The sequence below is a fragment of the Solanum lycopersicum genome, chromosome 4 (assembly GCF_036512215.1).
Source record: "Solanum lycopersicum chromosome 4, SLM_r2.1".
NCBI classification, from domain to species: domain Eukaryota; kingdom Viridiplantae; phylum Streptophyta; class Magnoliopsida; order Solanales; family Solanaceae; genus Solanum; species Solanum lycopersicum.
In genome coordinates, this window is record NC_090803.1 from 19,582,490 (window position 1) to 19,654,578 (window position 72,089).

General features: G+C 32.8%; 1 protein-coding gene and 2 pseudogenes across 1 annotated transcript; 2 read left to right on the forward strand and 1 right to left on the reverse strand.

Moving 5' to 3' along the window:
- Positions 1 to 26,167: 26,167 nt before the first annotated feature.
- Positions 26,168 to 36,660, reverse strand: LOC138347979 (uncharacterized). Its single transcript, XM_069296586.1, has 4 exons — positions 36,491 to 36,660; positions 29,224 to 29,353; positions 27,474 to 27,627; positions 26,168 to 26,334 (listed from the first exon to the last, which is right to left on the reverse strand). The coding sequence occupies exons 1-4, from the start codon at positions 36,658 to 36,660 to the stop codon at positions 26,168 to 26,170; spliced, it is 621 nt and encodes a 206-aa protein (XP_069152687.1).
- A 3,797-nt stretch (positions 36,661 to 40,457) lies between these two features.
- On the forward strand, positions 40,458 to 41,187 carry LOC138347980 (zeatin O-glucosyltransferase-like; annotated as a pseudogene).
- Positions 41,188 to 46,250: 5,063 nt separating this feature from the next.
- Positions 46,251 to 46,777, forward strand: LOC138347894 (zeatin O-glucosyltransferase-like; annotated as a pseudogene).
- Positions 46,778 to 72,089: the final 25,312 nt, after the last annotated feature.

Sequence of the window (72,089 nt, forward strand, 5' to 3'; positions counted from 1 at the left end):
ATCTTTGAACTTTAGGTGTTCATAGGTTACCATTCAACAAAAGTTTTATTTTTTTAAATTTTGCAAATAGTGTCCAGTACCTACATTGGAATTGATTAAATTTTTATTAGCACCAGGATGTCCCACATTTGGTTGTAAAGTGCTTCCTAACAAAGTGACTAAACACCCAGGGGTCTCAAACTCAAGATGTCTTATTAAGAAGAAAGGAGTACTTACCATGTAACACCCTGAAAATTTCTAAGTTAAAACTCAAATCATTCTTTATTTATGAAAAAGATCGTATTGAGTGATTCTTAATTGTTCTTAGGTTTTTGGTCACTTCTTTACTTTGTGAATGATTTTTATATGAATTAAGGTTACTAGAATCTCATAGAACACACTTCTGTGAATGTTTTCTTACCAAGTTTTCAACTTCAAATAATCATATCTCTTAGAATATAAAGAGTTACATAATCTACTCTCCAATGATTCAAATTTTGCGTTCCAAGTAGAAAGTTATGACTATTTTTGTGATAATTATAAAGGGGTCATTTTTGTATTTTTACATGTAAGAAAATCCTAAAAGAATTTCTTGATTAATTACAGTCCCAAACAGTCAGATTTTCATCTGTTAATCTCTCGTTCTCTTCTCTCGCAAACACGAAGGCAAAACCGTAAGGAAAAATCAAAGTAGAAGTCCTATATTCATGATTCTTTCAATCTTTTCAACTTTCTTATTCAAAGTAAGTCCTTATCGAATACTTTCATTCTTTCAAACATAATTTTCAACATACAGTTGTGAATCAGCAATGAGAATCCTAATTCTTTGCCATAGATTTTCAACAAACTAATTCAAGAATGTCACAAAAGGTTTTTGTGATTGTTATCCTTCAAGCTAGGGTTTACAGGCTTCTAATCAAATTCTTCTTCAAGATTCTTCAATACCCTCTCTTACAGGTATGTAAGTTTATCATAGCATTGAACTTGTTCTTCCTCACGCCATACATTCACTTCCAAATCAGAAAAAGAGAAATCTAGGGCTCTATCCGTATATTTGATTATTCTTAAGATAACTTAATTTTGAGTTCTTGAGTTCCTAATTCTCTTTGAAATTATATTACTAATTATTGAATTTCAATATATTTTGTATTAATATTCTTGAGTTGATTTGTTTGTGTCTATAGCAAACATGAGCCCTATGAATGAGTATTCTTGAGATGAGTACTATTGAGTTCTGAAATTCATGAGTTATGAGTATTGAGTTTTATATATTTTTATCGGATAATGCCCAAGTACCCCCTCAACCTATGCCCGAAATCTCAGAGACACACTTATACTATATTAAGGTCCTATTACCCCCCTGAAATTATTTTATTAATAATTTTTTACCCCGTTTCGACCTACGTGGCACAATCTTGTGGGCCAAACGATGGTTGACTTTTTTTTCATACTAGTGTCACGTAGGCTAAAAAGGGGTAGAAAATTACTTATAAAATAAGTTCAGGGGGGTAATAGGATCTTAGTTTAGTATAAGTGTGTCTCTGGGATTTCGGGCATAGGTTGAGGGGATACTTGTGCATTTTCCCTACTGTTATTGATATCCTTGAGTTAATTTATTAATCTCTATGTTTAAGCATGAACCTTTTTTGAATCATAAATTTTGAGATTCTTTTAAAGCTTATATTTGTGTTGTAAACTTAGTTTTTGAGGAAGTAAAAGGGGGTCTGAAAAAGAGTTTAAGTGAGATAAGTATTTCCTAAATTCTTCATTCTTACATGAAGAAAGAGATTATTATTTAATGAAAACAAAAACTTTGACTTTAAAGGAGTTTATGAGTTCAGAGATATATAAGACTAGTTTCCTCTTTTAAGAGGCTAGTATGTGTAATCATCTCAAACTTGAGAAACAGTATGTTTCATATATTTGAGCACGAGTATATATATTATTGCGAGTAATATTGAGTACAAATATAGAGATGAGTTCCGAAAACTGAAAATTCTCATAAACCATGTCTTGCCAACATAGGTACAAGATCATACTTTTGGAATTAATACTTATTGCTCAGTCGATCCACTTAGTTGAGAGGTTGTATACCCAACACGGTATATGAGAATTCTTGCCGGGTGCTCGAGATAGTGTATCATTACTTAGCTCATAGCAATGGTTTTTAATTAGAGAATCTCCTAAGTAGAGCTAATAGTGTATTTTTATTATATCACTTAATATGTTAAGTTCATAGATGAGTAAGTATTTTATAATTTTTGATGATTTCACTTCTTTATCTAAAACTATTGTGGTCCTTTCATTCAGTTATTTTTTATTCAACAATGTTACACACTCGTACAATGTAAAAATGTCATTTCTGAGGATCCTCTACAAGAGTCCATATAATTTTATACGTCGTCACCTTTCGAGTGAGGTCTCCCTTTTTCCAAAAGACTCCAGGTTTATGAGTTGTTAGCATTAGTAGCATTTTGAGTAGTCAGGGATCTTGTGTCCACACTTATTTTATATAGTAGAGGCTTAATTGATTTACCATTTCAGAAATTCCTTCAGTTTCAGAGGTTCTCTTTTAAACTAATGTCTAATACTTAACTATATTTAGAGAGTTTGAGATTTAATACATTATTTATTTAGAATTTATTTCAGTTTGATAATTATATATGTTCGATCTAGTCTTCCACTTGGAGTCAGCCATAATAAGGGTTTGTTTGGGGACCAACGATGGTTCTAGAAAGCCGACTAATCCAAGGGTGTAGGATTGGGTGTGACAAACTTGGTATTATATCCCCAAAGTTTAAGTGTCCTAGGTAATCTATTAAGTCGTGTCAGTAGGATCTTATTTATGGTTGTGAGGGTCCAACTTTTATAATCATGAAATTACAGAAATTTAAGAAAATTTCTCTTATTTCATACTTGAAACTGTGCAATATAATTTCTTCATAAGAAACTTAATCAAACTAGTGCATTTCTCAAATCTATTAAACTACCCCTCATACCCAAGGTGTTTGAAATATCAAAGTCAGATCCTTATTTATGAGTAACTCTCAACAAAGGTTTTCAGAAAGTCATGATACTTTAGAAGGGCTTATCAGAAGCCCATGAATGAGCATTAGTGTTGACGTTCAATAAAATGCAGTCTTATTCATATGACTCTTGCATTCAAGTTAAAAACAAGATGTATTCCCAATGTTCTTCTCTAAGCCTTGTTTCAGTTGAGACCCTTTTCAGGATGTGTATTTTAGATCTTTGTATCATTTTCACCCCAAAAATAGTATGATTTATGATGTTATGTAGTAGTAAAAGTGATAGGAAGTAGAATAATACATGTAGTTATATAGTAATCTAAGAAAGGAAGAGAGTGATGAGGAAATTTATGTTGTTGTAGCAATGCACCCACTAAGTTATTAATGAGAATTTTTCATTGATGGGTAGACTAAGAAGCTATGAATTTTGATAGTTCATGATAGAAGGTAGAGTAAGAGTTACTAGTATGGATGAGTTAGAGTATACTCTAACAAGAAATAAGTGTATGTCGATGTGCTATTGTTTTAGTGAAGACCAAGTTTATGTGTTGAATATAAGAGTATAGTATTCATGTGGTCATATATCTAATATAGGCTTATGATTTTGAAGGGAAAACCCGTAGTATTCAAATAATTATAAAAGTAATTGCGGAATTATGTATAGTGAGTTTAAAATAGAACTTATGTTGTGAAACTTAATATTTGGATATACTGTAATTAGATAGACTATGAGGCAAACATCTTCTATTTTCCATGAAGTTTTATGGATCTACTATTTTATTGATTATATCTTCAAGTTGTAAGATAGTGTAATATATTAGAAGTGGTTGCTACCCATGTTTAGTACTAGACACTAAGCTTGAATTTGAGATGAGTGTCATGATTAAAAAAATAGGGGGGGGGGTGGCAACATGAGGGTCATGGTTTGATGTAGTAGGTTTGACATAAATTAGGTGAGGAATTAAGTTATTACTTTTCTATTATTGTTTGTGGTACATTATGGTATTGTGATTCTTAGTTTAGAGGCATGAAGTTATGCTAAGTCATTAGATTGACAAGAGCATTGAGCAGTATAACCAAGATCATATTTAGTAGGATGAGGTTCTAGTTAAGATTATGATTTTTCATGTGTGACTAGATAGTATATTTGAACTAGGAATATATGTAGTAGGCTAATGCAAACATTATTTTGTCCTTAGAGTTAGATCAAGCGTATTTATAAGTCAATGTGGGTAATAGATATAAATAGTCTTTTGTAAAATCCCAAAGCAGTTACGAGAAGCATTTGAGAAAGATGACGTAAAAGAAATCTTAGTGCATGTGCATAGATAGTTAAATAGGTATAAGATTAGTATTTTGTGAGTAAAACAAAACTATAAACTAGTTTAGAGATGATGGAATAGATCCAAAGTTAAAAAGTATCAACTTTAGACCCAAAGGGATGATAAGATTAGGAATCATTACTAGTATTATGAATCAGATAATATACTGATGTATTTAGAAAGAGTGATAGTGTTATATTGGTCTAATCATTCTCTAGCGTATTCCTCAAAGTTTAGTCATTACAACATCCTATTTCTAACATCAGAATTGTATGTATGACCTATGCTCATACACTTCAGACATATTCACATCTATGCTCAATTCCAAGAATGAGGGGCAAAGGCTTTAGGCCATTGATCTCAATCTTATTCCATAAAGTTATGGGTATTAGTTTCATGATATGAACCTATGCATAAAAGCGCTCACATCTCTTAGTATGATCAGTATCACAAATTCATGATTTACTATCAATTGCTATCAATATAATGCTACATCATTCATATTCTTACATCAGATTTCTTGAATGAATCATTCTTATGATCTTTCGCTCTAAGCTTTTTAAGTGATTCCTTTGAAGTTGTGTTAGTGATGGTGATTATCAGTAGTATTCCCAGAGATTAGGGTTGAAAGTATTGCTAAACTTGAAAGCTATCAGTCTATCGCTTAAGGCATAATAGTCCTATTCATTCTTTGTACCCATATATCCTTGTCTCATGCCAAATATTTTGGTTGAGATCCTTAATAAGAGTATGTTGAGATCATTTCATATGCTTGTCAACTTTTGAGTGTGGTCTTCTTTCTTTCAGATTACTCCTATTTTATGAGTTCTTAGTATTATTAGCATTTGGAGTAGTCGTTGGTCTTGTTTTGACACTCGTCTTATATGATAAAGAATTCATTGATAGACAGATTTGGAGGGTATTTCCGTTTCAGATATTTTCTTTTAAAATTGCTTTTAATACTTAGTATACTCGGAGAGTTTTAAGATTTAATACACTGTTGATTTAGAATTTTGTTTATTTTGATGTTATGTATTATTGACTTAGTCTTCCTCTCATAGTCATCCAGGATGAGGGTTCTCTTGGGGACCATAAATGATTTTAGAGTTTCAATCACATCTAGGATGTAGGCTCGGATCGTGACATACCACTCTGCCACGACCATTGTTTGTATCAAAAGGATGTAGTCCCAAGTCACAAAGAAATATATAAATCTTAAGAGTAAAACATATTCCGATGGAGCACCTTCGTATAAAAAAAATCTAGATGAAAAAAAGAGAAAAGTTAAGTAGACTTGTGGAAATATAACTTTATTTAGAATTTTATAAATTGGTTTTGTGATTGATAATAAATTTTGAAAATATATTTAGAGTTTGAGATGTTAGTAAAAAAATATATGATTTATACCCCCCCTCCCACGCAATTTTTAAGAACTGTCCAAAAATATTTATTTATAAAAGCAAAACGCTCCAAAATAAATTATTCAAAAAAAATATTTCGATATGTTTTTTTGTTCTCCTTCATCACTTTTTCTTTTGGTTAAATATTTCTATATGTTTAATAATTTAAGTACACAGAAAAAAATTGATAAGCACCAAAAAAAAGATGCACATTATATTTTATTTGGTTTGTTTTAAATAATTTAAAAATAGACAAATTTTATTTTAGTTTTTGATAAATAACCGATCAAATTTTTATTTTCTGGACAATAATGTTCTAGTTGTTTATACTCATTAAGAAAACTCACACAGATGAATGGCATGACATTCCAAAGGAAGATATTGATGATCCAAAGCAAGAAGTAAATGAAGGTAGAGTTGAAGGGAGCTTCCAATGGAGATATGAAGGAATTTGGGAAGCTCAATTTGGAAACCCTAAGAATTATGATCTGGATATAAGGGCACACTAGTTCACTCTTTTGATTGGGTCATGGTTTTCTCTTTAATTTTGCTTTTACTTTTGGGACGTTTAGTCTGTTTCTTTCAGACATATTTTTTGGAATAAAAGAAGCTTTTGCTCCACTGTTGAACCAAAAGACCAAAAATGAAATAATTGGAATCGCTAGTCATATTTCTAATAACTATTATACTTAAAAACAACCAATAAGTAAACTAATTTGTGCCTATTAAGGATTAACTTATGGTGAGACCAGAGATATCAATACCGTTTTAATTGTAAATATTAGTGTAAGGAAAATATGAAAAAAGCAATAGTTGGATTAAGATGATAAAATATAATATTTGATGAGATAATCAAAATTTCTATCTACTGCAGCAATTTCTTGTAGAAGGATTAGAGTCTTTAGCAGGTTTAGGCATATCATGAAAGTCGACTATTACAAAAAATTTCTTTTTTTTCCTTTGTTATGACAACCTCTCCTCAAATTCTCTCTTGCTTGATTAAAACTTCATCTTCATATATTTGATGTTTTGTGTTTCTTTTTTGCATTGGTCTTACAATTCAAGAGTTTTATGTTATTTCCTCAATTGGTCTCCTAATTATACTGCAGTTACTTTGTTTTCATGTTGAGCAATATGAACGAAGTTTCTTTTGATGTGGAGGAACATGTACAATTTTCTTGAAACACAATTTCATTATTGTCTTTTGCCATCTTAATCTAACTCACGATTTATTCATATTTTCCTTACACTAATATTGATAACAAAAATGGTATTTATATCTCGAGTCTCACCGTATGTTAATAGTATAGAGGCACATATGATTGTACTTACTAGTTAAGTTAGGTATACTAGAAACATATAAGATATCGCTATTGATTTGATGTGTTTTGTTCAATAGTGAAGGACAGATCTCCTTAGATTAAAAAAATTATATGTCTATACAAAATAGACAAATGGCCCGAATAAAAAATAAAATTCAAGAGAAATCACGGACCAGTCAAAATAGTAAATTAATGTGCCCTTCTATCTAGATGCTAATTCAGAAGGTTTTCAAATTGATCCCTTCTATAATAATGAAGAATGAATAGAACATTATTTACAAGAAAATAAATATTTCGGTCAGTTACTAACCCAAAACTAAAGTCAAATTAGTTGATTTTCAAATTATTTTAAAAAAACCAAAAAAAAATATAATGTACATTTATATATTTTTTTGGAGAGACTCTGTGTTGTGAATCGAATTCTGCAACCATTTAGCATGATTCCAACATAATGGATATATAATTGTGTAACTAGGAGTTGTCTATTAGGAGTACTTTGTTTAAGAACATTGTTCTTATTGATTTTTTTCAGTTTAATATAATTATTCAACATATACAAAAATAAAATTGAAAGACAAAGTGGAAAACAGAAAATCAAACATGATAGGAATATTTTTTCTCGTTTTTTTGTTTTTATAAATAAATATTTTGGGTTAGTTCTTAAAAATGAGGGAATACAAATCATATGCTTTTAAATAATATTTCAAATTCTAAATATATTTTCAGAAAGATTGTCAAACACAAAAGCAATTTTAAAAATTCCCATACATCCACGTAGCTTCTTCTCTTTTTGCTCTGTGGCGTTTTTTTGTAAAAATTTGCTCGATAAGATTAAGTTTTCCCCTTTAGCTTTATATTTTATTACTGACTAACAACTATGTTCTTTTTGATATAAACAACGATCGTGGTAAGTACTCTTTTCTTAATTAGAGGTCTCAAGTTTGAGTCCCCTGAGTATGAAGTAACCTTTTTAGAAAGCCCTTTACCACCAAATGCGAGACATCATGGTGCTAATCAGGATTTAATCGGCTCCAATGCAAGTAATGAAGAAAATTTGGAAATACATAAATAATAAAAATTTCTTTGTTCAATTTTTACTTGTACAGACCTAATGTTTAAGCAAATAGATATTACTTAAGGTCAAACTATTAAAACATTTATGTTTCAGAGTTATTGTTTAAAAATTTCTAGTCTAGTTTGTCCCGGTCCTCCTAAACCATAATGGAGTCTAGCTTCGGAAACTAAGAAGATGATAAATAAGGGGTATCAAAATATATAATGTTCCTAGCTTTACTTTAGTTCATGCCTCTTCAAAAGAATTACCAAGATGATGGATTTGTTCTCATTCTCATTACAAAAACCAAATGAGCATAGATGCTTGATACGCTCGGGTAAATTTCATTAATCACGCGACGGTTCCCCGTCAACGGTTTGTCGCACATACGACGCCCCGTCGTAGGTTCTATCGTGTGTGCCCTAATTTCAAAAATGACAGCAACACGTACCTGGTGTGACGGATGCATACGACGGTCCATTTCATTCGCAATGGTCCGTCGCTCTATCCGCCAGTGGCTACTGCGGAGTATTTTTCTGCAGAATTTCCTGGTGATGTGCCTGCAAATTTAAAACCCATTTATAGAAAAAAATGCTACCATTATTAAAAAGACGATAAGTATTGGGTTGCCTCCAAACAAGCGCCAGATTTAATGTCGCGGCATGACTGGGGCCACTTGATTACTCTGACTTCATCAAGATGGTATGCCTCGATCACTTCATTCGCCGATTCAGCATGCCCTAGATAGATTTTTATGCGCTGTCCATTTACCTTATACCGCACACCCTCCTTAGTTTCCAACTCAACTGCTCCATGAGGGAATAGTTGGGTAACCGTATAAGGACCAGTCCATTTGGACTTGAGTTTTCCTGGAAACAAGCGCAATCTGGAATTGAATAGAAGCACTAAATCCCCGACCATAAACTCTCGTTTTTCAATTTTTTTGTCATGATACTTATTCATCTTTTTTTCTATAGGGATGAGTTTTCATAGGCTTTCAAGCGAAATTCATCAAGTTCATTCAACCCATTTAACCGTTGCTCTGCATCTTCGCTCCAATCCAATTTTAACTTCTTCATAGCCCACATGGCTTTATGCTCAAACTCAACTGGAAGATGACAAGCTTTCCCATATAAAAGTTGGTATAGTGACATACCTATGGGAGTCTTATAAGTTGTCCGGTAGGCCCAAAGAGCATCATGAAGCCTCCTTGACCAATCTATTCTACTAGCATTCACTGTTTTGGACAATATCTGTTTGATCTCCCGATTCGATACCTCAACTTGCCCACTAGTTTGAGGGTGATAAGGAGTGGCCACATTATGGCGAACACCGTATTTCTCCAATAACCCCTTGAACAATTTGTTGCAGAAGTGGGAACCCCCATCACTAATAATGGCCCTTGGAGTGCCAAAACGGGAGAATATATTCTTTTTCAAGAATGCAGTGACACTCTTCCCTTCATTGTTTGCGAGAGCTATGGCTTCGACCCCTTTAGATACACAATCAACTGCTACAAGAATGTACTTCATCCCATGAGAACTCACGAAAGGGCCCATAAAGTCAATACCCCATACATCAAATAACTCAATCACAAGAATGGGGTTTAGAGAGAGCTCTTGGTTTCTTGAAATACCACCATCTCGTTGACATTTTTCACATGATTTAGCAAACCCATGAGCATCTTGATGAAGAGTTGGCCAATAGTAACCACATTGCAATATCTTGTGAGCGGTTCGGATACCACTGTGATGTCCGCCAACAGGTGAAGAATGGAATGCCTCCAATACACTCAATATTTCATATTCTGGCACACAACGCCGAATAAGCCCGTCGGCACAACTCCTATACAAGTATGGTTCATCCCAAAAGAACTTCTTCACATCATACATGAACTTTGTTCTTTGATGAAAGGACAAGTCTGATGGAACAATATCACTAGCCAGATAGTTCGCAAAATCTACGAACCATGGAATCAAGTCTTGTGAAGCAGCCAATACATGTTCATCGGGGAAAGTATCATCAAGGTCAGTCTTATCCCCTAACTCTCTCATAGCTTCATCCTCTAGATGGGACAAATGATCAGCAACTTGATTTTCAGTCCCTTTTTTATCCAGCACTTCAAAGTAAAATTCTTGCAGCAGTAATACCCAACGAATCAGCCTTGGTTTCGCATCCTTTTTCGCCATCAAATATCTCAGTGCTGAATGGTCAGTATGCACTATGACTCTAGTACCTAGCAAATAGGAGCAAAATTTCTCAAAAGCAAAGACTACTGTGAGGAGTTCTTGCTCACTCACTGTGTAGTTCTTCTGGGCTTCATTTAGGGCTTTACTAGCATAGTAAATTGGGTGAAGGATTTTGTTTCTTCTCTGTCCCAATACTACACCAAGAGCCACCCCACTAGCATCGCACATTACCTCAAATGGACTGTTCCAATCCGGAGAAATAATGATAGGTGCAGACACTAACTTCTCTTTTAGCTCATTGAATGCTTTAAGACAGGATTCATCAAAACAAAATATACATTCTTTCTCCAGTAATTTGCACAATGGGTGTGCAATCTTTGAAAAGACTTTGATGAATCTCCGATAAAAACCTGCATGTCCAAGAAAGCTTCTCACACCTTTCACAGAGATCGGCGGGGGAAGTCTCTCTATTACATCAACTTTAGCTCAATCAACCTCTATGCCCTTTTCTGAAATGCGATGACCCAACACAATACCCTCTTTCACCATGAAATGACACTTTTCCCAGTTTAGTACCAGATTGCAGTCTTCACATCTCTTAAGAACCTCAGATAAATTGGTCAAGCATCGCTCAAATGAATCACCAACCACAGAAAAATCATCCTTAAAAACCTCTATTGTATCCTCCACCATGTCAGAAAATATTGACATCATACATCTCTGAAAGGTTGCGGGTGCATTGCACAACCCAAACGGCATTCTTCTGAATGCAAAAGTCCCATATGGACAAGTGAAAGTGGTTTTCTCTTGATCTTCTTGTGCAGTAGAAATCTGATTATACCCCGAATACCCATCAAGAAAACAATACCACCCTTTTCCGGCAAGTCTATCCAACATCTGATCCATGAAGGGCATAGGAAAATGGTCTTTTTCAGTCCATGAGTTCAGTTTACGGTAATCTATACACACCCTCCATCCAGTAACCGGTCTCATTGGAACAAGTTCATTCTTTTCGTTGGGGACCACAGACATTCCCCCTTTCTTAGGTACACACTGAACCGGGCATACCCAACTACTATCGGCGATTGGATAGATTACTCCAGCATCCAACCACTTGATAATTTCCTTCTTCACAACCTCTTGCATAGGAGGATTCAAGCGTCTCTGGTGCTCAATACTCGGCTTATGATCAGGCATGAGTTTGATTTTATGAGAGCAAATACCAGGAGGGATCCCAATAATGTCCGCAATGGTCCACCCAATAGCTCTTTTGAACCTTTTTAGTACCTTCACCAAACTCTGAACCTGTTGTTCATCTAGTTCTGATGCAATGATTACCGGCAAAGTGTCACCATTTCCTAAGAATTCATACCTAAGATGAGGTGGGAGAGCTTTTAATTCAACTTTTGGAGCTTCCTCTATAGATGGTTTAGCGGGTGGGGACTCGCGATTCTTCATATCAAGCTCAAATTTCTTCGGTTTAAATCGAACATCACCTCAGTCAAGATCCGCGACTAATGACTCATACTCTTCAATGCAATCGCTATCAAAGTTCATTATCACTGCTGCTAATGCTTCGAAACCTAGACGTTCTTCTATTTGTGTCTCAAAGGTCTCACACATTTTGTAGGATATAGCAGATGCCGATTGGAGCTCACCACTCTGCCTCATGGACCTACAAATATTAAAGGTCACTTCCTCACTATTCAACCGAAATTTCATCTGGCCCTTTTCCATGTCTACTAAGGCTCTTCCCGTAGCTAGGAATGGCCTCCCAAGGATAATAGGCACTTCAAAATCAACCTCACAATCAAGAATAACAAAATCGGCTGGAAAGATGAATGACTCCACTTTTACTAGCACATCGTGGAGTATCCCTATAGGTCGTTTTACTGTTCGATCAGCCATCAGTAGCCACATCACAGTGGGCTTTGGGTTACCCAAACCCAACTTCGTGTAAATCGAGAGGGGCATAAGATTTATGCTTGCCCCCAGATCACATAATGCTTTCGCAAAATGTAATAGCCCGATTGTACAAGGAATAGTAAACGCGCCCGGATCTTCTTTCTTTTGGACCAGAGATCTTGTAGCAATAGCACTACAATGCTGCATTCTATCATCATCCTCAAAAGTGACCAATCTTTTCTTTGTAACCAGATCTTTCATAAATTTGGCGTAACCGGGCATTTGTTCTAAAGCTTCTACCAAAGGGACATTGATAAAAAGTTGCTTCAACATTATTATAAAACGTCGGTATTTACCATCCTCGGTCTTTTTCACTAATCTCTGGGAAAATGGGGGTGGTGGCCTAGGCATAGGAGTTACCTTTTTAGGCACTTCAACATCTTTTGCAGTGTTATACTCTAATTCATCATCAACTTCTACCACTTTATCAGATTCTGTTGTCACCTTATTCTCAACAGATGGCATAGGTGGATCAATGGTTTGCTTACCACCGCGAGTAGTAATTGCCATACAATGTCCATCATTTTTCGAATTTTGAAGAGTGTTGCTAGGAAGAGTGCCCGGTTGCCGTGTGTTCACAGTTGCAGATAATTGGGCCAATTGTATCTCAAGTTGCTTAATTGATATTGCATGGGTATCAACTTTTTTCCCAATACCCGCTACATCATTCCTCAACTCTTTATTTTGCTCATCACTAGCATCGAACCTCCTCATCATTTTATGCAACATATCCTCAACTCGCGACATACTACCTCCACCATCTTTAGGAGTAACTTCATGATTTTGAGGAGGAACATAAGGTCCATTTTTGTCGTTTCTGTTACAATAGCTACCCCTGTTGAAGTTGTTGTCGCGATTGTATTTTCCATCTCGGACATAATGACCCTCACGATTGTAGTTACCATAGTTCCGACCTTGGTTCCCTTGACCTTGGCGCCAATTTTCCTGATTAGAGCCTTGGGCACTTGATCGATAACCCCCCATCTGTTCATTTACTGCATAGGAATCCTCCTCATAATAACACTCATCGATTGGAGGTGGTGGTTTAGCCAAGTAGTTGACTGCATTTACCTTTTCTGCACCTCCAGTGACATGTTTTAGTACCAACCCAAGCTCAGTTCTCATCTGAGCCATTTCTTCCCGAATAACATCTGTGGCTGGGTTGTGAGTGGACTGCACTGAAAAGGTGTTTCTCCCTGTATCGGACTTCCTAGTACTCCAAGCTTTGTTGTTACGGGAGATTTTCTCTAATTTCTCAGCAATCTCAGCATAAGGGCAATCTCCATAAGATCCACCTGATATAGTGTCCAACACCGCTTTATTGTTATCATCTTGTCCCCTATAGAAGTATTCCTTTAGTAACTCATCATCAATACGGTGATTTGGGACACTTCTCAAGAATGAGGTGAATCTATCCCAAGAACTACTAACTGACTCTCCTGGTAGTGACACAAAGTTATTCACCCTGTCTTTGTGGTTTAATTTCTTGGAGACCGGATAGTAGCGTGCTAAGAAGACATCCCATAGTTGGTTCCAAGTGAAAATGGAGTTGTATGGGAGCTCAGTAAACCACATAGCAGCCTGTCCCGTCAGTGAGAGAGGAAACACTCTGAGACCTATTACATCTAGATCCAAATCAGGTCTCCCCACACAACTTTTACACACTGCCCTTACCTTAGCTATATGGGCATGTGGATCCTTAGAAGGTAGCCCTGAAAACAAACCTCTGGCAGTGAGCATTTGCATCCGACTACTAGTTACCACAAAAGTGTGGCCTGTGGGTAGAGGAGGCAAAACTAGTGGCCCATCCGAATCTGGTATGTTATCATAGCCTCTGTAGTCTACTTGGGGCCGTGGAGCGGGATTTTGTCCCCTCTGTTGATGTTCACCCGGAGCATCGGGTAACATCTGACCATGAACATCAGCCGGAGCTGGGATGTTCTTGTTTGGATCCTCATCATTGATTCCCAAATTATGATTCATGTTTCGCAGTGTACGTTCTAGCTCGTGATCATAGGGGAACAACAGTTATCTTCCTCTTCGTGTATTTGGCATACAAGGAGGATAGTTCTGAAAATAAATCAAAAACAATAAAACAAAGTAAAATCAAGAAAATATCAACTAAACTATAGTAAGAAGTTTAAGTTAATCTAAAAGCTATCTTCCCCGGCAGCGGCGCCAAAATTTGATACGCTCAAACTTACTTCTCCAATAAGAAGTAAAGTGGTCGCGTCAAGTAAATAACCCAGCTAGTGAGGTTGGGATCGTTCCCACGAGGAAAATAGTCTAGACTTAACTTCAACTTGTTATTACTATTGTTCGGTTGATGACTTCCTTAGAAAGTAAAAGCATAAAAGGGGGGTTTGTATTTTGTAATGAGCAAAAATAACTAACGACTTTGAAAGAGACACTTAACAGCTTTTAATGTTGAGTTTTAATTATGTAATCAAAATAACTAGGGTTTACATGTTCCCCACAGGTTCATAACTTGATAATTCTAACTATAACAATTCTTTCCTAGTATCTTGCATGCAAAGTGATAAGTTATGTATTTCTAAATCCTTGGTCCGGCATCTAGAAAATCTCACTCCGAACCTTGGTCCGGCTACGTGTGTTGCTTTCCTAACCCTTATCCTTACCTCATATTAAGCATCGTATTCGATATTTGACTAAGTTATGACCTCGTACCAATCAATACTAGCCTATTAGATAGTATACACTAAATCTATGTTAATAATTCTTTTCCTATTATCTACCTCCTTGGTCCGGCAAGTAGCATTAAGGCGAGTTCTAACGTTGATCATCCGTTAAAAAGACTTCTAAGCGAAAGAATTATTAATACATGCAAGAAACTATTCTAGAATTGTTATTTTAGCTAGGTTTATCTCATTATTTGCCTATGGTTCCCACAACCCTAGTTATGGAGTTTAGTTCCTCATAGCCATAAACACAATATTCAAATATGGTAAACAAGAATTCATGTACTTACTTCAATGAGAAAGAATAAAGTCCGAAAATTTGCTTGATTAATCACCAAAAATCACTTGTAAGAATCTCTAACAATCAAAAAAACTCCAAACACAAAGTCTCACAATATAATGTTTAATATCACAGAGTCTAACCTCAAAAACGAGGTTTTTCGAACTATTTATAAAAAAAATAAAAACCTAATTAAACAAGGATTCTAATTACTGGAAATCTGCCAAAACGCGGCTGGGTCGACGGACCACGCCACGGACCGTCGTGGACTTCGTCGTCCTATACTTGGTGCAATTCTTTCTGCTGCTTTCTTCATTCCCCTCGACGGCAAGTGTGACGGACCGTCATAAGCACAACGGTCCGTCGAGGTTCTCGTTTCAAAATACTGCAACTCTTGAAATCTGGGTACTGGGATCACTTCTCTGATCTTCACGACGAACCTGCAGGACGGACCGTCATAGCTATGACGGACCGTCACAAGCTTCCTAATCCCACACTTGGTCAGACTTCCCCATCTTCCTTCAGCAGCTTCTCTACGCTGCCACCTACGGACTGTCACAGGCACGACGGACCGTCATAAGCTCCGTAGGTGGTCTCTTCTGCATTTTTTCGCTCAAAATCTCCGCATTCAGCTTTGGACAGATTTCCTGCAAAACAAAGAGAAACTTATATCAAAATTAGCACAAAAAGGGCTTTCGGACACACTAAACTTAAGGAAAAAGTATTAATTATACCGTGAAACCACGGTATATCAATGCCCGTTATAATAGACACTCTTGAAGAATATTGTTAGTTTTACACAAATCTAAAGAGTGCAATTGTTTGACTATATTGATTGCTATTGATATTATGCCAAAAGAAAAAGTGGTGAATCAAGTCAACTCTGTACTGACTTATATGTTAGAAATGGTGAATGGTGTTGATTTATATGTGATTATTGGGATGATTAAAATATTAGTGACTTTTATTAGAGATTAGGACCAAGTATAAATCAATTAAATAGGAATAGGGGTTAGACAAAAGAGTAAGGCGTATAAGGAAGAAATTGCCTTTCACTCTCATCTTCTTTCTTGAGTCCTAACTTCTCATCCTCATTCTAATTTTGATGTTTAGTTACCTGTTATTTCAATACTTCTCTTTGTAATTCTAATGTCATTATAAAAATTTGGTTATCAATGATCATATAATATTTGAGCATTTGTGCTGAGAATTTAGGTCTATTTCAGAAAAATAGTGATTTAACTAGTCAACTTAATCTATTAGTGTTACATTCATATACTTGCTAGAAATCTTCAAGATTAACGTAACCTAAACATCAATAGGTATGTATTTGCAAGCAGGTTTATACCTTTTATGGCAGTCCACTATTAAAAACTGTCTCTTGGTTCCCATTATTCTACTAACCTTTCTATAAATTTCCGCTTACTTGATTAAAACCTTTTCTTCATATCATTCACTCTCTGTTTGTTTTTGCATTAGTCTTGCAACTATTGAGTTGTGTGATGTTTTCTGCATTAGTCTTGTACTATAACTGCAATTGCTTTGTTTTGTATGAGCAGGAAGAGGAGCAACTTCTACATTCATCTTCAATAATGGTAACAACATGCTCTTTGTTGAACCAGTGGTGCACTCCTTTCTCTTACATTGGCTAGGGGTCTGTTTTACTCCTCCTTCATTATAATTTTTTTTGTGACGATACCTCTTTATATTATTGAAATCTTTGTGGCTCTACTTGTCTGGGTCAAGGTGGTTGTCATGACCAAGGGTACCCCCATAGATGTAACGTGGCACATAACACCCCTAAAGGCACTATGTATAACACCTAGCATCTCATCACACAATCAAAGAACAATAAAGAGTAAACGCACATTTTTATCAAGTCTTAAGATATTTTTATGATAGCAAAGCGGAATTCTAGACATATTTTTACTTAGACATCTATTGCAATTGAAAAGTCTAAAAATAGGGTCATAGCCTTTCCAATTGAAAACCTGAAAACCTTGTAAAATGAAAGAAATGAAAAACTAAGACATCATTCATCCTCGATCCATGAGGACTCACCACAAGCTTTGGAGAATAGACCATCCATGCTTTGGAGAATAAGGAAGATCACCTCAAACCCCGGAACCTACACTCTGTAGAAAAATGTAGAAGAAATATGGGTTAGTACAGAAATGCACCAAGTATGATAGGCATGCATAAAATCCTTGAAATAATGCTACAAGGACATTCTAGTTGAAATGTATGCACTTTACCAGTTTTATAATTTATCATGAAAATTAGTGTAAAATCATAAGATAGTAGCCTATTCAATATATTGATCAACATATTATAATGGAAACAAACCATAATTACCCTCAAAACATCCATGTGAAATGTTTGAATAAGATCTCATACTCCTACCCATACTAAATGCCACATACTTAATACAAAACACACACTTAGAGAAGTTGGCATACAACTCTCTATGTTTTAGAGTGTGGAGAACTATTATGAGATTACTAGCATGATCTTTTTCATTCCTCGAATGGATTAGTATGTCATCAATGATGACGATTACAAACATATCTAAATAAGATTTGAATGCTCTATTCATAAGGACCATGAATGTTTCAGGCATATAGGTCAAATCAAAGGACATGACTAAAATTTTATAATGACCATAACGGGTCCTGAAAGATGTCTTTGGAATATCACATTCCCTTACTCTTAACTAATGGTAGCCTGCTCTGAGGTCTATCTTAGAGAAACAAGTAACCCCCTAAAGTTAATGAAAAGATCATCAATACTTGGAAAAGGATACTTATTCAATGGTAACCTTGTTCAATTAACAGTAATATATACACATCCTAGTGGAACCATCCTTCTTCCTCACAAACAAGACTGAAAGGCCTCAAGTTGAGACACTTGGTCGAATGAAACATGTATCAAGGATATCTTTCAACTGCTTTGTTATCTCTTTCAACTCTTCTAGTGCCACTCTATATGGCGGAATATATATAGGACAATTATCAGCAAAAACATCTATATAAAAGTCTATCTCAACTACTAGTACTACTGAAATTGACTGAATATGAGGTGTAGCAATGTTGGATTCATTAACTTTAACTAATTGATTGACACACCCCTTGGAAACAAACTTTCTTTCTTTAAGGTACAAAATAAAACAACCCTTAGGCACTACTGAACTACTTTTCCACTCCAAGACTTGCTCAATATGGGTTTGGAACATAAACAACTCGAGTTTTACAATTAATAGATGCATAAAAGGCATGAAACCAATCCATACCTAGAATGACATTGAAATCTACTATGTCTAACTCAATTAAATTAGGTGTCTTCGTGATTGATGGAAATAACACAATCACGAATGTCACGACCCAAAACGAGCCGCGAGTGGCACCCACACTTATCCTACTATGTGAGCGAACCAACCAATCTAAACACCAACATTTCAACCATAATAAACTGAATATAATGCGTAAGACTTAAAACTCATTAACGAAACCAATAAATAACTTCTAAAATTCAATACTTATCATTCCCAAAATCTGGAAGTCATCACCACAAGAACGTCTATACTCAAATTATTAAATCTAAGAGTATCTAGGAAGCTAAAATAAGTAAATAGATGGTCCATTTCTGAACTTCAAGACATCAAGACGTGAAAGAAAGATCCAGTACGAGCTAGGAACAATAGCTCACCCTAAAATCTGATTATGCTGAAGTCTGGCTAGAGTTGCGGTTGAGTTGAAGTCTATGGCCCGTTTGCTGCACTCCACAAATATCAAAGAAAGAAACATACAAGTTGGGGTCAGTACAAGGCACAAGTATTGAGTAGGTATCATTGGCCAACTTAAAATAGAAAGCAATATATATCAGATAATAACATAAAATCAACCATAACACTTAACAGGTGACAACAACAAGTACCATAACCATTGGCCACAACACCAAGCACATCTATGAGTACTCAAGCATCCACACCATACTCATTTAGGAATTAGGTTCTTCAAACCTGAGTATATTAGCATAATTCAAGATTCATTCTCTTTACTAACCTGGTGTCGGAACGTGACACTCCGATCCTCTACTATCCTAGCGTCGGAACGTGACGCTCCGATCCTCTATTATCCTGGTGTTGGAATGTGAAACTCCGATCCTCTACTATCCTGGTGTCGGAATGTGACACTTCGATCCTCTACTATCCTGGTGTCGGAACGTGACACTCCGATCTTCTAATATCCCAGTGTTGAAACGTGACACTCCGATCCTCTAATTCTCATTCTTTTAGTTCATCAAGCCTTCTTTTATACCAAGGCATCATCATTATCAAGGAGGTTTTTAAGTTTTAAGATTCAACAGCCTCATCATGCTAATTTCATCACAATTATATAATCACATCATGCAACCACACAATTAAGCATATAGATGACTTTACAATACTACCCAATACATATCATTCGCTATTAAGAGTCTTACTATGAAATAGCATAAACCATAATCTACCTCCACTGAAGAATTTGTGATCACGCAAGTTACTTCTCAAGGTCTTTGCTTTCCTCTTCGTTCTCTCTTCTCTCGCTCGTTCGTCCCTCTCTTCTATTCTTTCTATTTTTTCTTATTCAAACTCTTTTTCTTATGTGAACCCTTTTGGAACACATAAGAGTTCACAATGTTTCTAATGAAGAATATCAAATTTATTTGCAACACAAGGAGTCAAAAAAAGATAAACTTTCTCTTGAGTCTAGCAAATCATAAACATTGAGAGTAAGGATTTTGATCATACCAGTATCAACATATGGAGAATTATCTTTCTTTTGATGACGTGTGATCGCATAATGATAGTTACTTCTTTGCCAGTTCAATAAGAAGCTTATCTAGGTCTGATCTTGGGACACTCTTTCATGAAATGACCCTCTTGTCCGCACTTGAAACAACCTGTAGAGCTATTATAACATTTACCTAGATACATTTTACAACACTTAGCACATTCAGAGAGCAGTTACCTCCTTGTGCTACACTACCCTTTGATTGCGCAGGTCTAGCCTTTAAGTGTTGTGGGTTCTGACTATTGAACTTATATTGGTTTGTAGGTGTTGGTGCACTAGCAAATGATGGAGCAAGACCCTATTTATTTTGTTGGAAATAAGACCAGTTCACATTACTCTTTTGTTGCCTAGACTCATTCCCTGATGTATTAGCCTTATTATTTTTAAAATATTCTCTATCCCTTAGCTTATTATCTTTAACTTGTTCCACTTGGATCATCATCCTTGATATGCACGTGTCACTTATTAGCATGGTTGCCTTACTTTTCTTATTTGACTGACGAGGCAACCCAATAACAACTAAACTTATGATACTCCTCATGTAAGAAATCATTTCTTTGCTTTTCTTTTCTCACAAAAAAAGAAATTCCTTGTGAAAGAACTCTTAAAAACGGTCGAACTAACAATCAGTTATGCTCAAGCATGAATTAGAAAGAAATTGTATCGATATGAAAACTATCGCACGAAATGAGTATGCAGAAAGTAATATGGTTCTTAAAATGTTGCAGCCTCCTAGTTACAGATATGTAACAATTCACATTGATGAGTAGGAATCTACAAACACATATTCTTACACTCCCTCTTGAACTTTGTGCTCTGATACAAAGTTTTTCATGCCCCGAGCCTACACCTTGGATGGGAATGGCACTTGAAAACCATCGTTGGCCCCAAGCGAACTCTTGGACTTGCTTAGTTACTCAGCAAAAGATTTAAATATAAGAAATATAACTCATTTAATAACTTAAAATATAATAAATTAGACAAAATGACAAGTCAAGTATTAAACATTTACAATCGAAAACAAAAAGTCTAAAGAACTATAGGTAATCATCTATGAACCTCTAGAATAAAGAGGGACGTCAGGACATGACCCCGGAACATCCTAAAAACTGAGAAGCTAATAAAATATAAAAAAGGATCCTCTTAAAATATAGGAGGCTCACCAACTTACTCTGAGTGCTCAACCTAATAAACGTGGCACTAGAAGCGGAACATTGTTACATGTGTCTGCATCATAAGAAAATGCAATCCAACTAACATCAGTACATTGAATGTACGAGTATGTGAGTGGAATTCTAAACAAAACATAAGCTTGAAAGGAATATTAAAAAAAGACGTACCTTTGCCTTACTCAACTCATGAATAACTCGACTCAAATGCATAGGAAAACAACAACAATAATGCAATATATAGAAAGCATTTTAAACAAGAAATAGCAACACAATTTGTTAAATAAATGCAATAACAAACTCAATTTTACTCATAAAATAAAGTAATATAGTTTATGCAGATATTTTCTAACACACAACCACCACTATGCACCTAATTGGTGATACAACGTGTTTCCCACGATGTGAGAATTATGTTATACTTTTTTTCATACAGGACTCCTTAACTAAGTGGATCTACTAGTCTATGCTAAAAAAGCACTTCCGATTCATCTGAAAATTATGATCATTATTAATCCATGATAGCTGCATGGTTTATGGAGACTTGAGTTATTTATACTCGCATCGCCATATCGATGCTCAATGCTACTCCTCAAATGTACTTAGCTCATATATACTTAAAACAAAACCCTTTTTTTGGTTCGAGATAATTACTCAAAACGTAGCTTAAAAGCTCTCTTTGAAGCATTTTCCTTTCTTGCTCAAATGTTGAAAACATTTTAAATCTTGGGAATACTTAGTTTCCTCATAACTTTGAAAAATGAACTCTTACTCTTACTCTTCGCTTAACTCAAAATGTAAGTGGTAAAACAAAGTCAAAACGTTTGTGAAAGACTTTTTAAAAATGTAGGAACTCCTCTTGACTTGATTCTTAAATTCTAGACTTGAATTTTGAATTTTCTTTGATCCAATCATGGATTCAAGGTTCATGATCTTATGTTTATAGATGATTTCATGATGTTTAGACGTACCTTTGAGTGTTGGAATAAACTAGAAAATATAGGTACATTTTTAAGGAACTAGCACGAAAGGATGGGGGAGGAATGGGAAGAACTGGCGTCTCTCGGGGCGCCAGAGGGTAATATTCATAGAATGGGTTGGGGCGCTCCCAATATTTAGAATCATTCTTGGGGATTTGAGAGGGACCGTGCCCCAAGTCGCTATCTAGGTGCACCCCGACGTTTGTCCTTCGTTTTTCATCTATAAACCCCCTACTTAAACTTAGTTCTTTCCCAAAACTGTTAGAATCGATTATAACCACCCTATATTCTACATTCAAATAAAAATTACTCCCAAAAACATGAATCAAATCTCATGAAACATCAGCAACATAACCCACAAGAATCCAAACGAATTTCACAAGAACTCAAAGGATTTACTTTGAAATCTAATATACCTCAGTGAATTGAATCTGGATTGAAGCCTGGTGAACTAACCTAATGCTATGTGATCTCACATGCCTCAGAGAATTGAATCTATGGCGAAATTCACAACCAAATGCGTTGTTGACAATTCTTAATTTCTCTTCTGTTTTCTCCAAGCCCTGAATTTCAACTTTTTTAAGTTGACGAAAAACCTTATTTTACCTCAATTAAACTCCTTAGATGAATTAAAATAGTTTGGTAGGGAAAAGACTAAAATACCTTTACAAAATCCACTTTTAGATTTCCCTTAGTTGAACAATTCAACCTCGAAAGGTTATATCTCACTCATACAAACTAGAATTGAGCATACTCAATGGCTTTGGAAAAATAATTTAATAATTTTTCCAACGTATGTTGTAACACATCTAACTCATTATACTCATCATGGGATGGTTTTCATGGTAGTTTGAAATTGACCGAAAACTCAAACTTAACTTAAACTAAACAAATTTATCACATTTTTCATTCTTTCCAAAAATGACTTTTAAATTTAACTTCTCTCTAGTTCTTTCAATTAGCGAGATGTTACATGCACGTCTCAAGATATTGATATTATTAAAAGTGGAATGTTTTTATCTTCGAAGTGTAATTTATAAACTAAAAGTTTTAATTATTTTATTCATTAAATATTAAATATAGTTAATATATAATAATAATTTTATTATTTTAGACTTTTTCCTATTCATTTACTCAATTCACTAAATAAAATAATAATTGTTTCATTTGTCTCATCATAAATACTCCGCTCGCAATGGATCTGTCTTCACATGTAATTCACATTCTCACTAAGTTTTCCCTAATAATTATTGTATAACCTAAACGAAACTATATATAACTTATAATTAAAATATTATATATATATATATATATATATATATATATATATATAAATCTCACAATAAGATAAATATGATATTATTATTCTTTTAATTATATTATTGTAATAATTATTTGTATTCATAATAATATTGAAAATCTCATAATTGAATGTTAATTCATGAAAAAATAGCATTAAAAGTCGATTAACCATTATATCCGCTAAAAAACATATATTAGAAATATTTAATTATTCTTAAAAGAGAAAATACATATAATCCCCAAAAACATGGCAGTGAAAGTTAGTTTAGTACTTTAACTTTATGGGTAATTATTTATCCCCATTATCTTTTTCAGGTGAATTCAAATGTACCCAAACAGTTGACGTGGCACCTAGCCTACACTGTGGGTGGTACTGGAACTCAAAACCCATTGCTAGCCTCGAGCGAACCCCTTACATGGCTTACTTAACTCAGCAGAAGAGTTAACTCAATAAAATGTGTCATTTAATAACTGTAAGAATAATATTTTGGCCAGAATGGCACTTAAATCTCATAACGAAATATCTGCAATAGAAAGTTGAGATACTCAAAACTAAATGGTCTGACTGTCTATGAAGCCTCTATAATACTAAGATGGATGTTGTGATAGACTAAACAACGTCCAATAAATGAAATACTAAAAGCGAATAAAAGAATCATGCAGAATGAAAGGAGGCTCACCATTAACTCTGAGTGCTCAACTGGATCAACAAGGCACTCGATGATACTAACCCTTGTTACCTTTGTCTTTCCGCATAAGATGATGCAGTCCAAATGGAATCAGTACATTGAATGTACGAGTATGCGAGTTGGAATGATAACAACAAATTAAGCTTGAAAAAAGAGTAAGAAGGAACACTTACCTTGACTCACTCAACTCATGCATAACTTGATTTAATATAAAGCAATAATACACATTCAATATATAAAAGTTTGTAAAACAATGAAAACACTTTGTTCATAAAAGAAAAATGCAATAATAAACTCAGCTTTGCTTGTATATGAAGTAATATAGTTTCTGTGGGAGATTATCTAACCGACAACTCTCACTATGAGCTTAAGTGATGGTACAATGTCTTACCTCACATTGCATGAGGACCTTCCTGTACCTTGCTATCAGTATAGAATAATGGATTCACTAGCCTATGCAAAAAAGCAATAGGTAATCGTCTAAAAGTATGCCACTTCTTATATCCATGTTGGAAATATTGTTTATGGGGGCTTGAGTTAATATGACCTCGCGTCCCCATGTCGGTGCTCATTAGTAATACAAAAATACTTAGCTCTGTGCTTTTAAAACAACAAATTCTCTGGTTTGAGGTAATTGTTAAAACTTTGCTTTAAAAGCACTATTGGAAATCATAGTTTCCTCTTTACTAAAACTAGCCAAAATCTCTATTGGTATTCTCATCTTCCTTTCTTGCTCAAAATCAAAAAATAATTGTAACTCTTTGGGAATACTTAATTCCCTTTTAACTTTTGACAAATGAACTCAACTATTTACTCTTTTCTTAACTTGCAACTTTACTCTTAGGGAATAGTTTTGTATAAGTTTTTGAGAAATGAACTCAACTTTTTACTCTTTGCTTAACTTAAGATCTGAGACTTGAAACAAAGTTTAAACATTTTGATAAAGACTCTTGAAAACATTAAGAATTTTCTATGACTTTTTTCTTAACTTTTGTACTTGACTCTTAACTTCTTTGAATTTTTTATGAACTTCGTTTGAATTGGATTATGGATTCAAGGTTCATCACCTCATGTTTTTGTATGACTCCATCATGTTTATATCTACCTTATAGTGTTCGAATCAACTAAGGAACGTAGGTACATCACTTAGAAACTAGTTCAAAAAATTTGCAGAAGAATGGGGTGAACTGGAGTCCTTGGCGCTCTAAGAGGCGTGGTGAGGCATGGGGTGAACTGGAGTCCTTGGCGCTCTAAGAGGGTTGGTGAGCCTGGCCCTAAACTTTAGAGGCCAGGTTAAGGATCTCAAGAGAGTGCGTAGGCCCAATTCCTTACACACAGAGATTTTCATGTGGATTTATGGGAGGTACGACACCCCAAACCCTGTACCCAGGTGTTCTTGACTTTTCTCCACCGTTTTAAATTTCTAAGCCCTATAAACTTATATGGTTCTTTCCCCAAACACAGAGGATCATTAGTGCCCTCAATACAAAAAAATGTTTAACTTGAAAAACAACTCAGTAACATAAATGGAATCAACACTCGACATTCAATAACTCAACCAACACGAATATAACAATGTTTTTCAGGAACTTCACTTTTTATCATTCACCCAACGCGAAAATCACTAAATTAAAAAAAGTTTGGCGTGTGGGAGAATACAATTTCTCCCCTATAGATACATTCGTCCTCGAATGATATTTCTTTGACTAAGCTAAGAATAGTAACCTCAATTTCAACACTCAGCTAATTTGTTCCTCTTTAGGACCTTCATTTATGTGACGTCCTTTGTTCTCAACTTGCAAACTTTCGATCTATAATCTAAACAAGAATATCCTTATACGATAAGCTATCCTCAATACCAACATTTTTAGTTGGTACAATCAATGAAGGATCACCCATGCACTTTTTCAACATAGAGATGTGAAACACCGGATGAACTACGTCTAACTCTTCTGGTATCTATAAGTCATAAGCTACATTGTCAATCCTTTTGGATATGACATAAGGTCCAATATACCAGGAAATAAGCTTCCCCTTCTTTCCAAACCTCATAACATCCTTCATGGGTGAAATTTTGAAGTACACCCAATCATCTACTTCAAACTCCAACGACTTTCTCTCAAAATCTACATAGGATTTTGACAAATATGTCTTGTTTTCAATATATCTTGAATCACCTTAACCTTTCCATAGCTTGGGAACTATATATGGTTCTATAAACAATGTTTCACCAACTTCAAAGCACCAAATATGAGATCTTTATCTTCTCGTATAAAGAGCTTCGTATGGAACCATTTTGATGCGCACATGTATGTTTTTGTAACAAAACTTAATGAGAGGTAGTTGATTATCCCAATTCCCCTTGAAATCAATCACACATTCTCTCAACATGTCTTCTAAGGTATGAATATTGCGCTCTGCTTTCCCGTAGTTATGAGGATGAAGGGAAATACTTAAATTCACCTTTGAACCCAAAACTTTCTGATAAGACATCCAGAGTTGTGAAGTTATGAACCTCTATCTGAAATTATCAAAATAGGGACTCCATGACATCTAACAACTTCCTGAATGTATAACTTTGTATAATCCTCTGTTGAATGAGTAGTCTTTACCAATAAAAAATTAGATGATTTTTTCTTTCTATTGACAATCACCAAAGTAAATTCCTACGAGACCTTAGTAACCTTTTGATGAAGTCAATCTTAATCATCTCCCACTTCGATTTCGAAAGTTCTATACTCTGAGCCAATCCTCCATGCCTTTGGTCCTCTACTTTAAATTGTTGACAATTCGGGCACTTCGCAACAAACTCTGCAATACCCTTTTCCATACCTTCCCACCAATATACTTCTCCCAGATCGTGGTACATCATTGTGGAAACTAGATGAAATGAATATATAAAGCTATGAGCTTCTTACATGATCCTCTCTTTTAGTCCATCAACCACACGTACACACAATCTTCCTTTATATCTCAATACACCATCTTCCCTTTGTTAAAAAGTTAATAGTGTTTTCTTATGAACATTTGCCCTTAATTCAAGAAAAATATGATCTTGATCTTACTTTTCTTTCAATTATGACACTAATATTGACTCAGCCCCATTTTTCACTTCTATAACTCCTTTTGTGGAATCCATAATTAGGACTCCCTAAGTGTGACAGTCTATGCACATCTCTTGCTAGTTCTTTCTTATCTTCTTCAAGATGGATGATACTAACCATAGACAACCTGTTTAAGTTATCAACAACCACATTAGACTTACCTCGGTGGTAAAGAGTGCTCATGTCATAATCCTTGAGCAATTTGAACCACCTCATTTGTGTGAGATTAAGCTCTGTCTTAGTGAACACATATTGTAAGATCTTATGATCATTGAATACATCAACATGAACACCATAAAAGTAGTGCTGCCATATCTGTAAACCAAAAAGTATAATAGTCAATTCTAAGTTGTAGGTTGGATAATCCTCTCATTAACTTTCAAGTTTCTGGACTCTGGAGGCATAATATATAACCTTACCCTTCTATATAAAAACACAACCCAAACAACCTCTAGATGCATCACAATACACTACAAAGCCTTGAGTACCTTCCGATAAAGTCAAAATTGGGACAGTAGTCAACGTTGTTTTAAAACTTAACTGTTTTCTGAGTCAACTTGGTCAATGGAGATAAAATAGACAAAATAAACCATCAAAAAACCTTCTATAGTATCCAGTTGAACCCAAGAAACTTCTTATATCAGTTCAAGACGTGGGTCTATGACAACTCTAAACTACTTCTATCTTTTGGATATCAACTCTAATTCCATCGCGAAGAACTATGTGGCCCTAGAATGCCACAACTTAAACCAAAACTCACATTTTGAGAACTTAGTATGTGACTCCTTATCTTTCAAAGTCTAAAGGACTATTCTGAGATAACGTGCATGATATTCTTCATTCCTTGAATAAATTAGTGTGTCATCAATAAAGACAATAACAAATATATCTAGTTAAGGTTTGAAGATGCTATTAATATGATCCATGAATGATGCAGGTGCATTGGTCAAATTAAAGGACATGACCAAAAACTCATAATGCCCACATCTGGTTTTGAATTCTATCTTTGGAATATCACATTCCTTAACATTCAACTGATAGTAGCCTGATCCGAGATCAATTTTTGAGATCATGAAGCACACTAAAGCTGGTCGAAAAGATAATCAATCCTTGGAAGAGGATATTTTTTCACTTTTTATCACTCACCAATTTCCAAAATCACTAGATTGGAACAAATTTGGTTTACGCATGAAATGAATCAAAACTAAAAGATCTCATATATCTCGATGGGGATCATTCCCAATGAATTCCAGCTGCAAAGCTTGTCGTTCTTGGCAAATTCTTGACTTCTTTTCCTTTCTTTCTTATCTTCTCTATTATCCATGACCTAAGCCTAATTCTAATTTTTCAAAACATATCTGAGACTTGTTTTTACCCCAAATAAATCCCTAAATATAAATATGAATATAATTGGTGAAAAAAATTAGTTTTCCCTTTCTTAAATCTGGAACGGGACTTTTCTCAAAAGACATAACTCACTCATACGATATCAAAATTGTGCAAACTTGGCGGCGTTGGAAAGATTATTCCAAGATCTTTCAACCCATATCCAGAAGAACCTATAAATAATCTTGAGCTAGAAGTTATGGACATTTAAAAATGAACAAGATTCTTCTTAACTTAGAAAGTTCATATTTTCCCTTTTCTTTCCAAAATGATTATTTTTAGTCTCTTAGCTTATTCTTAGCTATTCCCAGTTGCGAGACGTTACAAGTCAAAATACTGCATGTAAATAGATTAAATTAAAGAGAAAAGATAAGTGGGTCCCGTGTTTTTCTTTTTAGCTAATAATCTTCTTTTCCTTCATCTACCGAACACCCCACCACCCTTCTAGCCCTCAACCACCACCCTACATTTTCTATTTCTCCTTTTTTTGAACCCCATAACAACCCTATTTCTTTACTTAGAAACCTCACTCTCTTTCTTTCTCTTCGCATATACTGCCTCAACCATCATTGCATCACCCTTTTCTTCTTCTTCTTCGTTGAACTTTCCATATTCTTTCTCTCTATTTGGAATGTCCTCAGCCCACCTTGATTTCCTTTTTATCAAGAGAAGTGTAACAAATAAGAAAAAGAAATTGATAAGCCAACAACTCTTAAAAATTATTGTTTATAATAGTGTTTGAATATGATAAACTTAAAGGTCTTTTTAATGAAAAAACTATATTTTTTTCGTTTCAAATTGAACTTCCAGTCATTATTTATTGTCTTAATAACGTGTCTTAAAAGATTAATATGTTTTTCTGAGAATGGTTTTGGTATTTTAGATGGATTTTTCAATTGTGATCGAATTTGCTCAATTGCAATCATGACAGATTTGAGGAACACAGATCTCATTTAAAAAATAGTTAAAAAGTAAAATTTCAATAATGTTCTACGTAACAGTGATATAGCGCTGACATATCAATGTCATGGCGTGTGTGAAATGCACTTGTCATTCTGAGAGTGATATCATAATTTTAGAATGATATTAAATTCACTTGAAAAGAAATTAGGGGGTAAATAATTACCCGTACAGTTAAAATGTTATGTTTTTTTTCTTCTTAAAAAAACATAAACTTGGACCCATTGAAATGTTTGATTGTTATCAAATTCATTGGACTTCTTTGCAGATGAAACATGTAAGTTTGAGCATTTAGTTGGATACCAGATGTATAAAATTGTATACAACATTGACTTATTTTAGGATGACTTATGCAGTTGAATCTCAATAAATATTGTTTTTTCAATTTTCAAGGGATATCAGGTGGATACAAATATATAAAATTGGCTACAAAGTTAACTTGTTTTGGGCTGACTAATTCATTTGAGATCTCAATTACATACTTCCTCCATTTAAAAAAGAACAGTCTAGTTTGACTTGCGACGGAGTTTAAGAAAAAAAGAAGACTTCTTTTATCATGTGACTCTAAATTAAAGTTATGTCAAATGTACCAAAAATGTCCTTTAATATTGTGGTCTTAAACATACCACATGAAAAGTTAAAGTTAAAGTTAATGTATTACCAAAAAAGGAAAGGGTCATTCCTTTTTAAACAAACTAAAAAGGAAATAAAGTCATTCTTTTTAAAAAGAGGGAGTACTTTTTTGGAACTTTTCACCAATGAGATTAGTTTGATACCAAATGTACACCGGTTAGGTACAAATTAACTAGTTTTAGGCTTATTAATTTAGTTGAAATCTAAATTACAATTTTTTCAAATTTCTATTGGATATCAATTAGATATCAAATGCATACTAATTAAGTATAACATTAACTAGTTTTAGGTTGTCAAATTCTGTTGAAATCTCAATTTTACTTGCATTTTCTTCACAAATTCCAATAGTATCTTATTTTATTTCCAAAATTGGCTGCAACATTAGCCAGTTTCCAGTTAGCTATTTCAGTCCAAATCTCAATTACATGTTGTTTTTTCAATTTTACCACTAAGACATCAGTTGGATGCCAAATTCATACTAATTTCATACTAATATTTAACTTAATTTATTAGCTGATATCAATTTCATATAAGCATTACCTATTTTTTGGACTATACATTTGAAAAACACTTAATATACAAATAATTGACTAGGACGAATAATAAATATTCTTAAATTATAATTCATTGACGTTAAAGACTTAATAAATCAAAACATAAGTTTTGCACCATAAACAACCAAAACAAAGTAAAAATAATTTTTTCCTTATTTGAGCAGTGTAATTTGAACATGTCTTTTGTTGTGTCCTTTCAGATGACATGCACTGCACATAACCTTAGACATCTTGAATTTCACATCTGCAACCCGTTTTCAGCATACAAATCGTGGTCTCCCTACAACTCTTTTTGAAACAGACGACAATAATTTATGCTTTGGCACTTTTTGAATTGCATATTTTTCTGTTCCGTCGTAAATTATTGTGTTAGTATTACATGATACAAAATTTTAAATAAATTTATACGTATGTTATATCAGTATACGAATTTCATACCACTTTTATGCATACTTTTTATATCTATTTCATGTCAAAAGTAAACACTAATTCGTACCAGATTCATGTCAAAAAGAATACAAAATAATACTTTTTATAACTTGTAATTGTCTTTTATTAAGTATATCAATCTCATCCCACTATTATGCACAATTCCATACTTATATGATGCCAAAAAAGAGTTGAATCATATCAAATTTTGTACCACAAAAACTATAAATTTTTATAAAAATTTGGTCGCACTATCATAAGAATCTCACACAAATTTATATCAATTTTATACCAAAGTAATATAAAAAAACTCAATAATGGTTCATACAAAGAATGAAGAAATATATTTGTAGACATTCAAATCAGTATTCATTCACAAATTAATCCGGAAAACATTATACAAAATTTATATTTAATCAATATTCATTCGCAAAATTCATTGCATTTTCCATTAAACTTTTCCCATATCAAATTTGTTATATATTATTTATATATAGTTAGAAAAAATTCATTTACGAATTCATCGTACTATCAATGGACAAAACAAATTACACAATATCATATATATAGCCAATACAAAAATAAATGCAAATAAACATTAACTTGAAGGATCTCATCGATCACTGTACTTTACTAATATTGATAAGATACCTTACATGAAAATATGAACTAAAATAATTTTCTAATAGACAAAATGAAGACGAAGCAGCGAGAATATTGAGAAAAAAGAAAGGTACAAATACGGTTAGATAAGAATTATATCTTATCTCAACTAATTTACATATTACGCAAAATCCCTTTAAAATGTCGGCGTTTGATATATGATACATAGTAACTTATACATGATAAATAAATAAATTTTGCGCTAAAAAGGAAAGAAAATGTAATTAATTTTTTTATGTTAATTAGCTTGGTTCATGGCTAACTGATCCTAAAGACTCCATATTTTAATAGGTAATTGATTCACACATTACAAATTTCAAATTTTATATTTCCGGAAGCTCGTAGCATTGGTCCCGATAAACCCCAATTTAATGCCTCGTCTCTCCCAATAATGCCTATGCCTTCAACTCGTTCTAAAAAAATAGGATTCCGAGTAATAAGTTTTTGATACTCAGCAATCTTTTACATTGAAGAAAAGTTTATGAACTTTCACTGAAAAAGAAGAAATATGAATAAAATTTCTGATATATTTGCTGCTACATTATGAATATATCAATTTTACTACGACATTCAGAAATTTTGGTCAGCAAAGTGCAATATGAAAGTTACGAAAGTGATGAAATCGTTGTTGGGCAGTCAATTTCATTTTTGAATCTCAAAGCAGCAATTTTAGCATAGTTGGATATCTATGTATAAAGGAAAAACATTGAAATTCGTTTTAACATAGAAGGTAATTTATCTCGAATGAAAGTTAAGAACGACATGAGTGTTAAACTATATTTAGAAGTGAAGAAAATCAATCAGGATTTGGAATGTATTCATATGCATTGACAAAAATGAAAAGATTGTCGGTAATGTGCATAACTTTGATAGAACTTGCGGAGAAATTACATGTGTAGAAGGAAAAACATGGTATACACAAGCTCTTGCGATGGGTTAATCTAGAATTTGTGATTCGTATTATGTTCCATAATTGAAAGTTACAAATTGCATAATTGACTGAAAAAGTATCGAGGTTAAGACAAGTCAGTTATATAAGAATAAAACAACATTCATAGATGTGATGGCCAAATATAAGATAAATAACAACTTCAATTGTAAACTAAAGAGATCTGATAGACAAAGGTATAGGGGTGTTTGAAATTTTAAGATTTATATTGGTGATACAATTAATTTGTTTTAATGTCCGATACATTATAAATTAAAAAGTCTTTGCTTATTATTTTTGTTTAGATGTTCAATATAATTTTTGGTATATCGTGTATATGTTGACACATTACTAAATATTGTTGAAAGGTTAAGAGGATGTTGTTGAAACAATAGTGAAGTTTATAGAAACAGTCATGTAGCATTAGTTCGTTGATACATTGAGTTAAGTATGCTTTTATAGAAGATTCATTAGTTAGTTAATGTTGTTGATACATTGAGTTAACTCTGTTAATAGCATAATATACTACTGTTGAAGCAGTAAATAATTTAGTAGTCCCAACAATCATAAAGCTGACACATTAGCAAATATTGTTATATGTGTGTAAATCATATTTTTTAAACATGATACAAAAATACACTAAACTATTATGTTGATCTTTGAAAATTTTATTATACATTCTTGTACATCATTATTTGATTACTTTACAAATTAGTTTTGTATACATTATAAGATGTAACTGCTCTATGTATCAATATGATGAAAATTTTGTACAGCTATTTGTTTGTATGCTTTTTGGACAAATGTGGATGGACTATGAAGGCTTCCTGCAGGAAACAAATGTGATGTTTTCATTGTTAGAAGACTCTATAGTGAACATACATGTCCAATGAGGAATAGGATGCTAATCAAAGTTCAATCAACAATCGGGTTTGTAAGTTTTGTGACTACTTCAAAACTGGTCAACCATTAACAAATTCATACTCCAAAAGATATAATTAATAATATTACAGAATTCTATGGGGTTCAAATATCTTACCAGAAAGCATGACATGCTAAAGAACGCGCACTAGAAATAATAAGGGAAAACCATCGTCAAGATATAGACAGATGTCGAGATACATATTCATGTTAAATATCATGTAATCAAATTCTTATATAAGATGCAGAAGACAGAGGAAAATAAATTTATGTATCAGTTCATAGCCTTAAGACCATTTAATAAGGGGTTCAATTACTTCATACCATTAGTTATTATCAATGTTGCACATATGAGCGGAGCTAACAAAGGGATATTTGTATCAGCAAGCACACTTTGTAGGTAAGGTATGTGTTTTTTGTAGTTGTTATGTGTTTGTAAATGTTGTTTCTCAAATGATATAATGTGTGTCTGTAATCAGATTGCATATTTAAATTGACATATGTGTATTGTTGACACCGAAATCTATTTGTGGACACAGTTTTTCTAACAATTCAAAAATGCATTTGGCAAGCGAAATAAAATGTATGTTGTATTAGTCTGAGACTTATAAAGAGTGTAAGGACTGTGTTCCCAAATATACCTCATGATGCATGCATACGGCATTGGAAGAATGTCTGTGGCAACTTCAAAAGGAGCATAAACACCCTAAGTGATCTATTCTACTATATGGACAAGGCATACATAAAGGAGGATTTTTATAAATTGATGGCTAAGGTTGATAGAGTTGATCAAAGGGTTAAGGACTACCTTGAGGATGCAGGGTATACGAAGTGGTCAAGATTTCATTCAACAGTAAAAAAAGATAGAATGATGACATCAAACATAGCGAATTGTATCAATAGTTTTTTTGTTGAAGCACGACAATTGTCTATATTAGAATTCTCGGAAGAAGTTAGAATTTGATTTCGTTATTGGCATTGCAAGAACAGTGAAATAGCTTCTTATAGAAAGGACACGTTAGAGAGAAAATTTGAGGAGGTATTGATTATAAACACATCTAAAAGTTCAAAGATGGAGGTATGTATCATGATATATTATTTTGTATTATATGTATATAATTCAATGTATCATTTTGTAGTTTGAACATGTTTCTTTGAAATAATCATATAGTTGACTTTTTTAATATACTCAGGTTATTCCATCATCTGAATTTATTTTTCTTGGTTTATCAAAATGGAAGAAGATATATTTTTGTCTTTAGAGGAAAGTAAGTTCTTATGGAAGATTTCAACAAGATGAGATTCCTTGTGCACATGCAATCGTTGTTTTAAAATAAAAGAATGTTACACATATGCATTCATGTTGCTCTGATTACTAAAAGTCTAATGCATTTGCAAAAGCATATGAGATTCCAATAGTAACTATGAAATGTTACAAATATGCATTCATGTTGCTCTGATTACTAAAAGTCTGATGCATTTGTAAAAACATATGAGATTCCAATAGTACCTATGCCAGATAAAGAAGATTGATTAGCTCCCGAGAATGTGATAGCTGAAATTGTGTATCCACCTAGAATAATGATTAGTTGGACGATCAAGGAAAAGAAGAAAAAGAATGCAAATAAAAAGATTAGGTGAACACAAATTTATGTGGTCAAGAAGGTCAATAGAAGAACTTGTACTTTCTTCCTAAAAGAAAGGTTGAATATTAAGTATTGTTTACATTTGTTATTAATAAGTATTGGTGTTGAAAAAAATACTTTATTAGATTTGCGTTAAATAAACTTTTAGTTGCACTTATAATTATAAATACTTTGTTATGATTTGTGTTGAAAACTTATTTTGTATCAATGTTACTTTTGTTAAATAAATTTTGCTATGCACTTATAATTATAAATTAAATGTCGGGTAACATATATGATAATGTACCATGTCCATCAAATTTCATAACATTTGTTATATCATATAATGTAATGGTTACTGTATCATTTACAATGACTATAGATCATGTATCATGTAATATATATTAAGTATCATGTGTGATAATTTATTTGATACATACATTAAAAAAACATTTGAGAACGACTATGAGATTTAGCACAACTATAATATTCAATTTTGATAGTGAATCATATATATTAAGTTTTTTTAAAAAATTATTATTAATTGTTTATTATATCCGATTAATGAGATGATACATAATAATAATGAATATATGTATTAGGTACATTATACATTATATACTACACTTTTTCTTTATGTAATGTCATTATATGTCTGAAATTTAACTTTTTATAGGTAAAATTACTTGTTCCGTAATGTATCAAAATACAATAAAACTTTAGTGAAATTTTCAAATGGAACACAAAAAAAAACATAAAATAATGCCTATGCAAATATACTATCTATATAAGCCAAATCTTCTTCTGGTGATGAAGTGACTATGCCATTAGGTTTTGGTGGATCATCATTCTCACTAATGTATGCACACTTAGCCTTCTCGCTGCCATAGCTCCACGACAAAGCTCCTTATCTTTTGCGTAGGTATTCAGGATAAAAATAAACCAATGATATTTTGATTTGGCCGCTCAGATATTCCGCAAATGTAGAAACATATAACCCGCAATCTCTTTAAAAATGAAAAATATAAATTAAATGCTGAATGATACATGATTAAAAACAAAAATATCAGAATTCTTACAGGCTAGCACAGTTTTTTGGTACAATTTCTTGAGCAAAATCAATCATGAAAGGAACTTGTGCCTCCAAAAGTGAACCAATAATGTTGTCCTTGTAAGTATCACAATCACCAAAGTTTGTTCGTTCAATTTCTTCAAAGAATCCATTGTCCATGAGGTAAGAAGAATGCATTTTAGAGGATATTTTTATCTCGTGTGGAACTGCTTTTTTCCTTGAGCCTAATGATGAGTCATACACTCTTATTACCCCTGTTTTTCAATGCAACAACCGCCAACACCAAATGAAATTCTTGACTGCAATTTGCAATGATATTCATGATACATATATAAAACACCAAACCACACTACACAATAATTAATGATGCATAACATAAACAATCAAATATATAAATAACTTTAAGGATACAAAATTTCAACTAATGATACATCAACGTTAGTACAACTTATTAAAAAATATGAAAATACATTACACATAATGTATCACTCTCTGATGTATCAACTATTTTATTGTTCAGTTTGACACAAAAAAATTCATGATACATTTTTTAGATAGACATATAAAACAAGGGTTTTATAAGTGTAGACTAAATTTAAAATCGATATGTATCAAACTATCATAGGTTTTTTGCATGTATCAGTTTTTAACCTAAATTTACTAAACAATATAATACATTTACTTCATGTATCATTAAATTTTAATTTAAGATATCAAACGCAATATAAATCTCTGACAATTTTAATGAGGATTAAAAAGATATATATCTTGAACAATGTGGGTAAAAAAATAACGGGTGCTGCTCTTTTCCTTTTGGGGGGATTTTTGCAACATTTGATTTAGAGGATTCCGAAACATCTTTGTTCGGCTCCTTCCTCAAGTTCAAAGGATCATGCAAACAAAATGTATATTTTCTGCCCAACCTTCATCATCAGAATCGTAAACTTTTAGATTTGAATCTGATTCCATGTGTATCCGACAGAAAACGATGAACCAAAATAAAAATAGAAGTAAAAAACGGACAAACATTAGGAGAGAGGACGGAGAAGACGATGTATCAAAATATCAGACAAATTTCTGAAAAAAAAACCTTAAACTCAAAAGTGAAGACTGATAATTGAAATCTGTTTGATGGAAAAAAATTGAAAATCAATTCGGATAATAATTGTAACTGAAAAGATAATTGAGTGGAATTAGCGAGACAAAGAAGGAGTGACATAGGGAGTGGTGAAACGCGGGGGAGGAAAGAGGGAGTTATATATCTGCTAGATTTTAATTACAAGTTAAGAAAGGGATTTAAGTCATTTTTTTAAGAAGTAGGAAAAAGTAGACAATAAGAAACTTAAAGTTGTGTATTTAAGTTATTTTAAAAAAAAAAAAAACTGTTTGAACAATTAACAAGTGAGAGAAAATTTTAATAACTACCTTGAGCTAAACAAGGAAAACAACTATTCTTTTTGTGATATATTTCTTAATTTTTTGACTCCAATTAATTATCATTAAGATTTTCGAATTTTCTGTTAATACACTATCGTTTTTAATGTTTTTTCCAAAAAAAGTATATTCACACTTTAAAAAAAAAATTAAATTTATGTAATATGTTATAACTCGTAATTATTTATTGTTAAAACTTGAAAGATAAAAAAATAATGTCATACCTTATTATTAGTTGTCATGTAAATGTTATATATAAAATTTTCATGATTTTCCACCTTCTTCTCAATATCGATATTGTTTATCTATTTTATACCTCTGTTAGTGTAGAGGAGGTCACCCAACAACCTATAACGCTAATCACTACTCTCACTGGCACTAGGAAGTTAGTGTGGAGCAGAAGTCTCTTTATAAAGTTTAAATACACATATTTCTTTTTTCTTTTGCAAGAACGGAAAAAAGAAAAACTGAATATTATCAACATTCAAATTTTATAAAGAGATTTTTGCTCCATACTCTACACTAACAGAGGTATAAATATAGAAACAATACCGATATTTAGAAGAAGGTTGAAATTCAGGGACCTCTACATTGCTTAAGTAATAGTATATAAAGAACAACATTATGAATCATAATAAAGCAGTTAAGGCTTCTTTACAATGGGTTATTGAAAATAGTAACTGTTGATGATAACATTTACGAATAATAATGAGTTATAATAATAGCAGCCATCAATTAATGTTATGCAAGTAGTGGCAAATATAAATAGAGGTGTTATAATTGTCATTTAAGATTTGTAACATTAATAACAGATGGATTCTTTTTTAAAAATAGAACACAGAAAAATACGGGAAAAAGGCAAAAATTTAAGAAAAAAGATAAATGTGTATTCAGATCAAAGTAGTATTCCACAACAACATTTTCTTTCTGATTTTCGTGTTTTGTACCAGTATTCAAGCCCAAATACTTTGGATTTGTGTCATGTATGACCCTATTTTGGGGGAATATAATTTTTTTCATACGTAGGGCTTGAACCCGAGACCAATACTTAAGAGAGGAGCAGCCCCATGCGTTATACAACATTAATTGATGGTGTATGTGTTAGTAATTATTCTGTAAGTGCTTACACTAGATTGGAATTATTGATTGCAATGAAGCAGTGTAGGACGGAGGCGGTGCGGGTTGAGCTTAACCTGCAAACTTTTTAATCCCCTCCACCCTCCATAGCAACACTTATCATTTTCAACCTGCCCCACACCGCCCCGCATATACCAGCCCCCATGAACCCGTCCCACATTATTTTTTTTAATATTTTCTTTTTCTAGTTATATTTGATACTAAAACTAACATTCATAAAAAAAAATTAATTTTCATTAAGTTGTACTAATTTAATAGGATAGTGACTTGAAATTTTACTTTTTAGAGGTCAATTGGAAACATGCAAGAAAATATATTTTGATTGAACCATTTTTATTTATAATCTTCATATTTTTTTGTGGCTTTAATACAATTATCTAAATAAATAATGTTCTATCACTCTATAACAACTAAAAAGTTTAAATTATGTTTGAACTCGCATAAAATTACATGTACCCACAACCTGCCCCGTCTCACAGTAATGTTTTTTAATAAATCCACTCCAACCCCACCCCATTATCATCCCCAATTGGAATTTGTTGAATAAGTTTTTCAATCCATATCATTGTATCATTCAATCGAACATAAACACACTATTGGAGGTATAAAAATTCATATCACCAGGAGATACATGTGCAATATACGTGTATAGACATTAAAATTTTGTAGGAATCTAAGAGATGTGTTCAATTCGAATTGGGACTGTAGAAGGTGTATTTAATTTTAGTTAAAATTCTCAGAGACTACTAAACTCTAAACCCTAGTTTATGCCTATATAAAGGGTACTAAAATTCCATTAAGAGGTCAAAATCTCGAATATCACATAAAATTGATAGTTCATATAGAGGCTTAATCTAAACCATCCTAGTTTGAGAAGTACACTACTAACGGCCCTCGAATGATTGAATAAATATCATTGGATTACAATGGAGGAACAAAATCTCAAATCATGGATAAATATAAGTAGATTAGAATCAAGGGAGGGCCATAGTTGTGTCTGCAATAAAATTATATTTCTTCATATATTTTATTTATGATTGTTATTATTTTTCTATCACTTTCAAAATTGTTGCAAACAACGTGTCACAAACTATTTAATGACAAAAACAAGAAAAAAAAGCGAACAATAGATGATCTACAAATAAATTACAACCCCATGTAGGACATACGAAAAACGCTGTGAGGTTTAAATAAAGACCCCAACGGACATACTATGGTCATAATAATTCTTGACAACACACTTCTTTTGTAATGCATAATACTTGGTTGATTTGTTATGTACCACAAAATGACTAATACTATTAGTGATGAAGCTCACATTCTTAAAGGTTTGAATTTGGTAGTGAATCCTCCTCTTAACTTGAATACCTGCTTCTTCCATGAAAAAATCTCAATCAAGAGACATGGAGGATCCTATAGAAGTACGAAATTCCGATCTTGAGAATTTACCAAACCATGTACTTGATCATGATGTAGTTATAGTGATGGTTCCTTTTCTAGCTCAAGGCCATCTCAATCAACTTCTTCAACTTGCCAGTTTAATCTCCTCGTCATATGATCCTCTAGTCTATTATGATGGCTCGTCCACTCATAACCAACAAGTTCGTATTCAAGCCAACGCCTTAAATCCTTCAAACATGCAAAAATCAACTTCTATTAAATTCCAACTCCTGAATTTGCTTCAGCTCCACCTATCTTTAATGCCTCAAGCAGATCCCAATCACATATAGTTACATTATGGGATGCATCTATGCTTATATGCGAGCCCGTCGATTCCTTTTTATGCAATATCTCCTCTAAATCCAGACGAGTCATTGTTGTTCATGATCCTTCTATGTCATATAGTGTTCAGGATGTGTCTTCCATTCCCAATGCTGCTTCTTATATATTTAATTGCATTTCAGCTTTAAGTTTGTACTGTTTTGTGTGCTTATTTAGTGGAGTGCCCATCAATCTTGGAGAAGAATTAGTAAAAAACATACTGTCCTTTGAAGGAACAATGACTTATGAAATCAAAAATATTATAGCTCTTCAGCCTCCATATACTGATATGAAATCTAGTGAGATCCATAATACAAGCAAAGTAATGAAGGCGAGTTTCTTGATTTGTTGGCACAAGTAGGAATTATGTAGAGAATAACAGAAGAAGAGTATAATTGGGGAACCCTTATGCTAGCCCAAGCCAACTAAGGAAGAGGAAGCTAGAAAGAAGAAAGAGTATTTTTGATAAAAGTACCTTGATATAGAAGAAGAGAGTATTCTTGATAAAAGTACTTTGATATAGAAGAAGACTAGTTGATTTTAATTTATTACAAATGACTATGGTCACACCTATTTGTCCTAGTATATGGGTGCTTCAAGAAATTATTCTAGAAAGATCTACAAGAAAAATCTACATGATCCTATCTTCTAAATGTCTATCAACAATTTAGACTTTTCTATTATTCACTATAAATATATACTTCTCTAGAACATCTACACCATTCCTAGATACACCAATTACCTACGTAACTGCTCTTCATAACTCTTGAAAATTCTACTTAATATCTATAATTATTTATACATCCAAAAAATCATCTTTAATTTTCACACTCCCCCTTAAAGTAATTTTTTTTAAACTACCCAACACTTGTTTTGGAAGAACTCAAACGAAGCTTTCACCAATGTCTTGGTGAAATCTCGGCAGTTTCTTCCGAACTCCTCTTGCTTTATCAAATGATAAATATTTTCCATTATCAAAGGAGCCATCTGAATTATCTCGTCCTTGATTTCCTAGACTCCCCATTTCTCTTAAAATACCTATAGTTGTACTATGTGGAGAGACATCTATGATGTACAAGTTTGAAACTCCGATGTTCAAAATTTTGGGACACACCTCTTCCAATGCAACTTTATAATATTGAGAGATTTCATTAGTATTAGCCTCTTCATCTAAGTCGGTATTGTCATCTATTTCTTGTGAAGTCTCAGCACTATAGTAGGATACACCATAAGATTTCCTTTCGAGCACTTCAAATACTTGTTTATCATCTTTATATGTTTCGATAGTTATATTATATGTCCTTTTGCCTAAAATTTGGCCTTCAAGGTCGTTTCCCCATCTATTTGATTAGCATTTTCTTCTAATATTTGAGCTAAGCTAATGACTGACGATTGATCGAAGACTTTAACTTCCCATACATCTTCCTTAGTACATTATTCATAAAGGTCACCATCGACATGCATAGCTCCAGACATTTGTTCAAAATCTATTTCCCTAATCTCTTCGATAAAAGCAATCATATCAACGGTATGAACATTTTCAAGATTTTGTTGATTTATATTGATGACATCATTTTCTTGTTTCTCCATGTAATTGACTGCATTATATTTTGAATCCTCGATTGAGTCATCTTCAAGGTTGATGAAAACCATACATCTATTTCTAGAGCCTCAACTACTAAATAATTTTCCAGTCTTCTTCTTCTTCAACAACTTTTTGAGCCATATTGCTCTCCTTTGCTCAACAATATCTTTTTATATGCCCTATTTCTCCACAACCATAAAATCTTAGAGGCTTCTTACCATTATAGTAAGAAGACTCTTCCTTCTCTCTAGGTGAGCATGATCCACCTGAGGATCAGGAGTGTAGCATATATCTTGTTTTTCCTTTAAAATTCCTTTTGTCGGATGCAAGAGAATTTTCTTCTATTTTGATAAGTATGCTAGCCAACTGATTCACTAGTAGTTCCTGTGACAACAACAAATTTTCAAACTTCTCCAAGGGTGGTTGTTGAGTCCATCTTTGAATTGACGTCACAAATGGAATATATTTAGGTTTTAACCCATGAATGACGATTCTTTTCATTCGTGCTTCCGAAATAGCCTCTTTCGGATTCAACAAAGATATCTCAGAACATAAGTTCTTAATCATAAAAAAAATCGGAGATATAAAGATTACCTTGAGTGGTGTTGGCGAATTCATTCTCTAATATCTACAACCGAACTTCATTCTTTTTATTGAACAAGTGATCGAGGATCCTCCATATCTGATGAGACGATCTACACTTTACAATGTGATAAAATAAAATGGTCCTCTTAAGAATGACCTCCGCCTTCGCATTAACTTGCTTTCATTTCTTGTATATGCTACTGTTTTCAAATCTGTCAACAGGAGGACTTGTGTCATTCCCATTAACAGCTTCCCACAAATCCTATCCCACAAGGTATGATTCTATACATGTATTCCATACCTTCTAATTTGAGTGATTCAACAACTCCATCCCAGTCCATTAATACGACCGCTAAAATCCATCTACACAAACTAGTTGAATCTATCACCAACCCGTTCTTGAAATAACACTCACAAGTCAATCTGTGGCTATGGCTGTGATACCATGTAGAGAATAACAAAAGAAGAGTATAATTGGGGAACCTTTCCACTAGCCCAAGATCGTTAACTAAGATCGGTAGATCCAACTAAGGACTACGAAGTTAGAAAGGAGAAAGAGTATTCTCGATAAAAGTACTTTGATCTAGAAGAAGACTAGTTAATTTGAATTTATTATAAGTTACTATGATCACCCCTATTTATACTAGTATATGGATGCTTCTAGAAATTATTCTACAAAGATCTACAAGAAAAATCTAGATGATCCTATCTTCTAAATATCTAACAACAATCTAGATTTTTCTATAATTCATTATATATCTACTTCTTTAGAACATCTACACAATTCCTAGATACACCAAATACTTAAGGTACTACTCTTCATAACTCTAGAAAGTTCTACTAAATATCTATAGTGATTTATACCTCCAAAAAATCATCTGTATTTTTCACACTCCCCCCTTAAAGTAATTTTTTTGAAACCACCCAACCCTTGTTTTGGAAAAACTCAAACGAAGCTTTGATCCAAGGCTTGGTGAAAATCTTGGAAGTTTCTTCCGAACTCCTCTTACTTTATCAAATGATAAAGATTTTCCATTATCAAAGGAGCCATGTGAATTATCTCATCGTTGATTTCCTAGAATCCCCCTTTCTTTTAAATTTCTTATAGTTGTACTATTTGGAGAGACATTTATGTTGTACAAAATTGGAACTCCAATATTCAAAATTGTGGAACACACTTCTTCCGATGCAACTTCATAAAATTGATAGATTTCATTAGTATTAGCCTCTTAATATGAGTTAGTGATGATATTGTCATCTATTTCTCGTGAAGTCTCAACACTATAGAAGGATACACCATCATATTTTATTTCGAGCTCTTCAATTACTTGTTTATGAGATTTAGATGTTTCGAAAGTTATATCATCTATCGCTTTCCGTGCAAATTTGCCTTCAAGGTCGGATTCCCCATCTATTTGATTAATATTTTCTCTATTTGCTTCTAGTATTTGATCTAAGCTAATGAGTAACGATTTATCGAAGACTTTAACTTTCCATACATCTTCCTCAATACTTTCTTCATAAAGGTCACCATCGACATACATAGCTCTAGACATTTGTTTAGAATCTATTTCCCTAATTTCTTCAATAAAAGCTACCGTATCACCCGTATGAACATCTTCAAGATTTAGTTGCTTTATATCGATAACATCATTTTCTTGCTTCTCCATGTAATCGACAACATTATATTCTGAATCCTCGATCAAGTTTTCTTCAAGGTTGATGAAAACCATAACAACTATTGCTAGAGCCTTCACTACTAAATAATTTTCCCAGTATTCTTCTTCTTAAACAACTTTTTGATCCATATTGCTCTCATTTGATCAAAAATATCTTTTTATATGCCCTATTTCTCCACAACCATAAAATCTAAGAGTCTTCTTACCATAATAGTTAGAAGACTCTTCCTTCTCCCTAGGTGAGCATGATCCATCTGAGGATCGAGAGGGTAGCATATATCTTCTTTTTCCTATAAAGTTCCTCTTGTTGGCTGCAAGAGCATTTTCTTCAATTTTGATAAATACAGTAGCCAACTTATTGGCTAGTAGTTCCTGTGACGACAATAACTTTTCAAACTCTTCCAAGGATGCTTGTTCACTCAATCGTTGAATTGACGTAACAAATGGAATATATTTAGGTTTTAACCCATGAATGACTATGCTTCTCATTCGTGCTTCCGAAATAGCCTCTTTCGGATTCAACAAAGATATCTCAGAACATAAGTTCTTAATCATCAAAAAATAATCGTAGATAGAAAGATTACCTTGAGTGGTGTTGGCCAATTCATTCTCTAATATCTGCAACCGAGCTCCATTCTTCTTGTTTAACAAGCGATCGAGGGTCCTCCATATCTTATGAGCTGATTTACACTTTATAATGTGATCAAATAAATAGGTCCTCTTCAGAATGACCTCCTCCTTCGTATTAACTTTCTTTCATTTCTTGTATAGGCTACTGTTTTCCGATTTGTCAAGAGGAGGACTTGTGTCATTCCTATTAACAACATCCCACAAATTCTCTCCCACAAGGTATGATTCCATACATGTATTCCATACCTTCTAATTTGACTGATTTAACGACTCCATCCCCAGTCCATTAACACGACCACTAAAATCCTTCTACGCAAACTAGTTGAATCTACCACCAACCCGATCTTGAAATAACACTCACAAGTCAATCTGCATCTATGGCTCTGATACTATGTAGAGAAAAATAGAAGAAGAGTATAATTGGGGAACCCTTCTGCTAGCCCAAGATCGTTAACTAAGATAGGAAGATCCAACTAAAGAAGACGAAGCTTGAAAGGAGTAAGAGTATTGTGGATAAAATTACTTGGATATAGAAGAAGACTAGCTCATTTGGGTTTATTAAAAGTTACTATGGTCACCCTATTTATACTAGTATATGGGTGCTTTTAGAAATTATTCTAGAAAGATCTACAAGAAAAATCTAGATGATCCTACCTTCTAAATATCTAACAACAATCTAGATTTTTATATAATTCACTATAAATATCTACTTGTCTAGAACATCTACACAATTCATAGATACACCAAGTACTTAAGTTACTACTCTTCATAACTCTAGAAAGTTCTACAAAATATCAAGAATTATTTTTACCTCAAAAAAATCATCTTTATTTTTCACAGAGTAAACAACAATGGGCAATTGGACCATTTCGGACTACTAAACTCCCAGATCATTTCTTTATATATATTGTGGAACAACAACTACATTTTTCGATACAGTAATCATAGAGATAGCGATGGGATTAGATTAAAGCAAAAAGAAGTTCATATGGGTTTTATGAGAAGATGATAGAGGAGATATCTACACCCTGGAAGCTAGAAAACTTGAGTGGTCAAAAGGATTTGAGTAAAGAGTAAAAGGTATTGGGATAAGTTGTAAGAGAATGGGCACTACAACCCGAAATCCTGGCTAATTCTTCCAGTTGGGTTCATGAGTCATTGTGGCTGGAATTCTTGCATAGAGAGTATTACTATGGGGGTACCAGTAGTTGCTTGGCCTATGCACAGTGATCAGCCAAACAATGGTTTCTTAGTGATAAAAATATTTAAAATAGGCCTGATTTTGAGGGAGTGGGATAAACGCAGGGAGCTCATAAGTCCATCCACTATTGAGAATGTCGTGAGGAAGTTGATGGAATCAGAAGAAGGTGATGTAATTAGAAAAAGAGCAGAAGGATTGGGAGAAGCTGTGAGGCGTTCCACTAAGAAACAGGGTTCTTCTCGAATAGTGTTGGATTATTTTATCATTTTTATTAAAAGATAAAGTTGCTTTCACCATATTTTTCAAGTATTTTAGTTACATCTAATTTAACTTTAAGTTTAGGTTCGGTATCTTAAACTTTTTATGGCTATCACTCAGATGATCGCTTTGTAATTCTCATTTTTTTAGTGGCATCTCCTTTTTCAAAATTTTTGTGTTACGAGATTGCAATTCAAGATTTAAAGTGTTTTTGTTTTTGTGTTTTCTCACTTATTTATGACAATTATAGTTACCCAACTTCTTTAGCCCCCAAACATGACCAGGCCGAGCTTTACAAGAGATTAATTGAAATGGGGAACACTCCCTAAACTTAATTCGCATAATAGCCACTTAATTTCTTTTTTGATTCATTTTTAGGGTTAGGGTTAAAAAAGGTGAAAAGGTGGGGTTGTATTGTGGGGTCATGGGTCATTTCATCAGTTCAAGAACTTGGGGGTAAAAACATGTATATAAAATATCATTTTCATCCCCAACGCTTCAACATAAAATAGAATCATCCCTCAAAATAATTATATTAGAATCCTAAGGAATATAAAAATAATTTAACAAATAAAGTTAAAATTTTCGAGGAACCTCCTCGTCTTCCTTAAGCTTCTCAACCTTTTGTATTGTAACTATAAACCTTCATAAAATTATTCATCCTTCATCTTCCTTCTTCTGTATTTCATCTTCCATTACCGAAAACCTAAAGAAAATAGATATTCTATAGTTGTTCTCGAAGAATGAAATCGAGTTTGTCTATTTTCATCAATCTTCTTGTCAAGTTCAGTCAAAGTTTTTTCAATGTACTTCCCATATCATTTTCAATCTTCTAAGTCTGATTTAAGTTTAATCGTGTTTTCTATTTTCTTTTAGCCTATTTGATTATTATATTGCTATAGTGTCGTGAAAATCTTGAAGTTTAGATGTTTGTTAATATTCTGAAAATTTCACCCATTATAGTTCATGCATAGGAATATTTGATTTTTTATTTTTATTGATTTTTTGATTTTTAACGTTTATCTGGTTCAACAAGCTAAAAGATTTTACTATATGTTGAGAAGCCCCTGTATGTTGGTCAACTACAATGGAGTTTAGGTCAATGGCATTGTCGAGTTTTGTTGGAACTCATACTTTTTCATAGATATTTTAAGCATTACTTTGTTTGTATTGATAGACTTTTGGTAGATTTTAAATATGAAAGTTATATTTTTGCATATAATACAGTATGACTCCTAAATCGCAGAAGTGCTAAAAGATATATTTCTAAGCCTTCTAAAAACAATAAAAGAAAGGCTGGAGAAGTTTCAAGAGGATCTTCAATAAAGAAATAATTTGTAGCTGAAGAGCCTAAGTCTAACTTATATTCGGATACAATGGTTGAGATAGATAACTATGAATACAGTAGTAAATTTAGTGAAGAAAGAACTTATAGTGTAGATGAGGAGAGTAACACAGACAGACTGGAGATGAGGACGATGATCCTCTGTCCTTTCTAATCTGTGCACTAGATATCTTTGGTAACTTCTTTAATATAAGTACATGGATGGATGAGTTTAGATTTTTTCCAACGAAAATTTTTTTGAGAGCAAGATTGACCTTTTATTGTGATTTTAGAACTGTGTTAGTTCAACAAAAAATTCATAATGAATTTAATAACTAGTTGCTTTGGACATTTAAGAGATATTCCAGATTACTACAAGTTCAATGGACAATTGGTCCATTATATGTTGCTGTGTCATGCTAAGAACGATAAAGAAATTGCATGAGATGTGGTTTTGTGTGAATGATAAGCCTGCGTGTTTTGGCTTAAAAGAGTTTGCACTGATTACAGGGTGGAATTGCTCAGCATACCCCCGTGAATCAAGAATGAAAAGAGTACTTGAGAAAGGTAACAAATTCTAACATAAAGTTACGAAGAGTAAAAATACCAGTGTTACAAAATTGATGAATTTAATTAAGGGTACTAGATTGAACAAGAGCAGAAGTTCAAGTGCTCCTTAGTTTGGTTACTCCACTCTTTGTCGCTTGCCCACGATCAATCTAAGATTGTGTATTCAAACCACATTAATATGGTAGATGATTTAGAGTTTTTTAAGAGTTATCTGTGGGGAAAAGAGTGTTTTGATTTAATAGTGAAGTACCTGAAGACATAAATTTATTTGAAGAAACATATGCAAGTGTACCATGAAAGAGGAAATGCATCATATTCTTTGTATCGACTCCCCTAGGAATTTCTTTTACTGGTTATCAATTAAGTACTCATTTATAATAAAGTTCTTATATATTTATAAAGTATTTGGTAGTCTCTGTTTTTTTTTGTTTGTTCTTTTATTAATATCAGGTTTGGATATATGAGGCTTTTCCTCATATTGGGAAGTATTCAAAGAAGTCATTAAATTGTCCTCTGCCCATTACCAATTTTCTTAGACTCCAAACGACAAAGTGTGATAATGTTGTATAAGGTGATCCATTTAATTATAAAAGAAGAAGTACAAAGGTATAAATTTATTTATTATTATCTAGCACTATTTACAAATTAGCTTAAGGTTTTGTATTATTTATATTTTTTTGTAGATTATGCATCCATACTTTATACCGACTATCTGTGAAACAAAAAAAAAATCTATAGATTAAAGCCATATATGAAAGAATTAAAGGACATAAGCATTGATGCCTTAAAGGCAAAGTTCAAAGGTGTCACTATCGTAACTGTTGCAGTAGAGAACGAGGAGGATGAAATATTGGGTGAAAACAATTTCAACAAACCGTATGAAAATTTTGTTTCGAGTGGACAAAATAATAAAAATGATAATTTGTGTGAGTGTGTTGCATCCCTTGAACTATCAATTATGGAAGTTGTTACTTTCACACAAGATGAGAAATTGAGGAGAGGTTAAAAAACAAGAAAAATGAAGGTAGATTAATTTACATAGTTTTGTGTAAAAGAATATATTTATAACAATGCGAAGATATGTATTTATCAGCAGGTATTGAATATTATACATCACCAACAATTGATAATGATGGTGATCCTACTAATGTAGATGAAGTCCTTCCATTAGCAATAGTCAATAAAGATCTTGTACCGTTGATAAGGACTTCGCAAAAGAAGACAATGAAGTTGTATACTAGATGTAAGATGGAGAGAAAGAACAAGAGGAGAAGAAGATTGAAGAGTAACGCCCCGAGCCTACACCCTGGACAGGGCCAGCACCTAATGACAATTGATGGTCTTAAGCGAACCCTTGGTGTGTCTTACTTAGTAGAATACATAAGTCAAAAAATAACTTTAAAATAAGGCTTATCCAAAATGGCAACTTAAGTCTTATCGTTTATAAGAGATATGAAAAGAATAAATAAATAACTCTATCTGTCTATGAAGCCTTTAAATTAAAGATGGATGTTGGGGCAGAACCCCTAATAATCCTAACAATTTAAAAATGTTAGAAAATAGCTAAAAGGTAAAGATGTCCTTTGTAATGAAGGGAGCCTCACCAACTAAATCTCATTGGATCAATGGTGCACTCGAATGTCGATCCTAGTTACCTGTTTCTGCATCATAATACGATGTAGACCAATTGGTAGTAGTACATTGAATGTATAAGTGTGCGAGTTGAAATGTTAAAACAACATAGACTTGAAAAGGAGTAAACAAAAACACCTACCTTGGTTATGCTCAACTCATGAATAACTTACTCATTATAATTACTCATATCACAATATAGCAGTTTAAAGACATATGCAATATCAAGAAAAGTTGTTTAAAACATGGTTTTCAACTCTATATATGCAAAGATACCATTAACTCTAAAGTGCACGCCAAAATACAAAATAATATGATTTAAACTCAAATCTTAATAATAAAGAATATATATTATGCTTTCTCTCAAATTCTATTCGTGCACTGCATGAATGAAGTCTTATACCCCCGTTCATACTAATTAGAACCTCTTGAGGAACTATGCAACTACTATTGTGGGAGTTTCTCTAACCGACAACCATCATTCAATCGTTATAGTGATGATACAACGTTTTACCTTACATTGCCAAGAACCATCCTAAACCACTTAAAGTATAGGACCTAAATTGCCTAATGGATCCACCTGTAAACTGTGAAAAGGATTCACCTAAAAAGAATGACTCTTTTCTACCCATGGGTGGCTACATGATTTTCATGAAGACTTGAGTTAATCTATCACTCACAACCCTACATCGGTGCTCAATACTAATTGTAAAAATATATTGGATCTCATGTTTTTAAAATATATTAATTCTACAGTTTGAGAATTAGTGCTCAAAACTTAGCTTTAAAAGCTCTCTTGTAAATCATAGTTTCCCTGCTTTCTTCATTTTGTAAAGCTATTAATTTTGTCTGAAAGCTAGCCCGAATGCTCTTTACTTGTTTAAATGTGAAAAATATATAAATTTCTTCGGGGATACTAAGTCTCCCTATACTTTTGAAGAAAAGAACTTCAACTTAACTCTTTACTCTTTACTCTTTACTTAGCTTGAAACTTGATTTTCGAAACGACTCTTCGGGAAATACTTAATTCCCTTATATTTCTTTAAAGGATGACCTTCAACTCTTTAGTGAAATACTTAGTTCCCTTATACTTATTTGAAGGAGAGAATTTTAATTTTAATCTTTCTATAACTCAAGACTTAAGACTTAAAATGAAGTTAAAACATTTAAATAAGACTCTTGAAACTTTAAGAAACTGTACTTTGTCTTACTTCTTAACCTTTAGACTTAACTCTTAGCTACATAGACTTTTATCCTAACTTTCTTCAATTGGATTGTGGATTATTGGTTCATTATCTCATGTTTATGGATGATTTCATTATGTTTAGACATACCTTAGAGTATTGGAATCAACGAGGAAATGTGGGTAATCACTTAGGAACTAGTACCAAAAGATGGGGCATGACTGGGGTTATCTGGCGTCCCGGATCTCTATGAGGCGTGGGGAGCCAAGCCCAAACTTGAGATGCCAAGTTGAGGAGCTCTTGTTTAAGACACACCCCAAGCCACTATGGACATACACTATCCTGTGGGCTATGGGAGTCGTGGCGCCCCAAGGCCCAATAGACGTGTGTTTCGACTTTTCTTCTCTGTTTTCAACTCTAAAACTTCAAATATTCCATGGATATTCACCAAAACACTTAGGATCACTAACATACTCAATACCCTATAGTTTATAATCGTAAAACAGCCTAGAAACACGAATCAAATAAACTACAACATGCTACTACTCATTCAATCAAGAATTCATTAATTCTTCATCAAAATATCAATGTTCATCATCCAATATACTCAAAATTAGTGAATTGAATAAATTTGGTGTGTGGCTGGAATAACCCAACACATAATGATCTCACATAACTTTTTAGGGATCATCCCCAATGATTTCCACACGCCGAACTTCAATGACTTGAACATTCTTGCTTCCTTTTCTCCTTTCTCCTCTTCATTTCTATTCTCTGAAAACACAAACTTGTTTTCTAAAAGCATGAACTGAATAAAATCAGTTTAGACACTTATTTATTACCCAAAAATAAGTATAATAATTGGATAAGGAAAAGACAACTTTTCCCTTCTCAAATTCTGATTGGACAATCCTTAATCCAACAGCCCAACTTCTGAAAGACATATCTCACTCATATGAAATCGAAATTATGCAAACTCGGTGGCATTGGAAAGATATCTTCGAGGGATTTACAACCAAATCAATCAATACCTTTTACTAATCATGATCTAGTAGTTATGTCCTTTGAAGTTTACCAAAAATTTACTTTTCTCCAACATAGAAAAATTCGACATTTTTAATTCTTCCCAAAACATGCTATTTCAACTTCTAATTTTCTTTTTAGCTATATCAATTTGCGACATGTTACAATATCTCTCCCTTAGGAACATTCATCCTCGAATGAGATTACTTCGTACTAGGCTTATGGTGTAACATCTTACATTTAGCTATTACACCTAACAACAAAGTATAAACACAACATGCCAACTTAATAACAATTACAAGAAAATAATTGTTACCTTTATTTGAAACTTCTCCCGATTCAAAGAGATGTGGGTATTTCCTCTTTCTATACTCTTTAGCTTCTCAAGTAGCGTCTTATCAAACCGATTCTCTTCTTACCGAATCTCATAACACTCTTAATGGGTGAAAATTCAAAGTAATTAAATCGTCTACCATTGGTACACAAAACCTAACTTGATATATCCATACACCATCTCCCCCTTATCCCAAAGCCATCACTTTTTTTTTATTAAGAATACTTTCCTTTAATTATAACTAGATAGGGTCTTGTTCTTGCTTGCCTTTTACTTTTGACACTATGTCATACCTGGGGTCCTAGAACCTAGATGAGACCGGCATCGTTAATCTCTCAGAGGTTTCAGACAAGCCTCTTCTTAGCTTTCATCACAATCATATAGTTAAATTTAGCAGAAAATTTAAAACTTTTTAGCTTTATGCAAATGTACATAGACATCATACAATTTTTTCATAAGAGTGATATACTAACAACTAAAAATAAACAACCATCTATTTATAGATTGAACAATTGAAATGAAGAATTTATAATATCATTAATAGTTCCCAAACCGACCTTAATACCAAAGCTTGAACAAATGGTTGAAAGGAAATGATAGGGACAACATACACTTGATATGTCTAATCTATTAAATCTAGAATATAAAGCGTATGCATCCTCGAACTTAAGAGGACCTACCAAAGTCTGGAGCGACTAGTCCAAAAAACTTCAACTACTCTTCAATCTTCTTCAAGTAGCAACACCTATAAAAATAGTAATTGTATATGGGTTAGTATACACTTTTACTAATTATGGGTATATTAACATTAACACATAAGGACTATGCATGATCAAGGAAAGCTTTTCCTATAGCAACATGCCATTTTTTGAAAGTGACGTCACTTTACTTTCCCAATTCGTTATTTATGAATCATGCTATGAATATGACATATTTTCATGCATTTAAAGAACAAAAAACATTTTATACATGAACATAATACCTTTAAATCATGAACATAATTTTAGAACAACTCAAGCAAAATTTAATAATTTTGCTCCCCTCAGGCCGAGAGTTCCTCACCCCAGACTTGGTTTATTTTTCAATCTTTTCTTATTTTTGTTGTGTATTTCAATGATCTCCTTTGATCCTATGTTTTACTTACGAGTGCAATGATTCATTGTAATCCCATTTCTACAATGAATCAAGTAAGTAATCCAAAAGACTAAGGAGATGACTTGACTACCCTAATTACAAGTTATTCTTTTAGTTCTTGTTAAATTGGGCATGACATATTTAAAGCAAATATCTATTATCAATGCCCATTATTTTATCATTTTCATAAGTTAAAGATGTTGGGGAATATATTCATACTCCAATATTTGAGCCATTATATTTTGCTCCGTTTATTGGCATTAGGCAATAACTGTTAAAACTTCATTCTTATCAAAATTGATGATTTGATGTACTTATGATTTTGCTTACTTAGTGCAATTTGAACCTACATATCTTCTTCTTTGATCTCATGTTCACATTGAACATGATTTAGGATATTCTTTTAAGACTTCGATTGGGATCTTTCTATGCAATGACATAGAATGACTTACATCATTGCTTAGTCTCACCTCACCCTTTGGTAATCCTATCCGCACCTCTCATCTTCTTAGTTATTCCTTTATTTATTTATTTCTTACTTTCTTAAAGAAATATTTAGCACTAACTTAAATAGATCATGTCAGATAACATGAAATCTAGAATCTTTCCCACACTGAAATAAGGTGGTTCACCTGTCAAAGTGAAACCGAATATTTCCTAGCTTTCTTAGGTGGATCCACTAGGTAGTAACTTATGCTGGCAACATTGTTCAAAGACTAGGAGATTTTGGAGACTCCTATCAACCTTGGTGGTAGTCTCATCTCATGAGTCTTACATGTTATTGCACAAGCTATTACTAGCCTATCGGTGCTTAGCTCAATTTCTTATACTTTACAACTTTTAGAATTGACTCATACATTATGGAAGATTGCTTCTAGAATGAGGTATGCTTAGTTAAATGGATGACTTGTCACCCCTTTCTATACTTGATGATGTGAACTTAAATCTTACATTATCATTATGGTGTGAATGAGACTTGTCTCATGATTTCTAACACCCTCTTATGTGAGTATCTTTAACATAATTGTTTAGGTGAAAGTGAGACTTTTCTCACTTCCTTTAACACCCCATTCTAGGTCAATTTCATGACTCATAAGATTTTATGTTATTTCATTACACACCTTATCTTGTTCAATATAATTTGGTAGTCTTGTACCATTCTTTATGAAAGTTGCGATGATTCTTTATTGAGCTACTACATTCACAAGTTCATTTAGATAGGGTATGTTGGGACTTGTCCCAATCATTGGCATATTCTAGGTTATGAGTTCATTGTGTTACAATTTGTCAAGTCAATCTTTAACATGTATTTAGACTTACAAGAACATCATAATTTACATTGGCCATATAAGATTGGTATGGCTTAGTCATTGGCCTACTCTACATAATATTTTTGAAATAATATTGCTAGTAAATTTATTGGCATAAACCAAACTTTGACTAAACACTGATCATGAGAATATAATTAGCCAAGTCAATTAAATTCATGTATATACTATAGTAATCTCATCATTTTAAGCAAGCAAACTTTTAAAAATTTCATCTTCTTAAACACAATTGGGTATTAAAACATTCTTATATCATGTAAATAATACTCCAATCATGCAAATCTAACATATAGGTCTCATTCGACACTATCTAATCATCTAAACCTACACATAATGATCAATTAGAACTACATGCCAACAACATGCTCGAGATTTGCATTATACATACTACTAGAATCGAAAATAGGAAGAACTAGAGCGATGAACATTTGACAATCTCATTGGGAACTACCCTATTTCGGTTTTCTTGAATTAAAAACGTTTGAAAAGCCTCCTAGGATAAAGAATTTAAGAGATAAAACCCATACCTTACTGTAGAATTGAATCTACGAAGATCACTCTATACTTTGCACGAAAATGTTGAAGAATTTTCCTTGAAATCGCCTAAGGAGAATCTATCTGTTTTGTTACGGTTGTTCACTGTTTTTAAGTTGAGAGTTTCTCACCTAGTTAAACACGAGTCTAAGTCTTAGGAACTGAATATTGACTAATTTAAATTAGGCTAGTTAACTTAATTAAATAAATCAAGTAGCTAATTTCAATAACGCCCCTCCTAAATTGAACATAGGAGAGTATTTGACTTAGCCAAATTCTGAAAATTTGCTAGGGTCTCGGGTTGGACTATAATTTTAAATTAATTAATTAAGTTCATTATTTGATTAATTAAGTGATCTAGGGTAATTACTAAATTACCCCTAAGTCACTAGGACTATAACAAACCTCTTAGGACCATCTTAGGTTAGGTAGTAGTATGTTTCATTAGTTAGTTACTCGGCTAGTGTCACCCGGTTAGGTCTTAAGATTTCGGGTACACTAGTTAGTTTATTTAAGTTAGTCCTAGGTTAGTTAGCTAGTTAGGTAAGTTAGTTAGAGACTAGGATTGGTTAGGAAGATAGGCCCCACGTTGATTGACCTGACGCGCGCCTGCTCCGTAACCGCCCTAACATAATTCGGTTGGGCCACTACAAAGGGAACCTCAATTACCAACAAAAATATTCGTTCCTAAATTGATCGAATTGGTTGGAAAATTGAGTTATCAACCAAATGTAAGCTTATATTAATCCGTTGCTAAAACGCTCGTCAGCAAATATTACCATCTAATTTTAGTTTGTTGGTAAACTTACCAACAAAAAGTTAGTTGGTAAACACCCAAAGATGTTGTTACAAAATTTTGAAATATGACCCTGAAATTTCCGTTGGTAAATTTACCAACTAATTTCTTGTGAGTATACCGTTAGTACCATTACTAACGAATTGAAAAGGAGTTAGTAAATTTTTTTCTTCATCTTTTGATTCATACGTTGGTAATTGGTTGGTTATTTTAGTAATAAAAAAATTGTGTTGGTAATATGCAATAAATTTTAAATACTTTTTTTTTAGTTTTTTTGGGTTTTCCATCTGGTCTTCAGACACATATTGGAGCCCGACTAAATCTGGATTCACACTGGAAAGTCCCATATTAAGTGGTAAAGCATTCCCTAACAAAGATGATTATGTACCCAACGGGAATCAAACCTAACACCATGGATAAAGATGTAGTACTTATCACTACACCACAACCCTTGTTTCTAATTTTCAAATACATGAGTATGATTATTTATTTTTCTGATAAATTTACTAATTGATTGTTAGTTTATTGGTCATATATCATTCAAGTTTAATGTTAACTTAGTCATTGATTGACAATATGTTCAAAATATTATTAACTGAATAATTATTCAATAGTAATATATTTATTAATTTATTAAATTTAAAAATCTAAGAACACGAATATAAATTCAAATATTAATCAATTTTATAATCATATTTTGAATGAAACAATGCAAAATTTATGATAACAAGTAAAATTAATCTTAATATGGCATCATTATATCAAAAAATTAATTTAAGCACGTTTACAAAAAATATTGACCAAGCATAAATTTTGGTAGAAAGTTAAAATGCCTAACAAAACAAACTGAAAATGGAAGTCTCAAAACCTAAAACAATTATCTTGTTAGATATAAATATGACCTTTCGGACCTAATAAAACTAACAAAATTTTCCTCAAAGCACACTTACAAAAAATTTTAAGCGACATCAAATTTTTTCCAAAAGTTAAAAGTTAAATTGCCTAATGGTAAAAACTGAATATCAAAACATAAAAATTCAAACCAGTCATCCTATAAAATGAAAAATGTCCTTCCATAGATAACTGCGGTGACAAAATTCAAATTTGAGCATGTTTCCAAGAAAAATTGACCTAATTCAAATCTTAGATAAAAGTTAAAAGTTCAAAACGCATAATAACACAAACTGAAAATAAGTCTTAAATCTCGAACCAACCATCCTATGAGATCAAAACATAACTTATATGGCTAATTGCGTTGAAAAAATTTCAATTCGAGCACGATTACCAAAAATATTGACTAAAGTGAAATTTTTGCCAAAATTCAAAGCTAAAAACCATAACGACATAAACAAAAAATGGAAGCCTCAAAATCTGAACCCTCTATCTAATTACATCAAAAATGATTTTTCGCAACTAACTGTATTATCTGGGTACGCTATAAAATATATTAATCAAATTTAAATTTTTGCTAAAATTTATTTATTAAACATCTAATGGCACAAAATAAAAATGAAAGCCTCAAAACTAAAACCAACTATCCTACTAGATAAAAAATGACCATTGGAGTTAATTACGCCAACGAAATTCTCATCTGAGCACGTTCACAAAAATATTGACTAAAGTCAAATTTTTGTCTAAACATAAAATTTAAAACAAATCACGGCACAAACAAAAATGAAAGCCTCCAAATATGAATCAACCTTCCCGTTAGATAAAAAATGACTGACCATTCAATGTTAATGACAATGAAGGAGTTCTAATCGGAGTACATTTAAAAAAAATCAACAAAGTTGTAACATTCCGGAAAATTACATGTCTAATGAAGACCCAATAGGTCTTTAAGAATGTGTATTGGGGATACATATGCATTCCAATGCCCAATATTAAGAAATATTGAACATAGTAAAGAAAATTGGCTAAGAGGTATTAGCCAATTTCTATATAATGCCCAATTAAGCACAATATTGGGAATATTAGAAAATATTGGCTTAAAGGGCTAGAAAAATTGGCTAACACCCTTTAAGCCAATATTTCGAAATGTTAATGAGCTTATTTGAGATGTAGCTCCATTAAAGACCCTATGATAAAAATCTTCATTTTTCATTTGTCACATAAAAGGTATGACGCATCCAAGTGTCAAACCTAGATACCATAACACATGATCAATTAAAATGATCATATAGATTGAGTAGTGTCCAAGGACATAGTCAGGGTCCTTGGGACAATAAGTAAACATTCCCAAATAGACCATAAATAATAATTAGTTAGGAAAGTTCAACCAACCCATGTGCAAGACTTGTGAAGAAACTGCCTAAGGAGGGGAAGACCCTAACCGAATTCGGTTAGGGTAGTTAGGGGGAAAACGTGCACAAGGGACCACTCGATATTGAGCCTAACCTCCCTACAAATTCTAGAATATAACATACTGCCATAAATAACTAAATAACATAGGACTAACCTAATTTGACTAATTAGTGTACCTGACAATTTAGGACCAAAACCGGGTTGACACTAACCTAGTACTAGTTAAAGAGACAACCTAGTACCTAACCTAGGATAGTTCAAAAGGTTAGTTATGGTTCTAAAAACTTAACGGTACTATAGCAATTCCCCTAGATTACCTAATTATTTAATTTTGAAAATTAATTACTTAATTAAAAAGGGCTAAAACCGAAAATAAAAAGGAATTTTTCAGATTTCGGTTAAGACAAGGGACAACCTAGTACCTAACCTAGCATGGTCCAAAGAGTTAGTTAAGATCCTCAATACTTAAGGGTAGTTTAGTAATTATGATAGGATACTTAATTATTTAATTTATAAACCTAATTAATTAAATTAAAGGGGAAAAACAAAAATCACAAAGTGATATCCAGATTTCGGTTAAAACAAGAAAAAGACAACCTAGTACCTAACCTAGGATGGTTCAAAGGATTAATTATGGTTATAACGACTTAAGGGTACTTTAATATTTACCCTAGGTAACTTAATAAATTAAATTATCCATTTAATTAATTAAATTAAAGGGGTCGAACCGAAATTCTTACACTAACCTAGTACAACACAAGAAGCATCTTAGGAAAAATTTCAGATTTGACCAAGTATTGTGTTTTCCTAGTTCTAGTCAATCTAGGAGGGGCTTTTCAGTAATTAGTTTATTAATTTATTTAATTAACTTATTAAACCATGAGTTTAATGAGTCAAGATCAGTTCTTAAACCTAAAAATCACGTTCAAACTCATAGAGAAAAAGGACGCAAAAATAGTAAACAACTAACGCAAGAAAAAGGCAGAAAATTTATCGATATCTCTAGGGCGATTTCAAGTTTTCCTCCATGTTTCGTTCAAGGTAGTATTCTTATATTAAATTATTCATAAGTTATGGGTTTATCTCCGGAAATTCTTTCTCCAAGAGTATTTTCCTTTGAACAATTCACAAGATCTTGAAAACTAGGGTTGATCCCATCTTTCTCGTCGAAATTCCCTTCCCTATTATCTCCTTTACGATTTCAATGTTTAATAAGTTACAGATCATGTTGTTGGTATTTGGTTATGGATGTTCTTAACATGTATTGTTCTTGAATGATGAGTATCGAATTAATTTATGAACTTCTAATTGTGTAAAATTAATCTTATCATGATAATTAAGGATCGATAAGATGCTAAGTTAAGTCTGTGATGTGTTAAATGAATATGTGTCTTTGGCCGAATGTTGAATTTCTGTTGTTGTGATGATATGATGATGCTAAAGCCATCAAATTTTAATATAATGATGTCAAATATCTTCTTAAACCGTAACATTAAAATCCATAAACTAAGAATTGGCTTAAAAACATCTATGTAATCATATCTTGAATAAATTAGCTATCTGGTTCCGATAAAATTGGCTAACTCTATTTGGTCAAAATGAAAATATGCCAATGACAAGAAACTTATGTAAATGATTAGAAGATTGGCAAAGGGTTCATACATATTGCAATTTAAATCTGAACATACGTAAATATTGGCTTATGCTAAAAATAATGAATTTGCTAGTCTAACATCCCAAATGTTGATCCATTACTAATCATATGTCAATTATTGTGTAGTAAGAGTATCAAATATATATTAAGCACTTCTGAACTAATATCAATGAATCCATAACAAAGGGCATGACATTCATTGGGACAACTACCAACATGTTCTACAAGAATGAACTATGAACACATGAAACTCATTAAATGAAGTCCTCAGTGTCCACAAACAGTGATATGAAGCTACTACGCTAATGTAAGTAAGTAACGTGAGTTATAACATAATTAAAGGGGTCTAAATTAACTTATTGACCAGGATGGGGTGTTAAAGGAAGTGAGACAAGTCTTACTTACACTAGAGCTAATTTGTTAAAAGAATACTCACGAATGAAGGTGTTAGAATGTGTGAAACTAGTCTCACTAACACCTAAGGATGATATAAAAGGAAAATTCAAATTAATAAATGTAAATTAAGGATTACATGAATGAAAAATTCACATTTCATCAATGTAAAGTAAGGATGACTAGTGATCACTAGAGTAAGTAAATCTCAATCTAGAAGCAAGCCTCCATAATGCTTGTGTAAATACTAGAAGATGATGAAATATACATTCACGTAAAAAGGGATGAGTAACTAAGATATATGTAATGAAATGATGAAACCCTAGAAGGGTTAATTATGAGTGTGAATCACACTAAATGTCCAAGTGCATTGACATATGATGAAATGAACATTCACGTAAAAAGGATGAGTAATTATGAAAAGCAAATGTGCTAATGCTAATGAATGTGGTGACAATATGATAAGAGCCTAATGTGAAAGATAAGAGCAATTTTAAATGACCCTAAGAAAATGCTACCAAAACATTCTCACCTATGAGAGTGTAAAGCTAATGAAGACACCAGTATCTATGTACACTCTAATGAAAGTATTGAGACTAATGTGTACATAATACTAATGATGAGATGAGAAATCATCTATTGAGGTAAGATGTCCTCATACTAGAAGCTAGCGTCCATGACGTATGAGTTGAATGAAATGGAATTTTATACTGAGCCTCAATAGGCTAGCTATGAGCGGTGATGAGCACCAATAGGCTAGATATGAGCGGTGACACCTTCTTTCGGGAAGGGCGGAGGTTCACGTAACTCTCATGAGATGAGATTGTATGGCATGCCCGATATGGGTCTCCTTATATCTCATAGTCTTTGAACCTATAGTGCCAGTATAGGGATCTAGCAGGGTTCGACTCCCTATATACACTAGCATGTTCGGGTCACGTTGGACGGTGATTCCACCTCTTTTTTGTGTGGGGAAGATATTGGATTTCATGATGCTCACATTATCTATATAGGTCTGGTTAAAGTTCCCAAAGAAAGAATGAGGCCAGCCTCAAAGTATGAAAGATAATGAAATGAACTATAGCGAAGATGTTTGTGGAAGACAATCAAGAGGTGTAAAGTAATGACATTAGGTCATTCTTGGTCATTGCACTTCATGATGCCGATGAGAGTCTTAAACTTCATCCTAGGTATAGCTGGTGTTTAAATTATCCTACGAATGAATGAAATGAATAATGTGAAGTACGAATGAATGAATGAAGCAGACTCCGTGTTTTCTAAAGAAGGCCCTTGGGTTAAGGTCCCATATGTTGGTCTCCCGCTTGCCATGTCTTAATGCTACATCAACGATTCCAAAGTCTCGTGTATATGAAATGTCTAATATATAAAACATGAAAGTAATTAAGTAAATGACGTTATCAATAGAGAATTACTTTTGAAAGGTAATGAATATATAGTGTAAAGAATAACTCACTATAAGGTAGGAAAATTACTTACTTGAATCAGTGTGGGTATGGGAATAAAATAAATCATTGCACTTGTAAGTAAAACATAGGATTAAAAGAATTATTGAGCTACACCACAAGAAGAAGAAAAAGACTCAAAAATTAACTAAGGCTTGTGCCAATATTGGAGTATGAATAAATGCCTCAAGGTATATAAACCGGGTAAATAACAAATCAATGGGCATAATCATAAAGATTGGCTTATAAATACATTCATACCCAATTTAAGAATTAAATATTTATCTTGTAAATAAGGTAGACAATAATGGAGCATGGATTATGAATCAACTAACAAATGGGCATAGCCATTAAATATTTGCATATATATATATATATATATATATATATATATATATATATATAATCACACCCAAAGGAAATAAGAATGAAGAATCTAACGTAGAGTAGTCAAATAATTTGAATTGCTTATTCGATTCATTGTAAGTACGGACTAAAATGAACCATTGCACTTGTAAGTGAAACATAATATTAAAGGAGATCATTTAACTACATAACAAGAAGAAGAAACAGACTGAAAAATAATCTAAGTGTCAAAAATAGGGCTCTCGATTTTGGAGTATCAAATTTCCAAATGTTCGATCGAGTTGTTCCAAAATTATGTGGATGACACTAGTGTTTTTTAATCATATAGAAAATGAGTTGTGTGTTTTGAATACTTTAAAATACATCATATTCATACCACAATTCACATCTAACGATTTAGGGAAGTCTAGTCACTAGGCTTTCAAGAAATAGCAAGTTGTTTAGGAAGGACTTTCATTGATCATTCATAGCCTTATGTGTATGTGAGAGTACACCCATACTTAGAACAAGTGGTGTACTAACCCCTACTATTTACTTTTTCATAGATGAAAATTAAGGGACTGATTGACGACTCTTGCAACGGTTTGGACATCACTGTTTCTTCAGACCCTTTGGTAGGTCCTCTTTATTTTGAGGATGCTACAATTTTAGTCTAGACTTAGTTTTATATAAATCGAGGGGATGTTGTCCCTAGCGTCTCTTTCGTACTTTCTTTCGAAGATTTTGTAATAAGGCCATGTTTGGCAAACATATTTATGATATATACATATTCTATTTCGAATTGATTCTTATGATAGATGGTTGTTACATCTACGTTGAGCTTAGTATATGATGAATTCATGAAATAACTATATGAAGTCTATGTATAATTCATACGATTAAAAGTTTTAAATTTTCCACTAAAATTAACCATATGAATGTGATGAATGCAAGATGAGGATTGTCTACGAGCTCTGAGAGGTCAACGACGCCACTTGCAATTTGAATACCAGAATTCGGGTCATGACAAAAGTCAAGTTTTGGTAAAAAAATGAAAGTTAAAACGCATAATGGCACAACTTAAATATGTAACTCTCCACTCTAGACGCTGATTTACCAAAAAAATAACTTCAATTGGTAATTTACCAACTATTAAAATATAAGTTTGTAATTAATAATTTACCAATAAATTTTATTTGAGTTGGTAATAGTTACTATTAAACTAAACACTCATATAATATTACAAACTAATAATTGATATGTTGGTAAGTTTTGCCAATGAATTAGTGATCGGATGGTACATTATTAACTATTTTAGTGATTTTAGTAATTTACTAACTATAATCTTATTTGTCGGCAAAGTTTTTAACTAATTTGATATTGGTTGACAAGTTTAGCAATAAATTACATTTCGTTACTAATTTACCAAAACATTTATGTATGGTTGGTAAATTTAGCAACACAATCTTGTCGTTTGTAAATGTTTGTCTAGCAATTCATTGGTAATATGTGAATAAATTATATTTTTTTTTGTCATATCTACCAACCGATATTAACTTCATTTGTAATATTACCAACAAAAGGTGTGCATTAGTAATATTTTTATTGGTAATCCATTGATAGAAGGTTGCTAAATTTGGCGCCATTTTTTCCCGCCGTATTTATAAACTAAAATACTTAGTTTGTAAGATTTATGTAGGTAATCTCTTAGAATTTCCTTGTTAACTTTTTAAATATTATTCGGTTAGAAATATGTTTGTAATTTGCTAGTAGAATACTAACCAACTTAAGTTGTTAGTAAAATTTGTTGGCAATAAGAGGTTTTTCTGGAGTGGGCTTGGTTGTTTGGTCTCTTGGGCGGTAGCACATGTGCTTTCACATGTATTACTGCACACTTCTTGTCTCAAGGATCCTCTCTATGTCCTTGGGCACTGCTTAATCTACATGATCATTTAAATGATCATGTGCTATGGTACCTAGGCTTGACAATTTGATGCCTCGTACCTAGTGTGTCTAATCTATGAAATCAAAAAAATTCAATTAGGTCTTCATTGCACGTACATTCCTAAACAAGCTTGGATTGGAGTATTTGAGCATCAAAGTACATCTTAAGCTATTTGTTTAATACATAGAAATTGGCTAACACCGTTAAGTCAATATTCTCTAACATGCCCAATATTACTCAATATTGGGAATTGGGATGACTATGTACCCCAATACATATTCTTAAACCTAATAGACCCTTCACTAGACAAGTAGATTTTCTGGAATATTACACACTTATGATGATTCAGACCCATTCATCCCCACTCATCCTCCTTAAATGACATTCATTAATCAAACTCCTACTCATGCAATTCTATGCACCTCCTTTACTAACTCTTACTTATCTTTTTCAAATTTGGTGGTAATATCAATAGAAAACCTTCTTTGTCTAAGATTGTGATCTTTCAAACTAAAAGCATGCCGAAAACTCTTCTGATCCGTGAACACTATGAAAAACATAGAGATAATGGTGTTATCTTTTGAAGCGGATACTACCACAATCAGCTCTAAGTCATGAGTTGGGAAATATATCTCCCATAAATTTTCTACTTTCTCGAGGCATAAGCTATTAAGTTTGCCATTCTATGTTAACACACAAACCAAACCAACTCTAGATGCATCCCAATACACCATAGACATACTGATTTTGTCAAATAAAACCCTTCTCTAGAAAATCATTCTACTACTCTTTCAAATCTACTGGTACCATTCTATATGGTGAAATAGATATAGGACGAGTATCTTGATGATGTCTACGCCTAAGTCTATTTCTCTCTTAGGAGGGACTCCGAGTATATCATTAGGAAAGACTTCTGGAAACTCTTTTACTACTGAAACTGAAACTTACTTAATAGGAGGTATCTTAGTACGTGAGTTAATAAGACTAAGTGTTGGACACTTGGAAACTAACTTCTTTGCCTTAAGGTATAAAGTAGAACGACCCATAGACACTGCTAAACTGCTTTTCCCACTCTATAATTGGTTAACTGGAACTAGAACTTGAATAATCGTGTGCTGAAATTTATTGATGCATAATAGGCATGAAATCAGTCCATACCTAGAATGACATCAGACTCTACCGTGTCTAACTAAACTAAGTCATTTATGGTACTCTTGTGATTGACGGGAAATAGTACAATCGCGATAGAATTTGTCTGCTAGAATAAAAGCACCAATAGGCGTAGAAATAAAAATTGGTTCACTAAATTACTCAAGAAAAACATAAAATGCATTGCAACAAATGAAGTTAAAAAAGATAAACTCACTCCTAGGTCTACCAAAGCATAACAGTAAAGTCAAATACAGAATCATACCTGTGACAACATCTTGAAAAAAAATCATTTGAGGTTAGATTGTGTTTGCAAAATTGATTGAGTGAAATAAGCTTGCATTTGATAGAGGGCGGAACAAAATATTAGAGATTTTAAAGATATTATTTGATTTATTCAAATGAGTATTACAAATTAGAATGATTGGAATCAAATTATCGTAACTTCTTCGACCCCTTTTGAAGTCTTGAACATTGTGGAGGTTGTGGTGTCGAAGCAAATATGATGAGACGCACTCGTATCTACAATCTTCGGATCATTTAGCAATCAAATTATACACTTCAGCCTACTGGCTATGATTGTTTCTCCCAGTTGAGTTTTTATTTACTATGTGAATTAGAAAAAAAAATGTAGTTAAGTAGAATTAATCATTAAACCTCTTTTAGCTTAAAACTCAACCATAATAACTAATAACCAATGGGCTATGACTTATACTCATACTCTGGTCACTAAAGTTATAACAAATATGTTTATTGATTCTCTTTTATAAATGTGAAATTATTTATGAAAAATCCTCTGTATAGTAATAACATTATATAAAAATGATATTCAGCGGTAATTGATTTATGACAATACTTTAATTGCTACTAAAAACATATTTTAGCGACTTTTAGCACTCTTTGTAAATGTCTCTAAAGTCTGTAAATGGAATTTGTTCCAATGACAATCAAATAATGATGGTAAAAATTTTATTACACTTTAATAATGTGTATATTGTTGCCGCTAAAAGCTATTTTTGTTGTAGCGTAGGAAGATTTTTCAGACTGTGAAAATATCTGAAGCAATACTTTTGAAGACCAAATATCATAATTTCTAGTCACGTTTAGAATAATATATAATAGTTTCTTAGATAAGTATCTAGTAGAAATAATGTGATATTTTAGAGTAGATTATAACGTTATTATATTTTTCTTCTAGATGTTCTAGGGAATTAGATACTTTTATAGTTAATCAAGTAATTGTCTATATTTTGTAGTATCTACATAAGTCCATAATCAAATTCTCTTTTACAAATATTTCTTGTCCTCCTTTTTACTTGAATTTTCTGATATTAATTGATAAAACGTGGCTAACACACATTGAAAATACATAATATCTTTAATTCCAATCTCGTGTCATCGAAATATTTATAATGGAAATGCCATTAATGAAAATTCAACAAGTATTGATCATTAGCCGTGTGTGTCCGGTCTAACCATGTTAGGGGGCCAATAGAGTAATTATTGAAGAATAAGTGTGTTAAATTACGTATTAGACCTAAATCACACCCCAAAAGCTAGCTCAAAGAGAGGATTGTTCAAGCCTTATAAGAAGTTCACTCATCTCATTAATCATTATTGTGGGTCTTTTGTCATTCGTTAATACCCTACCTCATGCGTAGTTCTGAGCATCTAGTTCTTGGAAAATTTTGATTTTTGGTTGTCCCAACATCGGGTGAGACGGGCCCTGCTCTGATACCTTGTTGAATTAGGTCTTAGGCCTAACTCACACACCAAAAGCTAGCTCAAATGGAGAAGGATTGTCCAAGCCTTTTCAGGAGTACACCATCTCATTAACAATCGATGTGGGACTTTCGTCAATTTTTAAGACCCACCTCACGCTCTCTAAAGAAGGACAAATTGTTCCTTGAAGTTGAAAATTAGGAAAATCCAAGACCACAACCCTTTGCCTTTTTGGACTGCAACTTATACCAAACCAAGTACAAAAGGAAGTATTTATGGTCCACTAATTGTCCAAGAAATGATTAGGACTTGTTATAGAGCTTGTTGGTCAGCCTTATTTGAGGAAGTGATATTGAATAAGAAGTAGATGTACCAATAAGAAAGTTTCTCCCTTTGCAATGGAATGTTTGTATCTGTGGTATCGACTCTAACCTTCCTAAAGGTGAATACAGAATAATATGGAGGAAATAAGAAAAAAATCAGTCCATTTTTCACAAAACAAAATAAAAGTTGCCTAACTCATAATAGAAAAAGAAGACAATAATATTTCTAAACTCCAATTTAAATATAAGTTTAAGCACCTCAGTTTATATGCAAGACTGTGATAATCCATCTCTCCTGTAAATGTTGTTCGTAATATTTATTAAATCAATCTTTTCATGCCACAACAAGAAAAACAACAACTTAATGCATGGTAAATTAAGATTGTTAGATGAAGGGGCAAGGGGATATAGAGAATAATAAAGGAAGAACACTTGATGATAACTACAACAAAATCAATGAAAATCACAAATTAGTATCACTATTGAAATGGAAGAAAAAAGGTTGACTATAATGCAACAATATATGAGATGCAAGACATCAATATTATTCATCAAATCTACCAACATTTCTTATTTTAATTACTAGGATGTAAAACAGTAAACAAATAAGCCTAGACAATCTTCTCAACCTACGCTCAATTTATTTGGAGAGTAAATGTTTTTCAAAAGGTAGAACTTCTTTAATGAGTAATTGATTTTCAAATTCTATCAACTCATAGGGGAAAAAAAGGTAAACTTGGTCTGTCAATTGATCCATCCTTTTTAACAAAGAATGGTTTAATTTGACTTGACACGAAGTTTAAGAAAATAAAGAAAACTTTTGATAATGTGAAGCTAAATTAAAGTATGTTAAATGTACAATATTTTTCTTTAATCTTGTGGTATTAACATGTCACATGAAAGTTGTTACCAAAAAAAGAAAGAGGTCATTCATTTTAAAACAGACTAAAAAGTAAAGGAGGTCGTCTTATTTTAAACGGAAGGAGTATTATTTTTTTAATAATTGTGTCATGTAAAACGGGACAAGTAAATTTGAATAGATGGAGAACAAAAAAATTACTTAGAATCTTCAATTTTTCTTTGGGGATGCGAAAATACCGGGAAAGAAAAGAGTGGTCAATGTTGAACATTCAATAACTACTTGTCTTTAGGCTTGTGAGGTTCAATTATGCCAAGTCTTGAGGGTCAACGGAGTAGGATGACTAATTTTAAGAAAATTAATGATAACGTACCGGAAAACACTTAAAATGTTAAATTTCCATTTCGTGACAATGAATGCTGGAGATAAAAAAAATATTATGAAAATTGCAATGAATTCAGGTCATCACATATTTGAAACTTGGTCGTGAGCCAACAGATTCAATTGACTAATTATTGGAAATAATCAATGAACCAACACAGACGAAAAAATGAACTCTTGACTTTCTATTTTGTGGCACTGTGTCTCTGCAAAAGAAAGATGCAATAAATTAATTTGCAATGTGATCGTCAATTACCAAGCATATGAGCCCTAGCTTGACCAACTTTTTGGGCCAAAAGATTCGGTCAACTAATTTTTGAAAAATTAATGCACTGACATACATAAAAAATCAGTGGATTAATACATAAGAAAAATGTTCAAATCCGAAATTCTTATTTCATGACACTAAAAGGCTGAAAAATAGATGCCATTAAAAAATACAATGACTACTGGTAATCAGGCCTTTGAGGCTCGACTAGGAAAAATTCATGTACTTGATTAATTCCTTAAAAGTCAAAGGACTAACAAACATAAAAAATGATTAAAATCTTGAATTTTCATTTTATGACACTAAAACATTTAAAAAGATATGGAATTTACGAAAAATGCAATGAACATTAGTTATTTATCATGTAGGGTGCCCTGACGAATTTTTGGTGTAATGGAGGGTGTTGACGAATTTCCGAAAAAATAGTGGACTAACACATAAAAATGTATAAAATCTTAAATTCTTATTTCATAGCAACGAAAACCATAAAAAGGATACGCCATTAATGAAAATGCAATGGGTACGACTCACCAGGCCAGGCCTAGCCTAATTTGTGGGCCAAAAAAATCGGTTGAATTATTTTTAAAAATTAAGTTTATTGATACACAAAAGAAATGCTTGAAATTTTGAATTCTTATTTCGTGATACCTAAGTAATAAAAAAAAATAGATGGTATTAATAAAGATGCAATGTCTACTAGTAACCAAGCTTGTGAGGGATAATCTCGACAAGTTTGTGCTAGAAGAGTCGGTAGACTAATTTTCAAAAATATTGACTAACCAAACGAAAAATTCTTAAAATCATAAATTTCTCTTTTGGTGAATCCTTGATGCAGAAAACAGAAATTGCATTGGGAAAAATGCAATGAGTATTAGTCAGTAGATTTGTGAGACAAAACCTAACCAAGTTTCGAAGCCAACCAAGTTCGTCAACAAATTTTCTGAAAATGAGTGGACTAATACACAATAAAAATGCTTAAAATCTTAATTTAAATTTTGTGACACTGACATGTTGAATAATGAAAATGCAATAAGTATTCGTCATTAGTCTTGTAAAGCGGGAGAGTTGGCAAAATAGACACTCTTCAAACTTAATTGAACATTTAGACAGAAGTTTCAAAAAATTGATACTTTAGACATCATATATGACATCACTCAATATTCTTCTAAAACATACAACACCCTACTCATCCAATACAAATGTGGATTTACTTTTGTTTTTTTCAATTTATTAAAAATTTTGACTGGAGAAAATCTCTCCAGGAATGAATTAAATTCTCTCCTTGTTGTGGTCGATTTAGCTGATTCTAATGACTTTTCCGAAGATATTTTATCTTTCACATGTGAAATGATCATCATTCTAGTCCTTTATTCAATTTTTACACCATTTTATTTAAACTAGCTTCAAATAAAAAAAAATCCTTGCCATTCTTGAGGCTTGCAAAAATCTTCAAAAATCACTTCATAACACATTTTTAGTTCATATTTAGTTTTTTATAAATTCAATACTTTTTTTCCATCTCGATCTTGATCTAAACCCATTATCGTTCATTCGCACTTTGTACGGATTTCCTACCAGTCATTGACTACTAGATATCGATATCGTAATCTAATATCTATCAATGAAGTCTATATATGTCAATAGCTGAATATGTTGTTGCTGGTGGTGACTATATGAGAGTATGTGAGAAGACTCCCAAAAGCTTTTTTGGAAATCTTTTAGCAAGAATATAGTTCCAATTGCCTTGATTAACAATGGTTCATACGACAATGTGATTGCAAGTGTATTTGAGACCGATGAGCTATCTTGAGAGCTACACAACTTGGTTATAAGCTATCAAATGAATGGGAGGGGGAAATACATCCCACATTCATAAAGAATTATAGGCTTGTGTTTTTGTACATGATGGATGTTGCTGTTGATGGCTCTAGGTCTATGTTGAGGATAAATGTCATTGTGAGTTCTCCGACTCAAGCAACAAATTCTTTTAACGACAACAATTAGGTTGAAAATAAAAAATTGGTTGATCAACTAAATAAGAGCTTTTGTGATAAATAAAATGACAACTTGGGTGATGATTCGATGAAATGGCATGATCATTCATTGGATGTTGAAAATCTGCCAGTGCATGCAGGAGATTTCAAACATTTTGAAGAAGATGAGGCAGAGTCGGAATTGAATCAAAAATCAGCCATACTTTCACAAATGGAACTAATTTTTACATGAATCAATCATTTAGTTCAAAGAGTGATTTACAATTTTTATTAGCCGAAGAAGCTGCAAGAAAATCTTTTGATTTTGCTACAGTGAAGAGTTGTAGTAAATACTTAAAAGTGAAATGTGTGTCTCATATTTGTGTGTGGATTCTACGGGAAAAAACATATGAGGGTTTGGATAGATTTCATATCTACAAATATATTGGCGATCATAGTTGCGGTGTTGAACATGTCATCACAACCATACAAAAGTATTGACCAAAGTTATTGCGTCGCTTTTGTGAATCTTCATCGCGATGGCAAGGGTCCTAATGTTAAAGAGCTTTAGAGGAATATTTTTAATTGTTTGCATTGTATTCCAAGCTAATGAAAATGTTGGAAGGGAGGTGTTATTTCCAAGGAAATGGTTCGAGGGACATCAGAGCACAGATATTCATGCTTACTGACCTTTTCAT

What these genes read in the sequence shown, in the direction of transcription:
- LOC138347979 (XM_069296586.1), bottom strand. Translation starts at nt 36,660, where the DNA reads ATGCATTCTTCTTACCTCATGGACAATGGATTCTTTGAAGAAATTGAA. An exon ending in CCAAAAAACTGTGCTAGCCT is followed by an intron (nt 29,354 to 36,490) that starts GTAAGAATTCTG and finishes CTTGATAAAAAG; the next exon opens with GAAATCAAGGTGGGCTGAGG. An exon ending in GAGCACTCTTTACCACCGAG is followed by an intron (nt 26,335 to 27,473) that starts GTAAGTCTAATG and finishes AATCCTATGTAG; the next exon opens with ATTTTGAGAGAAAGTCGTTG.